The sequence below is a fragment of the Mytilus galloprovincialis genome, chromosome 2, assembly GCF_965363235.1.
Source record: "Mytilus galloprovincialis chromosome 2, xbMytGall1.hap1.1, whole genome shotgun sequence".
Taxonomy (NCBI): Eukaryota; Metazoa; Mollusca; class Bivalvia; order Mytilida; family Mytilidae; genus Mytilus; species Mytilus galloprovincialis.
In genome coordinates this window covers 79,750,031-79,802,027 of record NC_134839.1, presented here as the reverse complement: position 1 = coordinate 79,802,027, position 51,997 = coordinate 79,750,031, and the positions used below count along the sequence as shown (strand labels likewise).

At 32.6% G+C, this 51,997-nt stretch overlaps 2 protein-coding genes across 2 annotated transcripts; one reads left to right on the top strand and one right to left on the bottom strand.

The window, feature by feature from the left end:
- Positions 1-11,030: 11,030 nt before the first annotated feature.
- LOC143064510 (uncharacterized) lies at positions 11,031-26,576 on the top strand. The gene is made up of 3 exons (XM_076237382.1): positions 11,031-11,739; positions 18,937-19,173; positions 24,078-26,576. Exons 1-3 carry the CDS (start codon positions 11,629-11,631, stop codon positions 26,385-26,387), a joined length of 2,658 nt encoding a protein of 885 aa, XP_076093497.1. The 5' UTR covers positions 11,031-11,628; the 3' UTR covers positions 26,388-26,576.
- Positions 26,577-30,153: 3,577 nt separating this feature from the next.
- On the bottom strand, positions 30,154-47,576 carry LOC143064509 (EGF-like domain-containing protein 2). Its single transcript, XM_076237381.1, has 11 exons — positions 47,455-47,576; positions 46,762-46,832; positions 44,579-44,707; positions 43,564-43,674; positions 42,428-42,645; positions 38,230-38,381; positions 36,683-36,825; positions 36,223-36,307; positions 35,246-35,447; positions 34,282-34,561; positions 30,154-32,117 (listed from the first exon to the last, which is right to left on the bottom strand). Exons 2-11 carry the CDS (start codon positions 46,823-46,825, stop codon positions 31,879-31,881), a joined length of 1,623 nt encoding a protein of 540 aa, XP_076093496.1. The 5' UTR covers positions 46,826-46,832; positions 47,455-47,576; the 3' UTR covers positions 30,154-31,878.
- Between the last annotated feature and the right edge of the window lie 4,421 nt (positions 47,577-51,997).

The following is a 51,997-nucleotide window of genomic DNA, read 5'->3' as shown; positions in this document are numbered from 1 at the left end:
ATAACATGCGCAACACGACGGGTGCCACATGTGGAGCAGGATCTGCTTACCCTTACGGAGCACCTGAGATTAGCCCTATTTTTTGTTGGGGCTCGTGTTGCTCGGTATTTAGTTTTCTATGTTGTTTTTATGAACTATTATTTGTCTGTTTGTCTTTTTCATTTTTAGTCATGGGTCTGTCAGTTATTTTCGATTTATGAGTTTGACAGTTCCTCTGGAATCTTTCGTCCCTCTTTTATGGGAGAATTCAAGTTTAAATTTCTATCTCTATCTTATGAAAATTTGTTAACTCTATGTAGGATTCAATTCGTTTTTACATAAAGTCCAGTGGCGTCCCAGAAAGGGACAAATGGTTCCGTTATTTGGTGGATATCTGGTTGCTAGGTCGTTAAAAACCGTCTATTAACTAACTTTTGTATATTTCTTAAAGAACTACTCAGGACAAATGTTTTTTTTTATATTTCTGTAGAAAATAGGTAAAAAGGGTAAAAACGTATGCCCCAAAACAATAGATATAGCTCTGCATACTAATACGGCACTTGATTCACAGTAAAGGCCTTTCCGTTAAAATGTGTAATTGATGCATAATCCACTTAGAATATTCTATATTTTGAAATTGTTTTGAAATGGAACGTAATTTCAAAACTTGAGAGTACACACCTGGTCAAATAGTGTGAGTGTTACCACTATTTACGCATTTTCGTTTTTAAATTTACATTGTTTAAAAAAAAAAATGTGCAGAATTTACCTTTGTTTCAAATAAAAAAAAAACCGTTTTATCCTAGAATTGTTGAGTCTAAGGGATTTTGATTGTAAAATTGAAGTAATCCGTCCGTAAAATGGACACCATAATGTTTTGGGAGATCGTTTGATTCATTTAAGTATCAGATGACCACGAATACATTCCAAATGAAGTCAGAATAGTTTCCTTCTTTTCTTATTCTGATATAATAACCATGGTATGTCCATAAGAACACGTGAGTGTTGTTCTGTACCAACTAGATGAACAGATTATGACAAATAAAGGGGGTTAGGCCTCATTCAAATTTCACAGATGAAAAATGATTTTGATATACATTTTATATAAATGTAGAAAAACTTATTTGTACGAGGTGTATATTTTAAAACATTTAGACACGCGATGCTTGTTGATAATCTATTACATCATCTGTCTTTTCTAGTACAAATTTGTATATCTAAGAAAAAGTATGGTTATTCCCTTGCAAATTGCATTGGTCAAAACCAAACATTTATGATGGATCAAATTGTACATAGTAGTGTCAGAAATTAAGGATTTTCTTGTCCCAGGAATACATTACCTTGGCCGTATTTGGTACATTTTTTGGAATTTTGGATCCTCAATGCTCTTCAACTTTGTACTTGTTTGGCTTTATAACTATTTTGATATGAGCGTCACTGATGAGTCTTATGTAGACGAAAAGCGCGTCTGGCGTACTAAATTATAATCCTGGTACTTTTGATAACTATATGAAACGGACGATGTAAACCGCAAACATGTATTCCTTCGCAGCGATGCTCTGGCAGCGATGTACATATCTTAAATTATACGGAAACATACTGATCACGTGGCAAACAAGGTTTAACTTATGTCTTTAAAGTCAGTGATCGACTGCGCAAATAGCATGGTTGCAGTATAAGGACTATAAATCATGAATAAAATATATGAATGAATAAATTCTTTTAAGTTGAAAGCACACATGTTATTGAAACATTGTTGTAGTTGAAATTTGACAACCAATGAAAAGTATAGAAAATCTGTAGAAATTCAGTAATGGTATTTGTAAAAGCTCATGTTTGTTTATACGGAAGTACAACATTTTGATATTCATGTAGAGTAAATACAAACTGTGTTAAAGAATGCATATTTACTTAAGCTCACAGAAACTTAAGAATTAAAAGGACATCAGACTAAATTCTATTCGTCAGAGACTGTTCAATCACATGCTACTTTAAATTCATTTCCTGATATGAGATTTCTGTCCGAGAATAGAAACTTTGAAATCAAAGATGCAAAATCAAGATAAAACGTAGTTTCAAAAACAGAAATTGTTTAAAGATTAAGCAATGCAAGAAGGACAAGCATCAATGCAAAGAAATACAAAAGAAGAAAACGGATAAAGACAATAAACAATATATTGAAAGAATGCATTCATTTAGATTAAGTTTAAAGACCCCTTTCTAATCCTTTGCAACCGGGACTCATCTTTATAAATATTGCAAAGTGTTAAAAGTAGATGACACATTACGTTTGTTACAATGTGTTCGAGAATAAAAAGCAAGATATGTGAAAAAAAAACGGAAAAAAACTAATTAAAATTGATTTCATTTAGTGTACGTATATATGTTATCTAAAGATTTGCAATGATGTTCTTTAATCTGTATTTTTGTTATCTTTTTATACTTGAAGCAAAATTCTTTGAACATTCACCTACCGTTACAATTGATAAAGAAAAATAGGAGTGCGATTGAGTGCTAAAATATTGTTTTTAAAAAACTGTTCAATTGTTATTTTTAGTTTTAGCCTCAAACACTTTTTCTTCCTAACTTTTTGCGTTTAGAAATGTGGTATGATATCGATGGTTCACATGTTGTAGTCTTGTGGTTTAGAGCTTAGCATATTGCAAGACGAATCTGTCTGTTGGGTGTTATGTGTCGTTTTGAATTTTGTCTCATTGATGCATAACCAAGATTCGAATTTATTTATATTTCTTATGTAATGAATTGGTTTCCCATTTGTTTTGTATGTATATGTACTGCACAAACATAGATGTTGTTCCCGGATCAGTGCCAGATATTTTCTTATATAAAAGTTATAATTCAGATAATATCAGGCATACAATTACTATGAATTCATTCCAGAGATGCAAAAATCTTTACTTGGTGCTACTGAACTAATTATGGAAGTTTGTACATTGTAGTAGTTTTGTGTTTCTATCTATATTTTAGGTCAAACTTGTCGATCAACTTAATAGTTTCCTTTCTTTACATGCATCAATCGTGACTTGGCTAACTTCTTTTGTCTGAAAATCAATTCTAAATTGGAATTTCGTGTTATATTTAAGGTATATATTCACAACAGATTTTCCATCCATAAATTTTATTTGTGCTTTTTCTACTTCTAATTACGAAAAGTGAAAGGCTCATTCAATGGTTTCAACGACATTAAAACTAGATTTAAATAAACAGGAACACAACTTAGTTACTCGTGAACCTTAAGTTCAAACTATATTGCTGTATATATAATCTGTTTAACAAAAATCAATAGCTGCATTATGTCAAGCGCAAGTTCAATTCTGCAAAGTTATTTTACCCTTGTGTAAAATAGTCAAAGTACGATATAGCAGACCATACAGGTTCAGGTATCATATATCGGACAGAGAATGACAAAGATAAAGTATTGCAGACCATCAATGGTTAAAAGTAAAATCACAAAAATACTGCACTCCGAGGAAAATTTATACGGAAAGTCCCTAATCAAATTAATGGCAAAATCAAAGGATAAAACACATCAAACGAATGGACAACAACTGTCATATACTGACTTGGTACAGGCATTTTTGGTCTGCTATGGGTTTGTTTTACTATTCTCGGTCTGCTTATATCTTAACCATTCTTGGTCTGCTATTGTATGCCTTGGTCAATTTCGAATAGACAATTACAAAGTACTATATTGATGTACATGTAACTCAATTAGTAAAATGTGCTTTTTCTTGTAAAGAAACAGAGAATCAGAAAACTGTCTGAGTTTGCGTGCTCGATAATCATGTATGTATATTTGTTGTGAGAATCTGAATCTAGAAATACCAGAATAAGCTCATCATAGATACCAGGCTTAAAATTTTGACGGAGTCGGAGAGCATTTACGGAAATATGTATTTGAAACTCCTGTTTGTAGCAGTACACTTGAAAGGAAACATCGGTTATATTACAATTAGACAGCATTCAAAAGCCATATAATTCAAACAGACATCTAAACGCATAGTCTTTAACCATTGAAATATGTCTATACAATATAAATTATCATGCTTTATATCGTCATGGGTCAGGAAAAAAGTTGTAACAACATTTCAGAAATTAGATAAATTTGCAGCAGCATGATATTTTCGGTCTAAACAAGTTATTAACACATGTTCTGACTTGTGAAATAGTTATGGTGTTACACTTTAATTTATGTTTGTATATGATTTCTACTTTAATTTTAATTGGTATCAAATGCGTTGAACTTATAAAATCGACCTTGTACCCGATTGATGTTTGCTTTTGTATTTTTTAGCGAAATATTGCTAATTGTGTAAATATTGCTAGAGTTTGATGTATCAAGGGATTAATTTTTGCCGAAGAATAAACAAAACAAACCTTTATCATCTAGCATAAACAAATACAGTAGCTTACAATTGATCTTATCTATAAAATCTGTTCATTCAATGGTTCGTTTATTAGCCTTGTTATATGTAAATAGAAAGCCAATTAATAGAATCAATTTGACTGCTTAAATTATAAAATGAAAAACATGTTGATGTTTCATCACTTCACTTGATTTCATTTGTACATTTAAAAACGTGATCAGCTTGTAATTCAGAGGTTGTTGTTTGTTGCTGTTGATCATATGCGTTGTTTTTTGTTGTTTTCTACAGTTCCTTTATTGTGCTGTTGCGCTACTGTCACAGAATCAGGAGAGGACTGGCGCCTTCAAAGTAGTTTTAACACCGCCAGATTATGTATGTGCTAGGCCCAAGCCAGGAGCCTCAGTGGTTGTTTTTTTTTTTTTTTTTTTTTTTTTTTTTTTTTTTTTTTTTTTTTTGCTGTAATATTACAAATTTGGTTTTGTTAATTATTTTGTACATAAATTAGGCCGTTAGTTTTTTTTTTCTCATTTTAATTGTTATATATTTGTCATTTCGAGACCTTTTATATCTGACTATGCGGTATTGACTTTGTTCATTGTTAAAGGCCTTACGGTGACCTATTATACTTGTTTTAAATTTCTGTGTCATTTTGGTCTCTCGTGAAGAGTTGGCAACCATACCGCATCTTCTTTTTACTATCTACTGATGATTTGTTGCCTTTTATTCTAAGCGATGATTGAAACTTTTTCAGGTACAGTTGTCCTGACACTTGGCTCCCCCGTTCCATACTTCTTTGCATTTCTCAACTTAAGCCTCGGTTTGTTTAAAGTGTGCGTAAATTAAGACCAGTCTTAAGCTGGGGTCACACATTCATGATGTTTACTGTCGTCATTGACAGGACCAATGCCGATTAAAATTTGTTAAAAGTCTGATCAAGATCCTGTGAATCATGCATTGAAATTCAAACTTAAATTAAAATTTGTAATGCGGGGTTCACACATTGCCGATTATTGCTCCCGTTTGAGATCAGACAGCGATACGACACAAAAAATGAAAAAGTCGGAATACTATCCTCAATTATCTGGAATGTCCTATTATTGTCTGAACGCAGTCGTTTTAGTTCGTAACAGATTCCTACTGATCGGGAAGGGTCCCAATAGTTCGGCAAAGCACCCCGACAGTTAGGTGCGTCCCGTAACATTCGGGGAAACTCAGCCGATTTTGTCTAGTCGGATTACAATCGTGCCTATGTCGTGACAGATTCTGCTGTATTGGATCGAATTCCTAACAATGTTCTGTGTATTCGGGACGGTGTCCTGTGGAACGGGAATGATCTGGAGAAATTTTTCATTGCTGTTTTTCTGCCGATTGAGTCCAGATTGCATCCAGATCTTGTCGATTGCGAACCGTTTTCGCCGAAACCGTTCCGAAACAGTCCCGTTATTAATGCTAAATTCGTTAATGATACCCACGTCAGAGTCCCGACAATTACAGAATACAATACGACTGAGACCAGACAAAGCCGTTTGCAATGCGATAGAGCGGACCGTGATAGGATTAAGTTCCGACAGTATCTGATCATCCCGAGTATACCGACAAATTTCGAACGGATAACTTCCGTCAGCGTCGGTTCACTGTCTTGCCACTATCTGATCTCTGTCGGATTACATTCGGTAGAATCTGGGCGCAGTCGTGACAGATTCGGTCGAATTTTACCTGGCGAAAGATACAAATCGGATTAGAAGCGGAATTAGAACGGGATTATCGGGATAAATTCGCTTGGAAGCGGTTGAATATCGACGCTTCCTGAACAATATCTGATTGTTGTCGTGATTAAATTATTTTTTTTTACAAATTTTAATTAAAGTTTGAATTTCCATCCACGATTCATAGGACCTTGATCAGACTTTTATTTAATTTTAATTGGGAATGGTCCTGTCAAGGACGGCAGTAAAAATCGTGAATGTGTGATCCAAGCTTAAAAAAAAAATTAATCACGACAGCAATCAGATATTGTTCAGGAAGCGTCGATATTCAACCGTTTCCAAGCGAATTTGTCCCGATAATCCCATTCTCAATCCGCTTCGAGTCCGATTTCTATCTTTCGAAGATCTCATCGTAAAATTCGACCGAGTATGTCACAGCTGCGTCCTGATTCTGCCGAATGTAATTCCACAGAGATCAGACAATGAACCGACGCTGACGGAAATTATCCGTTCGAAAACTGTCGGCATATTCGGGATGATCAGGTACTGTCGGAACGTAAACCTATCACGGTCCGCTCTATCGCATTGCAAACGGCTTTGTCTGGTCTCAGTCGTATTGTATTCTGTAATTGTCGGGAATCAGGGAATTCTGACATGGGTATCATTGACGAATTTCTTATTAATAACGGGACTGTTCCGGAACGGTTTCGGCGAAAACGGTTCACAATCGACAAGATCTGGATGCAATCTGAACTCAATCGGCAGAAAAACAGCAATGAAAAATTTATCCAGATCATTCCCGTTCCACAGGACACCGTCCGTAATACACAGAACCTCGTTAGGATTTTGATCCGATACAGCAGAATCTGTCACAACATAGGCACGATTGTAATCCGACTACACAAAATCGGCTGAGTTTCCCCAAATGTTACGGGACGCACATAGTTGTCGGGGTTCTTTGCCGAACTATTGGGACCCTTCCCGACCCTTAGGAATCTGTTACGAACTTAACCGCTGCGTTCAGACAATGATAGGACATTCCAGATAATTAAGGATAGTATTCCGACTTTTTTACATTTCGTGTCGTATCGCTGTCTGATCTTAATCGGGAGCAATAATCGGCAATGTGTGAACCCCACATTAACCCCGCATTACCTTTTTAAATAGGTACGAAGTGATTCGCAATATCATTTACTTCAACATGAGGCAATAACTATAAATCGAGTCTTGAATATTCATAATGTAGTGTTGTTTCTTTTCTTCCGTATCTTCATAGTTGATATACGTAAACAACATTTTAAAGAATATTTTACTCCTAACAACAACCATAATAACCCTATTTTAGTATCAAATATAAACTTAAAGAACTCGCCAAGTAATTTGCTTTTGTCCCGGCTGATAAAGCTACGGGGCGCCGAATAGGACTCATGTGGTTTTGTACTCGAAATTCAATTTTGTACTGACAAAAGTGAGTTTTGTTCAACAAAAATGAGTTCAGTTTAACAAAATTTGTAGCATACTACAAATTTAAAATTTTGTCATACAAAATTATCTTTCAGTGGTCAAAAGTTACTTTTGTCATGACAAAATTCATTTTTGTAACACAGACTTTACTTTTGTTACCTAATTTGAAAATTGGGCGACAAAAGTCAATTTTGTAGACAAATTAGTTTAGTTTGGATTATGTGAACTAATTTGCTCACAAAATCGACTTTTGTGACACAAAATTGACTTTTGTGACACAAAATTGACTTTTGTGAGACAAAATTGACCTTGTGAGACAAAATTTACTTTTGTGAGACAAAATTGACTTTTGTGGGACAAAATTGACTTTTGTGAGACAAAATTGACATTTGTGAGACAAAATTGACTTTTGTGAGACAAAATTGACAAAATTGAATTTTCTCTCACAGAATTGACTTTTGTGTTTTAATTTACCATATCAGGTAACAAATGTCAATTTTGTATGCAAATAAGTTTATATTTGCATACCTTTTTGATAAAATTGACTTTTGTCATGACAAAAAATGAATTTTGTCTACAAAAATGAATTTTGTCATCACAAAATTGAAGATCTCATAAAACAAGTCTGTATCACATAGTTTTGTAAGACAAAAATGGTTTTGTTATTACAGAATTGAATTTTGTACAAAACCACAAGAGTCCCATTCGGCGCCCCGTAAAAGCTGCTTATACTATCATTATTGTTTGACGTACATTTTACATTGAGGTTCTGCAAAAGGAAATGTCGTCAAGCAATTGTTTCATTACAAACTGCCTGCTTTACTTACTATTACACTTGATACAATCAAAACCCTGTTAAACAATGTATTAAATAAAACTGGAAATCAACATCAAGTTTAGAAAACCTCCATTTCATTTTACCGCTTAATTTCATGATGTTAGTTCAATTATTTCTAAATTTGATGTAATTATCTTTTTTTTCTTTTTATTTGATTTTTTCTTATTCATACTATTTATTATGATTTAAAGACATATTGTGCATTACAACTTACCTTAAGAAATAAATTGCAAACACTTGATAGTATGACTAAACCTTTTCATGTTATGTAAACATGAAAACTTAGGAATTAATCTTAGTCTATGCTTGCTTGGACTAACACAACAGACTTAGTCCATGCATGTTAACGTTAGTTGCCTTCATCCATGCATGTTAACGTTAGTTGCCTTCGTCCATGCATGTTAACGTTAGTTGCCTTCGTCCATGCATGCATGGACTATGTCTGTTGTGTTAGTCCATGCAAGCATGGAATAAACAATTGTTAATTGCCTTCGTCCATGCATGTAGTAAGCTTAGTTCCTAAGATTCCATGTTTACATGACATGAAAAAGTTTAATCATACTATCAAATGCATTTCATCTTGTATTTTACATCCAATCTTTTAAGGTAACATTCTTTACAAAGCACAAACATGTCGGCATCGAAAACCAGTTGTTGGCATCATACAGGTTATGTCCTTCTCATATATTTTATGATGGTATGATGCTAAACTCCTAATGGGTGGGATTGTGCTTGATATTCATAAGATGAAGACATAATCTTTCAATAACTCAATTGAGGTCTAGAGCTGGCATGTCAGTAACTGCTAGTAGTCCTCTGTTAATTTATGTATTATTGTCATTTTATTTAGTTTCTTTTGTTACCTATTCTGACATCGGACTCGGACTTCTTTTTAAACTGAGTTTTATTGTGCATATTGCTGTGTGTTTTTTCTACATTGGCTAGAAGTATAAGGGGTGACATTTCAAAAAACATGTTTATACCACCACATTTTTGCGCCTGTATCAAGTTAGGAGCCTCTGGTCTTTGTTAGTCTTGTATGATTTTTAATTTTAGTTTCTTTTATATATTTCGGAGTTTAGTATGACGTCCATTACCACTCAACTAGTATACAGTTTTGTTTATGGGCCATCTGAAGCATGCCATTGGGTGTAGGATTTTCTTGCTGTATTGAAGACCCATTGGTGGCCTTCGTCTGTTTGATCGGATTGCTGTCTTTTTGACACATTCATCATTTCCAAATTCAATTTTATTATAGATATCTGTAAAACATTTATACGTATATATAGATATAGGAAGACGTGGTGTGAGTGCCAATGAGACAACTCTCCATCCAAATAACAAATTTATAAAAGTAACCCATTATAGGTCAATGTACGGCCTTCAACACGGAGCCTTGGCTCACACCGAACAAAAAGCTATAAAGGCTCCCAAAATTACTAGGGTAAAACCAATCAAACGGGAAAACCTACGGTCTAATCTATATAAAAAACGAGAAACGAGAAACACATATAAATTACATAAACAAACGACAACTACTGTACAATCAGATTCCTTACTTAGGACAGGTGCAAACATTTGCAGCGGGATTAAACGTTTTAATGGTACCAAACCTTCTCCTTTTTTCCTGAAACAATAGCATAACATCACAACATAGAAAACCACACGATAAAATATCAATTGGAAGGCTTAACTCAATCAAAAAACGTAAATTAACACACTATGAACGAATAAATATGATCCGCATTTGAAGAAAGGAGATGTGACATGGTTCATGTAAATGATCTTTTTATGAGCTATTGAATATTTTATGAAAAGAAAAGTGTTTGATATGGGGCAATATATTTGACCCTGTATCGTAATATAAAAACCAAAGAGTCCGAACATCTAACAAGCATTTATAAACCTGAAATGACTACATCCTGAATGATACATTTCAGTCTTCAGTACACAATAACTAACAAAAATATCACAAATCTAAAATTTATTTAAGCCAATGGTTTTTTAGTGATATGTATTTGACTTGAGACAAAATACTCTTTTTTGTTGCAGATGATATTTGTGCTCCCCAACTGTGACGACTTGTAAGGCTTTTATAGTACGACTTACACCATGGTACGAAGAAAGCCATCATAATGTTGTTGAGAAACATGCACACATCTGATTAAATGGGCATTTAAAAAGTTAATATGCGAATAGATATGTTCAAACTCTTTTATGTCATTTTTTTAGTAACAACAAACAAATAAACTATGTCAATTGGGACTGCTTTGAACTATAACTGACTAGATAACATTCTTGTTCCCTGTGGAGATTCCGTATTAATTTTTTTGTGATATTCAAGGCGATCAATTTTTGGAAACAATTTAGAATAACAATATGCAATTATAATTTGGACGAATTCAATTAAACACTAGTCCTTTTATTCAGAACGCTCAGAGCCGAAAAAGTTTGAAGAGAAAAGCAAATACGATATTGAAAACTAACCACTTAAAACGACTTAATATATGCTATGAAATATGTATATATTTTTAAAATAAAGTAGCTGTTTTTAAATTACTATTGGATTTATCAAATGACTAACGTGACCACATGTACACACACGACTTCAATCAAATACACCCAGATACTTGAGAGATTAACAAAAGCTTTTGCTTCGATATTGGAACGTATGTATATTAATGCTACAATCAGTCCATTTATAATGAGCAATGTTAAAATTGATTTAGCAACATCCTTGGTGATCTAACAATCAGTGGGAATAGTTTGAAAATTCTCTTGGAATTTAAAATGACATGTTTAGTAGAGTTTGAAATCAGATTGATTCAGAAATTCACAGTGGAATAGAGAGTACGTACTGTATATGATATAAGTTCAACAGATTAGTTCGGTTATGAACAGAATGGTTTGAATTTACTTCTACAAATTAAACGACTGTATCAATACATTAATATTCAAATTAACTACAAAGACAAGTGGTACAAAAAATTTTGACAGTAGATAAAAATATATGTTAACAAAATATTATTTGATGGGATTTAGGATAATTTTATATACAAACTAATTTGAACGATGAGAGAAACATTTTTATAATTTTGTGTGATAATTTCAACAACTTATAAGGAAGTGCTACAAGATGGAGATAGTTCTGTTAAAAATGAACATGACTGTGATTGAAACAAATGATACTGTAACTTTACAAAAATAATAGGCGCTCCAGCAGTGTATTCGAATTAGTGACATACATGCAACAATGCCCAGCGAAGGAATTGTCTATAGATCGGGGAAAAAGAATCTCCAAAGGAAATCTTCGAAACTATCGTTGGCACAGCAAATTGCACAGAAAAGAGCTAGTGGTTTACATGTAAGTATAATTGATCAGATTTGGTAATTAGTTAAACTATACATGAACTAAGCAATAAAAACAAGTCATCTAGAGATACAATAAAAAAATAAAATTGAATTATCAAGTCTTGAAACAAATGCAGATATGGCATCTGTTTGTTAGTCTTTATAATGTCACTAGTCTAGTCTAGTACTCCCTTGAAAAAACGGATACTGTGTTTTTATTGAAAACAGCAGCGAAAACGCCTAAGAACTTAATTGAAAAGATGAGTTCCCCCTCAGGTAGGCTCTGATTCTGTATACTGTGTTGGCTATTAATTTTGTACTGTTTTTGGGTTACATCAGCTTTTTAACGTCTTTATGAGTATATCTTCAATGGCCCTAGATCTAATGGAATCTTTATACGGAACTTCCCTTGTGGCATGGCTTACGATGAACGGATTAAGGGGGTATCCAACACTTTCACTAAAAAAGATTTGGCACATTAAACTCTCATATAATTTTGACATTTTTTTTACCTTGACTTGATGACACAAGTGTAAACATTCCAAGAATTTTAACCACATAAATGTATGGGAATAATTTCATTGAATATATATTATAGTTTGGCAAAGACTATTGTTGATCATTTAACACATTGATTTATCTGAACTACTAGGATATGATTTAACGTTCAGTTGAATTTTAAAGAGTAAACTTCCTTAGATGTTCTGTTCTCCCTTAAAAAATTAAAAGTTTCACCGGTCGACAATTCTTTTTAACCCCTTCTAAAGTTAGTAAAACCTGATTTCTTGATCTTGATGTTTTGGTAGATTCGATGGGCTGCGATGAAGTTATGTGGATCTGTATGGATAATTTCCTATTTGATGATAGTTACATGTACCCCTATGCCAAATTTGAGAGAATTCAAAGTGATTAGTTCTGACTTTTTTTTATGGTGTCACTGTGATTTTAAGATAACTGTCAACTATTTCAAAATGCTATTAAAATATAACTGTGTAGGTATCTAAATTATTATTGTTGATGTAAACTCTTCACTTGCCGATTGCTTTATGCCGAGAATCGAATCCTCGGAATGTTAAAAATTCACATCCTTAATTTTCTTAGAAACTGAAAGATTAGAACATTAAACAATTATAATGCATTTCTTTTAAACAAAATTATAAGTAATTAATGCAGTCCAAGGTCTTTGTATTGACTATTTCCTGGTTACAGCCATGTGATACTTAATATCTAACTGATTTCCGGGTGCTAATGTTGCTTTGAAAAGTGTAGATTACTTAGACTTGCAATGACTGTGTTGTTTTCCGATTGATACAATGTAGTATCCCATAGTCATCATTTGAACATCTCACATTTGTAGAAGTACAAAACCTGGGAACGCAAAATGTTCGTTGTTTTGGTTGAATGATATTACTGATTCCAAGCGATTTGTTATACACTTTTGTCCTCATCTTAAGTTGTAAATATATATGTTTGTTATTCGAATTTTTCATATTTGATCTTCTCAACGAGATTGGGTATGGTTTTTTTTTTTTTTTTTTTTTTTTGCTTGAGCCGGAACGGCAAAAGTGAGAAATGCAATCTAGTTGAGATGACCAATGATAATCGCTATTTTACATACATATGACGACGTTGTTAATTTCGCTGACAACGGGCAGGTGCTACCTAAGTTTCTAGCGATAATTATTCTTATCGCTATTTTACGAAATTTTGCTTAGATCTTGATGACTGAAAATTTCCTTTTTCAGCGGAGTCGAGTGATATGAAAAGTGTCGCTAGAAACCAAGGGGCACGTGGTGTTGCTCATGAAATTGACATGAAATTGACAACGTCGGCATAGGTAAAATAGCGAAAAACAGATTATCACTGGTCATCTCAACTCGATTTCTTTTCTCACTTTCGCCGTACAGGCTCAAGCGAGAATATCAATCTCGTTGAGATGATCAACAATAATATCACTCGACTCCGCTGAGAAAGGAAATTATCAGTCAGAAAGATCAAAGGAAAATTTGGTAAAATAGCAACAATGAATACTATTCTTTCAAATTAGCAACACGCGTATGGTTCTAAGTATTACACACCATTTGTTCAAATTTGTTTTTATATTCTTCGTTTTGAGTTCCTCTTACTGAACATTATAACAGCTTTATTACCTCTGCCATCAAAACGCTCGGATTCGAATTCCGGTGTCTTGATTGAAAGGAAGTAAGATGAGATGGTGCGGTTTTCTTTTTAATGAAATTACAACGTATATATATTTCCTACAGTTGTTTTTATATTTTCGAAGAAATAGTACTATTCCAACAATATCTATTCATGTGGTCTTATATTACTAAAGGTATAAATCAATTGTCATTAAAATTTTATCATTTTTATGGAACGCTCTATCAAGTTTCTTGTTTAACATAAATTATAAACATTAACATTCTTAATGGGGGTCTTTTCCCTTTTATATGACAATGCACCATGATATGCAATAATTGTAATCATCAAGTTACAAAACATAAATATCATATTTATTTATTTCGCTAATGTAAAAACACCATGTTAATAAAAAGTTATGACGTGAGGGCTTTGTGTGCTAAGGAATTTTCAGCCAAAAACATAAAGGAAAAAGCAAATGGATAGCAATGTAACAGGAGAAAGAATCAGACATCTCTTAAATACTCTGGAGTTTTGATATCTAAAAATGTATAAAAAAAAAAGAAAGAAAAAGATCTATGGTTGCATCGTCTATAAGACATTTTTTTTTCAAATTTTAGCTTCAGCTTATAATTCAACTGCTGACGTCTCGTGGTTTATTGAGTTTTATACCATACGAATATTGGATATAAATCATAGTCATCAAGATATGTGGTCAACACACCATTATAAAAAGCATTTACTGTCTCGTCATTTTGACATATTTTGCAACATTCAATTCTGTAAATTATAGTTTTTCGCCACCATTTTCTAGTTATTAAAATATTATCAGGGACAATAAATATTGGCGCATATTAATGAATTCCGCAAATTTGCGCAATTGATACTTGCCCGCCATTAACGTGTATCTCACATCCCCATTTATCAACAATTTAGACACCATAGTCTTATCACCAATATCTTTACAGTCATATACTGACATCTCTGGAAGCAGTGCTATATTCACTAAAGTGAACCGGATAAATAAGAGACTTTTTATACCCTCGCTTTAAAAAAGGGGGGGTATACTGTTTTACCTCCGTCTGTCAGTCCGTCCGTCCATCACTCCGTCCGTCCATCAGTCCGTCCATCAGTCCGTCCATCAGTCCGTCCGTCAGTCAGTCCGTCCCATGAAACTTTCGTCACATTTTTCTCAGGAACTACACATCCACCCTTTCTGTAATTTGGTATCAACATTTATATATGTCAGCCATACCGTGTGATGCGTTTTCAGATTCATCACTTGACAACTTCCTGTTTACCGAACACTTGTCTGATTTTACACATGATAGCCAAGTTGAAAATTTTCGTCACATTTTTCTCAGGAACTACAATACAAGGATTTCTGAAATTTGGTTTCAGGATTTATATAAGTCAGCTATACCGTGTGATGCGTTTTCAGATTCATCAATCGACAACTTCCTGTTTACCGAACACTTGTATGATTTTACACATGATAGCCAAGTTGAAAATTTTCGTCACATTTTTCTCAGGAACTACAGTACAAGGATTTCTAAAATTTGGTTTCAGGATTTATATAAGTCAGCTATACCGTGTGATGCGTTTTCAGATTCATCACTCGATTACTTCCTGTTTACCGAACACTTGTATGATTTTACACATGATAACCAAGTTAAAAATTTTCGTCACATTTTTCTCAGGAACTACAATACAAGGATTTCTGAAATTTGGTTTCAGGATTTATATAAGTCAGCTATACCGTGTGATGCGTTTTCAGATTCATCACTCGACAACTTCCTGTTTACCGAACACTTGCATATTTTTACACTATTAATATTATCCACTTGCGGCGGGGGTATCATCAGTGAGCAGTAGCTCGCAGTTTCACTTGTTATTCCGTCCAGTCATATGAAACTGCATTCATATAGAAAAGAAAAAAATCTAGTGTACGTTTTGTAAGACATGTGAGTATGCATTCTACAAGCCATCTAGGTTGATTAATTGAAATTATTTGCCATCTATATTGATTGATTTGATTGGTTTGTCATCAATATTGATGGATTTATTTTTCATTTGGTCAAAATCAAGTTGCATATATGTTATACGTATTCAGGACGAGAACAAATTAATAGTGAATCCCATTGCACAGGTATGTTCTGGAAAATGACGCGACTGATTTAACGACCAGACATGTGAAGTACAAAAACCATATTTGTATAACCTAAAGTATCATATTTTTTTACCCCTAGGAAACCGTACTTCCTTGCCCACAGAAAACCATATTTCCATACCCTCTAGAAAATTACTGTTGTTTACGAGGAAAATATCAATTTGTTGATAATGTATCTAAGTGACTAAGGGAATGTTATATATGACTAAGGGAATGTTATATATGACTAAGGGAATTCATATAGGCTATAAGTGACTAAGAGAATTCATACAGAATATAAGTGACTAATGGAATGTATATAGACTAAGAGACTAAGGTAATGTATATAGACTACATGCAAATGGTACAAGCTTAACGAGAATTCGATTAACTTTTATATGTTCTATTTTAACATTGATCATGAATGCGAAATGTGTTTCATGCAAATTTTAATTTTTTTCCACCAGTCTAAAGATTATTGTGGTGATTTAAATTCTTGAAGTCTTAGGGAGTTCGGATTTGATTTGATATTGTTCAAACCATGAAACATTCAGACTCTTATGGTTTCATTACGTCATGATTCTTTTTTATATATACCTGTATAAATCTGTGTTTTAATTGATGTTTGATATATTGTTTAGCTGGTGCTACAGACGTTCTGATCAATTCAAATTTGAATAATTGATGATTTGTTTATTCAAACTGAAAATTTTCTTTCTATATCGTGTAAACGACCGGATAAGTTATATTGACATTTCTTGGGATTACACAATCACTACAGCTTGAGTTCTTTCAGAACAGTGACTGCGCAACATCAATATGCCATATTTATCACTCATATCTTATACACTAAGGAAAGTTTTGTTTTTAAAAGATATTTTTTTATTCAACTGATGGAGATGGTGAGGGAGTGCACCACTAATGATATGCATATCATTAATGAGGAAGTGCAAGGCATGTGATATGCATATACCTATATGTGTGTTGCAAATACGAAACTATTCATTGAAGTAAATATATAAAAAAGAAGATGTAGTATGATTGCCAATGAGACAACTCTCCACAAGAGACCAAAATGACACAGATATTAACAACTATAGGTCACCGTACGGTCTTCAACAATGAAAAAAGACAATACCGAATAGTCAGCTATAAACGGCCCCGAAATGACAATGTAAAACAAATCAAACGAGAAAATTAACGGCCTCATTTAAGTACAAAAAATGAACGAAAAAGAAATATGTATCACATAAACAAACGACGACCACTGAATTACAGGCTCTTGACTTGGGACAGGCACATTCATACCATTTTTAAACTGAAATGATCATTCTTGCCAAAAGCTGTGTGTTAAAAAATCATTTGATGTCTATCTTAATGTTAAGTGAAATACCGTTTATTGCAGTATACAACACATATATTTGGTTTTGTTCGTTTAGTGTTTTGTACATGAATCATACAGTTAGTTTTACAATCAGCAAGTTTGGTCCTTTTATAGTTTTCTATACGGTATGGGCTTTTGCTCATTCTTGTAGGTGATCTCCAGTTTTAATTCTACATCAGTTGGTTTCTGATGGAGATCGAGTTGACTCATTGACAATTAATTTACATCCTGGTATTATCATGAGTTGTAGTTCTCGTCTAATAGGATTTTTTTTTTAGAACTTACCATTTAAAGAAAGTACTTAATGATCTATATGTATATAAAAGAAGGTAAAATGAATAAGTATGAAATATATGGGGCTGAAATCTTTAACACAATATATTCAGAAAAAAATCATCTAGAGGGCAAAGTATAGCCTTTATCGTTGTGCTTACAAGGGTGAAATGAAACAAGAATGTATAGTACACGGATGCCCAACTCGCACTATCATTTTCTATATCCAGTGGACCATGGCATTCGGATCAAAACTCTAAATTTGGCATTAAAATTAAACATATAACTAGAAAACTCTAAAACTTTATAATAAATTATCGCAAATAGAAATCTAACTAGACAATTATATATGCGATATATTTTAATTTTTTTATGGTATCTGTAACCCTTATGTAAAAGATTACCAGTAATGTAAGTACTACGTTGATTTAAATCAAATCTTCATTAGGTCATATTCGTTTCATGATTATATTTTTCAACGTAAGAGCTAAAAATGTAATGCGAATGAAAAAAAAAAAATGCATAGTTGTATAAAAAAAAAAGATGTGGTATGATTGCCAATGAGACAACTGTCCACAAGAGATAAAAATGACACATACATTAACAACTAAAGGTCACCGTACGGCCTTCAACAATGAGCAAAGCCCATACCGCATAGTCAGCTATAAAAGGCCCCGATATGACAATGTAAAACAATTCAAACGGGAAAACTAACGGCCTTCTTTATATAAAAAAAAAATGAACGAAAAGCAAATATGTAGCACATAAACAAATGACAACCACTAAATTACAGGCTCCTGACTTGGGACAGGCACATACATAAATAATGTGACTAGGTTAAACATGTTAGCGGGATCCCAACCCTTCCCCTAACCTGGGACAGTGGTATAACAGTACAACATAAGAACGAACTATATCTTTTTATTTTTATTTATTTTGACAACGATTTCTGGAAACCTTTTCAGTTTAGATGCACGGAGGAAATGTATTCAATTTTATGTTCTTGAAAATGATCATTGGCTTTATTGTCCTGATTGATATCCTAGCTAGAAAACAAAACAAACACCATCAATTGTCAGTATAATAGCACGTACGCATATAAAAGATATGTCAATATACTTAGCCAATTAAAAGAAATCTATTAATCACGTATTACATAACGGCTCTTGAATCAGACTGTAGGCATGGCATCCATTTTAAAAGCTTTCAAATCTAAATGTTCTAATTAGGTTTCAACAATTTACAAAGTTTACTTAATTTTGTAGAGTACAAATTATTCAGCGAGATCTGGAAAGTCAAATAAAACTGGGAGTGATTTAGACAGTGTTGATATTTCGCATCTTACGAAGCTTGACGAATGTAAACGAACGCCTACACCATTGCCAACTGTAAATCCTAGAAACACAGAAAACAGGAAGACCGAAAGACAACCTTTAAATGGTCCAAACAACAACCAAAGACAAGGGGAACAACAACACTCTCTTCCAAGGAACAATACTCAGGTAAATCAAATCATTATTTGTATAATTAGTTTAAGTATGATCTGTTACACGTATTGTGTTTTGTATTAATGCTTCATCACATTCTCTCTGTCTCTCAACTTGTGACTCTTCCGAAAAAAAAAAGAGATACAAAGACAAACAACGGCGAACAATACATGTGGTGGGGTTTCAACAGTTTCTGCTTGGACTCACAATGCTCAATACACGAATTACTATCGAATACTTATGGTCCTACATGTATATTGTGTCAATCAGGGTTTCCCCTGGGTCAATTATTTTTTTCGCCACCTCTTTCGCCAAAACAATATATTTTTCGCGACTTTATTATTTTTTTCGCCAAGTAACATAAATATATTTTTCGTTTAAAATTTACCTTTTTTCTACCCCCCCCCCCTTTTCCCTTAAATAAGATGATTTTGCCCCATAGTGTCTATGATTATTCTCTCAAACTTATTTTAGAGTCTACATTTTAATGATTAAACACTAAACATTTACTTTAAAACAACAGAATTTTTTTTAACTTAGTAAAAGGGAAAAATATTCATTGTATTTTAAACAACTTTTCTAAATGAGGGGGCAACTATACTTTTAATAATAAAGAAGATATAAGTCCTGGAATATAACACAATTAATGGACATATTTTGATCATATAATACCAGTATAGTTCGTAGTAAGGAAAGTTTCTTTAAAAGAAAAATACTGATGTGCCCTTTTGTACTAAGAAGTGGTTTTTACAACAAAACAAAAGCTTGTCTCACATGAAACTGATCCCTCATTTCATGTGTAGTCATTACATTGAATGGTTACTCTCATTCGAGGGGTTGTTCTTAACCTTTTGGATAGATTTCTTCATAACGACAGTTTTCTTTTCTTGACCATCGTAAATGAAAAAGTTGAGACGTAAAACTATGTCTGAAACACGTGTGTCACTAAAACGACTTTAAAATAGTCTCCCTAATCAATAACCTATATTAAAGTCAAAGGATAATTTAAGTTTTAAATCAGAGATTTTTCTTGCTTTTGAACATTTTTCGTCACGACAGCTTTCTTTGCTAAACTATCTTTAAAAGGAGAGGAGACGTCAAAAGTTTGCTTCAAACACGTGCGTCGCAAAGTGGTAAATAAATTATGTATATGACATTGAGCGGAAGCTAATTAACCATATCATTTTGTCAAACAATTCAATCAACACCTTTATTAATTAGTCCTTTGCTGTCGATAGGTATAAAATGCAATCAGCTGATTATTGATTTTCTGTCCAAATCTTAATGAGGTCAAGGTGAATTCCGAGTATTGTCTGATCAGGTAAAGTCCAAGAAACTCGATAAATATAAATAAACAAGATGGAGGAAAATATATCGTTATATATATTTCTGTCGCTAAATTCTTTCGCCAATGACGAATTTTAATCGCCACAATTATTATTTTTTCGCAAATTGCGAAAATGGCGACCGCCAGCGGAAACCCTGGTCAATACTTTATTTTGGCATTGGCCAAGGTCATACACTTCTGTCAATGACGTTTTTATGCCAAATGAACTGCAGTGTGCACATGGTCATTAACATTTTAGTCTGGACGAACATTTTCTGTCATGTCGGGAGATTATGTGAAGACTTTACGGTTTGGGATTTACACATTCACGATGTTTTGCAGTGACGAACAGATGCATGTAGCCTCGCCATTTGAACTCTAATGAAATGTTTGTAATCGTCAATCATACCACACTTCCTTATTTTTATAATTTTTAGTTACAATTGGGATTTGAACTAGGTACTGAATTGTTTTAGAAAAAAAATCTTAAACCCGATTCTTAATTTGTTTTTACATCCAAAGTACTACTAAACTCGTTACTATGGTAGATACATGTAGCACAATGTTTCTATTACTACCGACAGCGATGTGTACCTAAGCTTTTTTTCCGAGAACAGTAGCCACTATGTAGAACAAACTCAAGAGAGAAAAAAACCCGATATTTTTCAAGTTTATCAGGACTTACATCACAGTGACTCAGGCGAACTTTAAGAAATTGAACGAATTGGTCTGTGTCGTTTGAAATCTTCAAAACAAACCCAGGATATTAAATAATTGATTTCAGATATATCTTTGTCTAAGTTGCATTATTCATTGATTTTCAAACCAAAGTCACGATTATTTTTGTAATTAGTGCTGTATTAAAAACCATTTTAATGGTACTACTCATTGATCAGACGTTCTATAATGTTCTGGGTTATTTCATTAAATTTCAGTATTAAAATATCAAAGATAACATCTAAAACTGAGCCTAAATTGCTAAATTTCATATTCATTATTGAAGGCAAGCAATAAAACGTTACGGATAGTTAACTATTGTAATTTAATAGTATATGCCTTTGCATATTGTAAATTAAAAAAGTACAATGAATTCTATTGAAGTTATTCATGCAGAACATCTATGTCAAATTATACTCCATAATTTCAATTTTTAGCTAAATGAAACTTTTTAAAAAATTATGTGTTTTATGGATTGTGCATCAAATTTCCATTACGTCCTTTGTATAGTTATATGCCTTGTGTGGTCTTACTTTTGTACAATTGTTGAACAAATACATTTTAAAATCATATCAGGTAGATCAGCTCATACAGAGCAGAGGTGGATGTCACACACTACCAACAAAATGTCTATGATCCTTAATTGTATGTATTTTGTTTAGGGACCAGCTGAAGCCCGCCTCCGGGTGCGGGATTTTCTCGCTGTGTTTGGGATCCATTGGTGACCTTCTGCTGTTTTCTGTCCTTTGGTCGGGTTGTTGTCTCTTTGACACATTCCCGATTTCCTTCTCAATCTTGCTTTTTATACACGAAATCTAGAAAAAAAGACCATTTTCATTTGGGATATATAAGCAGACAACGACCTTTTAAAATGTCGTTGAATTTAGTTTATATGTACACAAAATGTAAAATATAACTACAATAAGTGTCGAATACCTTCTTAATACAGTATCTTGGATTTTCATATTTTCAATGAAATTTTAGTTACAAAATTTATTATGAATTCTCTTAATGTTTCACGATCTCTTAAAAGCTAAGTAATTGTTTTATTATTTCCTTTAATGAACAAGCTAACGAAGGGAATCATTCTTTTTCTTATATTTTTTATGCGAGTGATCGATCGAATATGAGTTATAGCTTTCGTGCATTAATAAGCAGTATGATCTAACTAATAAAATGTGACTTTTAGGCTTAAATTAAAATATTGTTTGTTTGCAGTTTACCGACCGACCCTTGAAAATCCTCCCGACTATGAACATTTTATTGCTTTAAATTTGAAGATTTTTTTTTTAATACTTCTATTGACGCGATCCGGAACTTTGGGTCCTTTCCGGAAATGATTTAAAGTCTGGGTCAATTACGCATTTCAAGTTCGGTTTTTCTTAGCTTTCCGTCAAGCGTTCATGTGACCATTTAATGAAAAAGCACATGGAAATTGTTTAGGTTACAGGTATCCATGAAGTCACGGAGGAGTACTTTACGCTGTCGTCTCGTGTCAATTTTAAGACAAATAACAAACAAAAAAGTTTATTAGTAAACTGTTTATACAGATTCAGGCACATGTAATGATGTGTGATGATATCATTGACGATGATGCAGCGGATATTCATAACTGACACGATAACCATTCTGTCTCAAACAAATCGGGTACAGAATCTGTGGAGCCTGACTTTATGGAACCAACTTCAGTGGTTAAATAATTCGACAGCAGCTTGAAGTATGGCATATTTTCTACAAATCGTTGTGAAGACGACAAAGATGAAACCACTCCTCCATGACTTAAATCTTCATGGATATCTGTAAACACGCCTGTACGGAGGAAGGGCTCATTTGAAATGTTAATGGATATAGATCATGCCAAATCAATAAGAAGCAACCCTAACTACACAAAGATGTAGAGAAAATGAATGGTTAGCTTGAAAAATAAATATACTCTCTCTATATTAAATCTATCTTCGATTGCAATGAGTATGCTCCTTTAGGATAAGGGGGGCTGTCCCACTCATTGCAATCATTCTCTTTCTTACAATATTAAATATACCCAAACTGTGTGGCCTGTGTGAATTCAATTAAAACATGTCCTTAGGAGCTATGCTGCCAATTTTTTTTATGCATTAAAAACATTTCAGTACAGACCATTTACTTTTAATGGGGTGATATGGATTTCACCCAAACTTTAGATTTCTTTGGTTTTCATTAAAGCCTGGCAAAAATATAACCTTATCACATATAATTAAATATTGTTAGAAATATGAAAACAGTCGAATGTCTTAATACTTTTTTTTCAAGTTGCCTTTTTTTCAATTGAGGAAGATTCAATGGTTATTTTTTTTATTAAAAATACACTCTTTAATACATTGTCTTATAAATCTTTAATGTCTACATTTTTCTGATGAAAATACTCTACTCATGAAAACATTCTAGTCAAGAAGCATACATGTCTGAATATATTTCTTTAAAACAATTCTAGTCATAATGACATTCCTTGTTAATAAGTGTTCCAGTATTTAATAATTATACCATATTTTATGTCATAAATTGGATAATGACACTATGTTAAAGTTTCAGTTTTGGTTAAAAAGTTTTTTATCTGAAAATGTCTGTTCATTTGATGTTGGTTTTCAGCATGTCCAGTGTTTGTTGTTTTAAAATGTTTTTTTCTTCTTCACAAGACACTTGGTTTAGTGTAACTGCTTGTTTAAACTGTATTTTGGCTGATAAAATAAAATATTTTTCCTACCTACCGACCCTTCAGTCTGAAGGTACAGTCGGAAAACTGCAAACAAACATATTTTTAAGGTTGGCGTAACATGAATGTTATTGAATATAGCTACGACCAACTTGTAGTGTAATTTCTTAATTTCTTTTCTTGTAGAATATGTCTCGCCATAACAACGACAGTAGTAGACAGATTCTTCCTCCTGCTAGTTATAGGAATAGTGGTGGTTTTTACAGTAGACAAACGGGAACAACAAACCATGGGGTATCCCTACCTCCCATCCAGAACAACAATAAAGTAACGAATAGGAATTCTGAAACAACTGATTTGTCTAGACAAACGCCTTCTAAGAATCAACAAGACCCTTATCCTAAAAATAGAGGATACACGAATAACGATGACAATAATCACTGCGATAAAAATAATAATGCAAGGTATTCTAATAAAGAAACCGACAATAAAAAGTATGATAAAACAACAGACAAATCGCAAGAACATTCATCAAGAAGGTCTAGATCAAGATCACCAAAAAGGGCAGATAAAGGAACCAATGATAACAAAACAAAGAAAACGAACCACTATGACATAGACCGGTATGAATCGTCGCAACGACAAAAACAACGAAGCAGATCGACTGACCGCGAAAGAAGTCGACACAGCAAATCTGGTGAGAATGAATACAGAAATAGCAGCTCTTCGAGATATCGTCAAAGTAGATCAAGGAGTAAATCAAGAGATGGTAAGAAAACCAGAAAATCTTCTCGAAAGACTGAATATAAACACAGAAGTCAATCAAATGACAGAAAATATACTCCACGCAGTCAATCACGTGATCGTGGAAGCAGGCGACGGAGCAAATCGAGAGATCGTTATTCTCGTAATAATGACAGAAGAAAACGCTCTCGATCGCGAGATCGTCATAGTACAATACGTCATAAGTCTAGGTCAACATCAAGACATAGCAAACGAGGAAAGTCTCGTTCTAAATCAAGACATAGTGAATGTCATAGATATAGAAGTAAATCACGTGAGCGTAATGAACGTAGAAAACGCAAAGATGAATATTATCGGAGTGCTTCCAGGTCACCTCCAAGAGAACGCAAAAATGAACAATATAAAAGTAAAAAAAAATCTTTATCAGACAATACACTTAACAGAAGATCAAAAACTCGTGATTTCAGGCATGGAAAATCAAGTAGGCCATCTTCAAGCGAATACTACACTAAAGAAAAAAGAAAATCGAAACATTCAAAATCAAGAACACCTGTTTATGAATCGGATTCTTGCACGAGTGAGTCAGATATTGAAATATCCAACCTTTCAAGAAAAGCTTCACATAAGCGATTGGTGCGTCCTAAACAAAAAATCAGGCTGTCGAAGCCTCTTACAAAAAAGAATAAGTCAAAAGTGAGACGTGGGTCTGTTTCAGATTCTGAACATTCTTATAAATATAATTTAATTTTGATTGATGAAAGTGATGATTCTGAAGAAGATCAGCCTCCTAATCAGGCGTTTTATGTTCGATCAAAATCACAACATGCTGTTCCACGTAAAGCCAGGCGTCATAAGGTAAAAGAGTATTATTCAGATATAGAATCTAGCGATCGACAAAGAGCGGTTATATACAATGAACCTGATAAGGTAATAGTTGCTCCTCGCAATACGTTAGACGTTCCAAGGACAATACAACACGTACATACTGTTGGTACTAGTCAACAAAATCAACAAGAAAAAGAGTTGTTCTATTTAGTTCCAGCATCTCAACATACAGTAAACAATAGCCAATATAGTCAGGACAATGCTTTGTTTGATGCGGATGTTGGACGACGAGTAGTTCATATGTCGCAGCCGATACAGAATAGCAGAAACCAACAACAACTTTATTACTTAAATAATAACGATTCTGTCTACGGTCAAGATCCTTTATATGATGAGTATAGACAACCGGCGCAACAAAAATATTATAATCAACATACAAATCATTACCGACACAATAACAGTTCGGAAAACGTAGAGCAGAAATATTTGTACCGCCAGAATGCTGTAAAAACTGATTTATCAATAAATCAACAAAATATGACAGTTAAAGGAAAACAAAATCAAATTAGTAAGGATAATTCAAATCAAAATCATAAACTTTCAATGCCAAAAACTACAGTTGAAGCGAATAAGCCCGTACAGTCATCGAGGATAACACCTGATGGGCAGAGTAACTCATCCAATGGTTATACACCTTCAACTTTTGATGAAAATGAATCAAGAATGTCGTCTAGAGACGAAAATCGAATTTCAACAGCAGAAAGGAGAAAGGCATTAAGACAATTAAATGATATATCAAATTACAATATTGACTTAGCATTGGGAAAGGCACCGTTACCTTCGCCTCCTATGACGGACGAAACATTAATCAAGAAAATATTTAACGCTGAATTTCAGTCAGAAATGGATGATTATTTGCGTTCTTGATTTTACCGATTTAAGCTTGTTTCCATGATTTCGAACATTTTCTTGGAAACAAGCTGATATGAACGTGTCAAAACGTCGTTGAAATAAGACATTTAAAATTCCAATAATTATTTGTCTTTTTATGTTTATATTTTATTCATATATGTCAGTTTACATCATATGTTTCAGAATAAAATCCTGCTCAAACTACTGACTTGTGAAAGATTTGAATTAGTTCCAACACATTACATGTCATAAGTAACAGTTGGGAATCTTTAATGCATACTATGAATGATAAATCGATATATAGGATTTGATGCACTCTGATGATGTTGGTATACACATCCACACAGTTTTCACCACGCCGAAAGGAGATAAACCTGTGTCTATTCACTTAAAATAGGAAAGAAGTTCAAATAAAGGCAACAGTAGTATACAGGTGTTCAAAAGTCATATATTGATTAAGAAAAAACAAATCCGGGTTACAAACCGTGGTAACACAAAAAAACACATCAAATATAAGAATAAAACAAACTTTTAGAACAAAATAGAAACGCCGAACTGCAACAAAAACAAACACCAACACATTTAGAAATGAACTATTTTATAACAACTGCCATAATTCTGATTTGATACAGGATATTTAAAGAAAAATGGTGGGTTGAACTTGGTTTAAGGGCATGCCAAACCTTCAGCTGTATGACAATGTTAAAAAAAAACTTCGCTAAACACTACGTAACAGAAATTCAGCACAAACACACGCAAGAACATTCAAAACAGAGAACCACAAATACATACATTTTGTATTATAATAGTCGACACTACATGCAAAACCAGTACAGAAACATCAAAAGTAAATCCATGAATGTTAGATGAACAAAACACCGAGACACGTCGAACAGTAATGCAAATTCACATTCAGTATATGAAATGATGTATTCGGGAATTTGACAATGATGGTATTGAAAGGCAATTTTATAATTTTTCGGACAACAAATGATACGACAAAACATTAATCAACCGAAATAATAACAAAAGCATTAAAAATAAATACATGAATGCTGGATGTACAAATACCGAGATACGTCGTAAAGCAATGTAAACTCAATCTCGGTATAACAGTCAAATTAGGGAATAGTTCACGGTACTTAGCAGGCAGACAACATAGATGTTAGACCACAACCTAAGACGTGCTAAAAATTTCATTAGTTAGTTTAGACATAGACACATTGTATAGATCAACAATTGCTGATGGTGTCCATAAAATATATGGTGTGTCATCTTTATTCTAACATTGTATATAATGGTTTCACTATCTCTATGTGTTTTTGTAATACACTAAAACTGATTTTTTAAGGTTTTTGTTACATTATGAAAATGGCATCTATTAGTGAAAATGTGAGTCGCAGAATAAAGGAAAACATTCAAGATTTAAAAAATTCCCCCAAAATATGATCAGCTACTCAAATGCCTTACATTGTGTAATTACACATAAACTTTTTTTTAAAACAATCATTGATAATGCTAAATAATTATCATTTAGATATATCGAATCATAAAATCTAAAACTTAAGGACCGATCTTTTAACAACTGTATAGTGGAGGGTGCACAACTTCAAACAACTTTATAGTCGGAGGTGAAGACATTCTTTGAATGTCCAAAGGTCTGGGTTTAAAACTGTAGGCAAAGTTTGTATCACAAAACTTGTACTGTACCGTCGTTTATTTTTGCTGAAAAAAATTAGGAATTACATAGTCTGATAACACCACTTCCATAATAGCAGGTGTAAAGTTCAATATGTGTGCAATCTGTCTTTGATTTTTGAAGGAATCTGGTAAAAAAAAACTATAGTAGGAGCTACACAAAATAAATACCAACTTTTCACAACCCATCCGCCAACTAAACATTATTATTTTTTCTGGTTTTGCAAATAATGCAAAATTAATGAAATGCCATATTATTCAAGGTCAGTGACTTTTTGAGGAGTCAATTGGTGATATCGGTCTGGTGCCTCTTCTGTTGGTAGTTTTTGCTTTTTACATTTTCTCTGTCTACTATGATTTCCGCATAAACACAAAATTGATAAATAAAGACAAAAGTAGAATACCGCTGTTTATAAGAATTGTCATTTTAAAAGGTGTTGACAGAGTTTTTTGGCAATGTTTACTTATCTGTAGAAAGGAGTGGCAAAAGATATCAGAGGAACATTCAAACTCAAAAAGTTACAACGCAGGCGCTTAAGGATGTACTTAGGTGATCTAAAGTTAAATTAAATAAATCAAGAATTCAAAATAGATGCTTAAAGATGGAAGAGTATTGGGTAAGGATCAAAATAAGCAAAAAATATTGATAGGTCATGGAGCTCCTTTTTGAGACTGCCTTGGACTTTTACCTTATATTTGCATTGGTATTATTTGGGTCTCAAATCAAAAGAAAAAAAATTAAGAATCTGCTTAAATTTTGTCAAATGACCTGTTATGGGCTATTAAGTCTTTTGTTAAAAGATAAATAGGTGTTATGGGGCAAAATATTTTACATTGTATTGTATGGAAAAACACAGAGGAATCCGAACATTTGACACTTATTCCAAAACCTCACCTAAGTACATCCATAAGACAAACAATTCTACACAAAACACAACATAGAAAAGCAAAAAATAAGCAACACGAATCCCACTTTAAATACAAAACCGAAAACAAGTCTAATTTGGTAGGTCACATTTGTGAAGAAGAGGACGGGATTGTAGTACGACATTAGAAACATATACACTTTCATTTGTGAAACGGATATTCCATAACGCTCAAGCAACTTGTGATGGCTCTCATAAAATGTACGATTGGATGATTTCAACTTCACCATTTGTAACTCTTGATTTTAATAGCTTCATTGCTAGCATCAATCCTCTAGCAAGGAAATCACGATAGAAAATACTGGTCCGGGATTATCGTATCAATTCGGAGATAGATTATCCGTAAGCATAATTCAGAGTTACTCTTTGTGTTGTGTTCAGTTTTCAAGACAATTATCAATATTATTGGAAAATGATAAAAGGTCCCCCAAGAGTAATGACTAAAGCAAGGAGTCGTTTTAAAAGTTTTGGTTAAAATAGTCAGTAAAGATAAAAAAAAAATAATATTCCTTTCATTTCTGCCACTGTTAGATTTTCTCTCTCTATAACAGTTAATGGCAGTCAAATCTTGCATTTAACCCATATATTCTATCTAGATACCTCAATGATTAATGTTTTGAAGCTTATTTTTAATTAGCTGACTAGTTTCAGAGAAGATTTTTGAAAAAGAAATCGAAAGATGGACAACAAATTCCAATTTAGATAATATGAAAACAAATTAAGTGACCGAAATTTATACCAAAAAATAGTGATAACTTACAGCACATATGTGTGACCTACTTAAGAACTTGGGGTTAATTGCAATGACTTTTTTCACTTTCATGTAACTGTAATTTAATAATTCGAATGTATCTATTGAAGGTTTCTCATGCTTCTTTTGCAAAGTGGCCTTTTTTACTTTTAAATGTATATGGAACTCATGTCCCACTTTTTTGTATAGATGAAATGACAAGCAGAATTTTACTGAAATTTGATTTCATTTTTTATACTCTTTCTTTTTATCAAACAATCATTTTTCATTCAAGTTATTGTAATATGAGCTAGATATTGATTCATCAATATTTGCCACTTACGAAGCAAATTTTAGACAATCAATTATTGTTTGTTTTGGTAAGTGCAATACTTATATACATTAAAGAAATATATGACATTTGAAAGTATGATAGCATTTTTATTATTATAAATTCAATACACCAATTGACACACTTGAGTTTTTTACAATTCAATATTTTCTATCATATGAATTTAACAAAATCTTTGGCTATAATCTGGTGCATAAAAGGTCAGCCTTTGTATGGTATATTATACTGCAATCTATTAAAATGTAATTATTGATACGTTTGCTTAGTAATTTAAGACCAAAAAGGAATTATGGAATAAAATACAGAAAAAAACACCAGGTTATCACTTACAATACTTAACATTGTTATAAAATCCCATTAGTTTAACTCATGCTTATGGGGGACATCAGTGTGGTTGTATTGAGTGTATTATCGCTATTTTGTGCATTTTTCCTTTGCTCTTTTTTGTGATAATTTTTCATATCATGCTACTCGCTTGAGATGGAAAAATATCGCTAGAAACTAAGCCGACACGTGGCGTTGCTAACGAAATTGACATGAAATTGACAACGTCGTCATAGGTAAAATAGCGATAAACAGATTATCATTGGTCATCTCAACTCAATTGCTTTTCTCGCTTTCGTCGTCCCGGCTCAAGCGAGAAAACCAATCTCGTTGAGATGATCAACGATAATCTATAATTATCGTGCATATACAGCCGCGTACAGTTCATATAAAATCTTAGTACTGCGAAGGTATCGCGCTCTTTGCCACTCAAAGAACCCTTGCAACTATCCTTTAAAAGGGTCAGTTTGGTTTCCTGCTGGACGTCAAAATATATGCATTGTCAGCTTTTTATCCTAACAGAGTAGTTAAATAAAGATTGTCAATTAGATTTATTGCTTATGTTTTGGTGTCTTGAATATGCCTAAAATATTTGACACTATGTTAAGCTAAGCAAACAACAACTATTTTATCAATTAAAAAAATGTTTCATGTAAATTTTCTTAAATGACATGCGGTTGTCCTGTTGTCTTCGCCTAAAAGTTTTAATTGGTGTTTGCTTTCTGTCTTTTCTTCTTAAAAACAAACATGAAACGTGAATTTATTAGCCACAGATTTAAAAATATATTTAAAACCTCTTTTGAAATCCGATTCACAAAATAAATAAAAAAGGTTCTCTTTAAACATATACCATAATATAATGAATCAAATAATTTCAACTTGTAAAGTACATGTAGCTATTCATGACACACTTCAATAAAATCAAGTTGTACGTCTGTCTAGAAAGAATTCTTATTTAAAGGTTTTCAACACTGATATCTTAATTAGATGAAAGGTTCGATAAAAACAAAAACTCAGAGTTAATATGTTACTACCCTTTAAAGTTATCCCTTAATATAAGGTGATAAGATGACACATATTAAAGTAATTGAAGAGACACCGTCGTTTTAACTTTAAAGGAATATAACTATAGAAGTATCATAAATAATTATGTCAGATTCACTGCAGATTTAATTTTCTGTGTTAAATATTACGACATATGGTATAAATAAGAAAACCATCAATGTGATTTCTGATACTCGCCTAAAAAGTCAAATGTTTGTCAGATAAACAAAACATGGCGAGTTTTGTATAGTTTGGGACCACATTTATCCTACTTAAGTTGTTTGTCTTGACAAAAACTAGTAATTTATACATTCATGGTAAGGAAAACAACATAGTTTCTTCAACTAAAGTTTATACATTCTATGTATATACACTGATTATTTAAGAATTCATAAATCCAAAAGGAACATATGAATAATTGGTCAAAATAAATCATTTGATATTCAGTTTTGGTCTGGGAATTGTATAGTTAAAATCAAATGAACTTTGTTTGCTTTTGAGAATCTGAATTCTTCTATGACTCCTGCATTTTGATACTGCTAACACGGAAGAAATTACTACGAGTACAAACACCCATGTTGCAAGGACAACTATAATAATAATAATGTTTTGTGACATGACACATTTAGTGTTTTCTTTATCTGCTGTCATTGTGTTCTTGTTCAGGTTTCCTAAAATATAAGAACAACAGTATTAAGCATTTAAAAAAAGGAAACTATGTGACAGGTTCTCAATAAACAATGGGTAATTGAATGAAACCTTACAAACACACAAAGAATCAGAGAAGATATGTTTATAAAAATGGTCTTATAAATATAGGCGCAAAATTTGAAACACTAATACACACATTCTGTTTTATGATATGGGTGATCTGTTTTTTTAATGAACCACACTAATTCAAAGAACAAAACCACCGTTGAAGAAATATTCAAAATGTTAGTCTTTTTGATAAACTTTATATTTGTTTAGTTTGATGCTTTGCTATTTTACCAAATATTCCAACGGGTACTAATTGTGCATCCTTACTGGCAGACGTATTGTTATTTTAGTATGAAGAATTCATAAAAACACATCTTAACGAAAAAAAGAAAAAAAAAGCTTATAGATATAAGAAGATATGGTATGAGTGCCAATGAGACTAATCTCCATCAAAGTCACAATCTATATAAGTAAAACATTATAGGTCAAAGTACGGTCTTCAACACGGTGCATTTGCTCACACCGAACAACAACCTGTAAAGGACAGGTGAACACAATTGCAGCGGGTTTAAACGTAGATCTTCAATTTCACTAAGTCAATGATGTCCTGTCACTCAATTATTCCCTTTAAAGTGAAAGATTGCATTTCATATATTAAACTGAATTTAAGATTCAGGATAGTATCAAAACTTGGAAGATCAGCTTCACAAATAAATCTTGATCTTAACTACGATATTGACACATATGGACGACTTGAAAATATATTCTATGCTAACAAACATGCAAATTTCAAAAGAAGAACGAAAGATGCCAGAGGGACATTAAAACTCATAGATAGAAAATAAACTGATAACGCCAATGTTAAAACATAAAAGACAAACAAACAAAAAATACATGCCAAGAAATTACCTCCGTTGAAATTCTGCAAACACCCCATAGAGCAAATTACATGGATGATTAATATTGACCATTTGGTATATGGCTGTGTTCTAAGCGACACGTACATGAAGGTCATAAATTAATTTCTTCAATGAAATCAAATCTTTAGCTACTAATGACTGCCGTAGGGGGTCGACCGGAATTTTTAGCGAGGATTTCTTGGCATGGAGTAACAGATAGAAAACTCAGGGTTAGAATTCATAGAACAGAAAAGGGGCAGTGGCAAATATTTCTTGTATATTTTGAACACGGAGAGAATTTACCTGCACCTTTTGCCAAAAAAACTTTTTTTTTCTTATTTGTGCCTTCCGACTTTATGTTTTGAATTGTAGTTTCACTTTCCATATTCGGTATTTATTCAAATGTAAGCTCCACATGGTAAAAATCACGTGATGCAGGAATATAATATCTTGGAGTTCGACTATTTCTTTCTTTTCGGGCGGAGACTCCAAGCAAACAACATGCATGTGTATAACGGCACTGTAGATTTTCGTATTAAATAAAGAAAGTTGACGGTCCGGTACATGAATAGATTGGTTAGAAAGCAAGGTTTTAATTTTAATTAGATTCGAAAGCTTAATTCGAGGGTTGAAAATAGAGAGCACAAATAAAAGAGGGGGGGGGGGGTCCACAGGGAATATTTGTATCTTATGAACTCTATATTTGAAAGGGTTATTTTTTTATGTAATTTAAAAAGAGAAAAACAAATATAGGACAAATTGTGATTGGTCTTTCTTCCTTTCTCCCATGCCAAGAAATTGCCTCCGTTGAAATTCTGCAAACACCCCATAGAGCAAATTACATGGATGATTAATATTGACCATTTGGTATATGGCTGTGTTCTAAGCGACACGTACATGAAGGTCATAAATTAATTTCTTCAATGAAATCAAATCTTTAGCTACTAATGACTGCTGTAGGGGGTCGACCGGAATTTTTAGCGAGGATTTCTTGGCATGAGTACAAAAGATATAATAAAGAAAACAAAAGACTAAGCAACACGAACTCCATCAAAACTGGGGATGATTTCAGGTGCTCCGGAAGGGTAAGAAGATCCTGCGCCACATGTGGCACCCATCGTGTTGCTCATGAAATTACAAACCCGGTAACTTTCCAATATACGAATTGATCATTCCAATGCAAATTATTTGTTCTGTAACAATACTTTTAAAATTAGTTATGTAAAGTACACTCTACCTATTTTGATATTTTCTTGTCCAATTTTAGGGAAAATTAGTACTTCATCTAATGAGGGCTCTTTAATGGTTAGTATTGTTGATACGAATTGCCTATCTCCATAATTTGAATCTCTCTTTCTTCTAATGGAAGGTTGTGTACTATTGATTGAAGTCTCGTTTCCAGTTTCTTCACTACCTTGCAGCTCGGGGACTAACGCTGGAGCAGAAGTTACGTCGACAACTGCGGGAGTAAAGGTACTAGCTGTTGTTGGTACTCCAACTGGCAATGAACAATCACGCTGTAGAAGAAAAATAAATCTTATCCCAATTTTAAACTTCTTCTCTTCATTGCAAAATAAAAAGAATTGTCCTAAAATTTATATAACTTGACATCTAAAATATATCAAAAGACACAGTTGTAGCATGTATGTTTGTTTAGGTTATTGATAAATATAAATTCTTACATTGGTACCAGTGGATTATCAGATTTGTCCAATCAAGGATTTGTAATCGACAGACATTAAATATTAATTTTTACGATCGAGTTTTGCCTAATAAAATAATTCACGAGTAACAATTAAAGAATCTGTGTCTCTAACGATTATGATATCAAATGATTTTTCATTTTTGATAAACGAAAATACCCTTTGAGTGCCTTCCGCTATTTCCCAATTAGCACATTTCCATTCATCATCTTCTGATACCATCGAAAACAACACATTGATTTTTTTAATACAATTGGCCCAGAAACGGTGACATTGCTAAAGAATTAGAGGAATAGATCTGTACTGGTATTCCACAGACTATTAAATACTGCATTGAGGGAAAGTACATTATACTTTCTGTTAATCAAAGTCTTTGTTTAAAATATCATTTATATTTTGTTGTTATTTTATATTTTTATGACAGAGTGTTAATTTTGAAACACTTGCAATTTACGGAAATGTCATTATGCAAAAGTATTCCATAAAGTTAACACTTACAGGCTTACAAAAGCTTCCTTCTCCTTTTTTACATATTTTAACAGCACAGTTAAAGCCAACATTTGTTGTTCCTTTGAATTTAAAAGCATACATGAAGAGCTCTGAAGCTGGTAGTTCCTCTGTTGAACCAGGTTTTCTGTACTTAGCTGCAAGTGGACCGTCTGTATTCACCATGATATTCTTTCCATCTTCAGTGGGACATCTACATTATATGTTTATATATATCAAGATGAGAGGATAATGCATGATTTCTAATAGAACAGATATAGACATAAAATAATGACGTAGATGTAGCCTACGGGACAGGGACATACATAATGAGATGTGTGAGCTTTTAAACGGAAATATTAAAGCAAAGGATTTGTTCGTTCTTAAATCTCGTCAATGAAAACTCGAAACTTTCATTTATTGGACACTTATAGGACACTTTAAAATATTTAGTTTGATTATGAAAACAGAAAAAAAGCCTACATTTTACAGATACAAGAGGTATCAGATTTAAACATCCCGCAAACCAAAATTGACGCTCTTTTTTGGCATGGGTTTCACTGCCGGTCGGAAAATGACAAAATGTTACCATACATATCATTTTCCTGTCACCATTGATGATCTGTTTAAAGATATTTCATGTATACATGTAATTTTAATGATAAATTTTGAAACGGTAAAGAACAGAATAAACTAATTAACGTGAAACATATTTCACTTCCATACTTGGGTAAGAGGAATTGAACGTTGAATCAGTTGGGATAAAGGAATTAACTAGAAAATCATTGAGTTTCCTGAAAACCAGAATAATCACGCATTTGTGACGTTGTGAGTAGGAATTCTTACACAAAAATATGATTCTGTAAATATACACTAAATTTAATACGAGTTATAAATCTATCAGAACATAAATCTATTGGAACTATAAGTTGTTATGAATATGTTTATGTAATCTATTGATGAATGACTCTTATAATACATGTACATACCCATCCTTAACAAATTCAAATTGTGTTGGCTTTCCTGATAACGTGTTATTGGCTATGCAGTTGTCAATTCTAAGACTTTCATACACTGCAAAAGGCAATATATCAATGATGAGTCTTATGTAGAAAAAATGCGCGTCTTGTGTACTAAAATATAAGCAAGGTACCTTTGATAACTATCATATGGATTAGTTTAAAACTCCGCTCGAAAGCAAACGGTAAATTGTTACTTGCATTTTCAATAATGCTGTACTGTTTTTACATGGAATGAATCATTAAAATAAAAATAAAATACTGCAATCAAAAACGACGTTCCTCGTAAAGTTTATAAGCATATGCAGAGGTTAAAATTTGATCACTATAAAAGCTTGTTATTACAATTTTCATAATTAGTTTCTTTAACTCATTTAAATCCTGATGTTTTTTACTCTTAAACTTTTTATATCTTATCAAAACTACATACCATCAGTATCTGCGAGGAAGAATAATAACTTAAAGATGTCGCCTACAAATAGAGGCTTATCTAAAGGTTGGCCATCTTTATTCTGAACTGCAAATTTGACAGGCAAATAGGTACCAGAAATGATGTTTTTCTTTAAGTTTGTTCTAGAAAAAAAAGTCAAAACAATATTGGTGTTGTGTACATTTTTATGTAAATGATATAACTTTGGGTGACTTTATTTTTTTTAATAATTTGTTCTTATTTTACGTAAAACCAATATCACAGGTAAGTAGAGGGTTGACGCCTTCAAGCATGTTTAAGCTATCACATCCTGTATGAGTCTGTTTCGAGTCAAGGACCTGTGCTTTATTGGTTGTCGTTGTTTCATGCATTTCATATTTGTTTTCAGATTTTTCTTGTTATGAATTAAACCATTAGTTTTCCTAATTATTAAATGTTTCATGTCGGGCCTTCTTTATTAGATTATGCGGTATGGGTTTTCCTGTTGTTAAATGCCGAACGGTTTTCTATAATAACTTACGTGAACTTCATTTAAAATGTGGTGAATATATAGTTGTCTTATTGGCAATCATACCACATCTTCTCATTTTGCATTGTTTTGTTTTACCTGCATGGCTGGTTGTAAATATCGTAGATACCTTTTGACTTTCAAACTTATATAACCTAGTAAAGATCGTACGAAATATATAAGCATTAGAATGAATGTTGCAATGTTATGTACACTACGCTTGGTGTTCACCAGTTCACCTTAACTTAACCTTTACCAGTGACAAACACTCGTGCAAACAAAAAGATGACAAAACACAGGGAAAGTTTTATGAATAACTGACACCAAGCCAAATACACATGATACGAACCTGAAGAATGAGACAACTAACGGTAACCCAGAACAGTTTTTAATCACCTTGGACAACCTGATATAGTGATAACAAATTCACAGAAATGTAGACGCAACTATAACTGAAGATGAATATTTTTTTTTCAAATCTTATGACTTTGATAGAATATTACATGTGTGAACCAAATTTAAAAAGGGCTTTATAATTTCGAGAAAGAAAACAGATTATTTCATTTAGATGGATTTTTTTTTATTATTTGTGCTGATGATGATGGTGACCAAGTAGGGATCCTATTTCTTTACTGAATCATGATTTCTCAATGTGTTGTTAAGATCTGCCAGAAAACCATGCAAAACTGCCTGATGTCACTTTTGTCATATGACCTTCGGCTTGGCAGGTTAATTGTTTGCAATTACATTTTTAGAATTTATACCTTGATAATTCTTGTAATTTTTTCTTTATTTGAACTATCATTGTATTGTGTGATACCATATGATATTTGGCACATGGGTGCACCTTAGTTATATAAATAACCACACAAAGTTGTTTTAAATGTTAAACTGTCTTGGACGTTTTGGGGCGCCATCTTTAAACAGATGAAAATGCTCGAAGTCTTTTTTTGGCATATTTCACTGGTTTAAATATACATATATGGCAACGAAAATGAAATATTAAAAAGAAGAAATCACGCATATCTCTCAAACTAACCTTTCATTTAAACCAACATCATCAAGTTCTGCAAACATAGTAAAATTGGAGCCTTTATGAATACAACTGTATATGATGATACTATCGGTACTGGATATAAACATTGGGTTATAACTGACCACGACATCAACAAATCGGCTTACATCTCCCTCCTGTCGATAAAAAAATACAGTTCATTGTAATAAAGAATGGTTCCAGGGATTTCTAATACTATCTATAGGCCTTCCAATTAAAATTTTCAAAACGTTCGAAAGGAAAAGCTGCATATCTATCAGTCTACAGCAAAGCTATCGAACGCCCATTCCTACAGCGTTATTCACTTCCTTTTCTTGATTTTGAATCCTTCTTTTTGTAATCTTAAGTGGTGTAAAAAACAGTCGACAGAAACACATTAATTTTGTACAAAACGCAGAATGCTTCCCATTAATTTGACACGACCTTGTAAAAATAAACAAACAAAAAAAAGCATTAAATTGGTATAACGACATTTTAATGCTATATACATGAACGTACGCATGTTGCATTTTATGGAGAAAATAAAATAACTTTTAAAATGCCTAGCATTTGTTGTCTTGCAGTCAAAATGACGGATTCTTTAATGAGTATTTTTGGTATGTGACAAATATTTTGATATAAGAAAAAACTATATTAAACCATTTTATTGGACAAAACCGTCTTGTTACAAATTTATCTAATTATTGTCTGCTTATAACATCAAATTAGCTTAATAACATCATAGGTAAATACATGCATTTATCTGATAACATTCGTTATTCATGATGACTTTTAATGACATTCTCATTTTTCATTATCTTAATTATGTATTTGTTGTCATTATCCGCCGATGATTCAATGATTTAAACTTATTTATATTTTTTTAACACGCAACTATTTTATTAATCACTGTATTATTTTATTCGTAGATGTAAATTCTGTAATCTTTATTGCGTTTGACTATCAATATTAAACTGATGACCATCACGAAAGTCACTATGTACGCTTGTAACTAAAATAAGGAGAAGTCCAATTCGACAATAAAACCGAAAGGACCCAGAAAACAGTGTAGCAGTGACACAATTTCTAAATATAAATTAACGTGTAAACATATTATACGTCCAGTTTTTTCACATCCCATCTTATATTGTAATATTCTATACAAAGCACCAAAAATATCGTCATTTACCTCACAAGCTAACAAAACCTTTTGCTAGGTGTTTGTGTATTCAACATCTGCTAGAGGTATATAGGGGAGCGTTGAGATCAAATAAAACAGGTTTAACCCCGACTCGTTTTAGTGCCTGTCTCAAGTCAGGATCTTCTATTCTTTGATATTATTATGTGGTGTTGTTTTTAATTTTTGTTTAGTTCATTTGAATGTTTCGGATTTAAGTGTGGCGTTCATTTCACTTTATAAAATATTGTTTAGGGGCCATATCTTCCTGGTAGGGGATTTTCTAGCTGAGCCGAAGACTCATTAGTGGCCTTGGGCTATTTTGTCTCTTTGCTCGAGTTTGTCTTTTTTACCTTTTTATGGCACCCTCAACGGAGTTGGGGTGACATATTGTTATTGTTCGTTTCTTTTTTTTCTTTTTATTATTATGGCACCCTCAACGGAGTTGGGGTGACATCTTGTTATTGTACGTTTCTTTTTTTTCTTTTTTATTATGTCACCCGATCGACAATGTCGGGTGACATATTGCTTTTCCTCCGTTTCTTTGTTATTATTATTCTTCTTATTCTTCCAATGATTTTTGTCCGGCAGATTTTTTGAAGGCAATGGAACCAATCTTAGTCATAGTCAACTATAATGAGGAACACAAAATTTCGGGTTGCAGTAGGTCATAGGACCATTAAAAATGGCTGCCGTTACCATGGAAACGGAAAAATTGTGAAAAATTCCACTTTTTTGTTTTAGGGAATTATTTGGAGATGCTTAGACTTAGAATCATTATATTTTGATACAATGTAGGTGCCCACTATATACTTGTTTTGGATGATTTTTGGCATTCATTGGGACTACTATGTTGCCATGGATACTACACCAAAAATTTCCAAAATATCAAAATGCTCCAAATTTAATGAAACTTCACAGGAACGATGAGCAACATTGGTAGATGTGCAATTTGGCGTTGGAATTTTGAAAATGTCTTGTGTTACCATGGAAACAAGGCAAAAATGGTCAAAACGCTTTAAAAAACCTTAAAAGTGGCATTTACTTCCTTAAAATGGTAGGTCAAATTCATTGAAACTCTGATGGTATGTTCCCTTCCATGTACCAATGGAGTATCTGCCATTAAAAATTTGGAATGGTCTGTGTTACCATAGAAACCAGCCAAAATGTCAAAAATTTCAAAAACTTCAAAATGCTTCAAACTTGATGAAACTTAATATATTTGTTGACTGTCTAGTCTGCATGAGACTTTTGAAGTTGGAATTTCCAAAATGGCTACCGTTGCCATGGAAACTGCAGAAATGTCAAATATTTTCAAAATGCTCCAAACTTAATGAAACTTAATATTATTGTTTACTGGCATGTATAGATCAGACTTTTGACTTCGGAATTTTCAAAATGGCTGCCGTTGCCATGGAAACAGCAGAAATGTGAAACTTTTGACACTGCTGTTATTGTATTGAAAATTTACAGAAAGATATATCGCAATTCATAGATCTGCATTCACTGTTAAGTTGTTTTAAAATGGGTGCCGCTTAGTGGCAATGAGCGGAAGGGTGACATCCGCTATTGCTTGCAATGGCAATTCTAGTTATTTTTATTCTTCCACACATTTTGTCCATGCTATTTCTCGGAATTGGTCAGACCCATGTTGATGGAACTATACCCTAATATGAACCGCCATGTGAAGTTGTGCAAGAGACATTGGAATGGTAAAAAATGGCCGCCGTTACCATGGAAACTGCAAAAATGTAAAAAAAAATCAAAATTCTAAATCTTTCGTTATAAGAGGCAACCTCTTGAAACTTAATGTAAATGTTGGCAGTGGTGCCTTGAGGTACCAACAGTACTTAGAATTTTCAAAATGGCTGCCATTGCCATGGAAACTTGGGAAATGTTTAACATTGGTCCTATGGGAAAAAACATCAAAGCAGCATTTTCTTAAGGAATATAAGATCAAACTGAAATAAATTTCATGAATATATAACATAGCATATTAGTCAATGTTGAAACTGCTGTTGGAATTTTCAAAATGGACACCGTTACCATGGAAACAGCAAAAATGTCCAAAAATCTCAAAATGCACCAAACTAAATGAAACTCATTATGAATGGTAAACGGTAAGTAAAGATAAGACTTTGGAGTTTGGAATTTCCAAAATGGCCGCCGTTGCCATGGAAACTGCAAAAATGTGAAAAATTGAAAAAATGCTCAAAACTGTTTAAAAAATTTACAAACAATTTTGTTGTAATGTATTTATGTGTAAATACTGTTTTAAATTTTCAAAATGGCTGCAGTTTAGTGGCAATGTGGGAAGGGTGCCATCCGCTATTGCTTGCAATGGCAAATCTAGTTATTATTTTTATTCTTCCACACATTTTGTCCATACTATTTCTCGGAATTGGCCAGACCCATGTTGATAGAACTATACCATAATATGAACCGCCATGTGAAGTTGTGCAAGAGACATTGGAATAGTAAAAAATGGCCGCCGTTACCATGGAAACTGCAAAAATGTAAAAAAAAATCAAAATTCTAAATCTTTCGTTATAAGAGGCAACCTCTTGAAAGTTTATGTAAATGTTGGCAGTGGTGCCCTGAGGTACCAACAGTTCTTGGAATTTTCAAAATACCTGCCATTGCCATGGAAACAGCAAAAATGTCCAAAATTTCAAAATAATCAAAATGCTGCAAACTGGATGAAACTTTACAGAAACGGTACCTGACTTGGCCATAGTTGGATTTTGAAGTTGGAATTTCCAAAATGGCCGCCGTTACCATGGAAACAGAAAAAATGTCAAAAATTTCAAAATGCTCCAAACTTTATGAAACTTAACAAAAATGATAATTTGCATGTGTAGATTCACTCTTTGACTTAGGAAATTTCAAAATGGCTGCCGCTCGCCTGGCAATGGGGGAAGGGTGCCATCCGCTATTGCTTGCAATGGCAAATCTAGTTACCTTTATTATTCTATTCCAATAATTAAAGATGTGTTTATTTGGAGATAAAAATAGCCCAGTTCTTACCATCGGTTCATCTTTTGTTTTGTTGATAAATTGTGAACACACATTATCAGTGGAATTGAACGGAATTGTCAACGAGTACTTGTTTAATCCTGGAACACCTGCTTCCATCTGATTAAATTTACAGTTGTCTTCATCCTCACTCAGGTAAACCTCTCCTCTAAATGTGTCAGGAACCACAAACGCCATTTTAATTTCAGTACCTAAACATTCTTGAGTAACTGCAAGCACGTAAACAATTTAAATGTTTGGATATACAAAAACAGAAGATCAAAGATTTATATAACAATGAGCATATTATATAGACTTTATATGATAAAAACCAACATATTATATAGACTTTATATGATAAAAACCAACATATTATATAGACTTTATATGATAAAAAAACATTATTAACAACAAGCATGAACATAAAGTTAAATGTTTGGAAATAGAAACAGAACTTGAATTACAAAGTTCTATGATTGTTATAGCAATGTACTGTGTAACAGATTACATTGACTTTATAATTAAATAAAAACCACTATGAGGAAAACTGGAAAACTGTAGGAACTATTGTTAAATTATTACAAAACAACAGTAACATTATATGTAGGAACTGAATTCTGTAAAACAATTCGGTAATTGAAAGCGCATCTTTTGAGTTTTAACAAATCGTTCGATATATCACGTAATTGGATATCCCAACAGACTGGGAACTCTAGTAACATTGGAACCGCGTTTAGAAAAAAACACGTAATTGGGGTTTATTATCAGTAATTATTAATTTCACAGAATACAAAATTCAGAAAAGGTAAAAATTGCAAGCAAATCAACGTCAATACGAAATGTGATGTCATTGAATCGACCATGTATCTCGAATGAATTTTTGGCGTCAAAGTATGATAATTTGGCATTCAAAGAAGATATATATACGATGCAATTTTTCAAACACACGCACACAAGGTTTCTGGTTATTTCTGATTATAAAAAATGCAGCAAAAACTTGAACAATATAAACTATAATAATTTTATCCCTTTCAGTTAAGCCACACGTTTTTTTTCTTTTAAAAGAAATATGGGCTTATTGATTCCTTAAGTTTGATTGAAATAATTGTTTTTATTTTTAATTTTTTATTCATTTTTATTCAATGTACCTGTTTTATACTGACATCTTTCTCCGTAATAATCAGACGAGCAGAAACATTTGTCCTGCTCGTAACAGGTACCTCCGTTTTCACATGGATTTTTTTCACATTCCATTTTATCTGTAAAATATGACATTCAGAAGTAAACGCATAAGTTTTTTTTTATATATAAGTTACAAACGAGTCAATTAAAAAATTTGTTTAAGCGTCATGCACCTTTGAAGTGTGTTCCTTCCTTTATACATATGAATAAAAAAAAAAAAGTAAGCAAAATTTGGGGCATGCATTTTTAGGTAAAATGGTATTTGTACCAGTTTAAAAAGGTCAAAAATTAGTAATAAGACCCCCTTAACATACAGCTACATTGTATATATCTGTTTGTCTATAAGAGGAGATGTACTACGACACCACTCGGGTTGATGAATTTATACCTTTGAACAAAGCGGCATAACTCTGTAATTCCTTTAAAACAAATGGCTCTAGATCTTATTTTCATAATCATATTTGTTCTATATATTTTTTTTCAAATCATAGGTCTAAATATAGTATATGTAAACATCCCACATCTCCTTATTTTGTTCTGGTAACAGGGTTTGTCGCTCAAGGTGTGCAGTTATAGTAGAATGCACTATCGTGCTTGGTTTTCATGCTCTTAAATTTTATAGTTATGAGTTGTCATTCTCTAATTTTCAATATCATTCTTCTAACTGGTATATTAACTGATATTAGTTTAATTCCGATCTTTTAATTGACGAGTAGACCAGAAAAAAAGCAATTCACGAATACATTTTCAGTTGTCTGGATTGCTCTCCAAGAACAATACGTTAGAACAAAATATAGAGGTGACATACTTCTTTTTAAGTAAAGTTTCCTAAAAACCCAAAACATATTTCCACACCAGTAATAATAAATTAACAGTAATGCATAAATCTTATCACATATATCAATGTTAAGGTACCGATTATTCATTCATACTTCTGAACATTAAAATATATTTTTTTCGATAATAAACAAAATCCGATACCAGTATCTAATGAACAGTCGTATCCTGCTCGAGTTGCTGGACAAGAACATGATCCATCACCAGCATTGCAAATTCCACCACTTTTACAATTAAATCCCTTCCTTCTACAGTGAAAGTCGGTTCTGCCAACTGAAAATAATAATTTAATAAGTGATTATTTTTGGGAAAATACTCTTGAAAAATCTGGAGATTATTCACCCACATGCAGCTTTGAAATGACAAAAAATGTCAGCACTATTCTATGCCCCCGCTAATAAGTTCCTGGGGAATAAAGTATGACCTTGTACCCTTGTCCATCATATTATATTTAGTGTAACATAGAAGAGTTATCCGGTTACATTGGATATTGGTGAATGTCAGATCGGGTTCGCGTTAATTATGTTTTGCAAAGTATACTCTTCTTCGATATTCTATAAATATCGAAGTAAGTTTTGGTTCGTTAGTTTTTTTAAATGAGAAGTTATTTATTTTTTAACATGACTATAAAACGTTTTATTGCATTCCATTGCTATTAAAGATTTATTTGTTGTACGTGTTTGCACTAAATATTCATGATATATTAGTTATTAGGTACGCATTAAGAATTTCTTACGAGACTAAACTGCTAAATTACGTAAAATAAAATATTAATGGTTTCAAATGAACCGGAATGTTCAATTGCTTTCCGAGAATGATGTTTTTAAAAGCGTTAGATAATTTCCGAGAATGGTGTTTAAAGCGTTAGATAATTTCCGAGAATGGTGTTTAAAGCGTTAGATAATTTCCGAGAATGGTGTTTAAAGCGTTAGATAATTTCCGAGAATGATGTTTAAAGCGTTAGATAATTTCCGAGAATGATGTTTAAAGCGTTAGATTATTTCAACACAGCACAATGTTCATTATTTGCTATCTTTCATTTTATAAGGAGAAGTCAAAACACACCATTAATAATTATCTTTTCTTAACCACCTACTGTTCTTTCTCTTCAATGCTTTCAAAATAACCCAAGTGTTTAAGTTCTACTCATGTAAGACATTGTCCCTAGCTTTCCATTTCTGATACTTTCATCAGTTTCGTTTATTGTTATATCATTTCTCCGAGGGATTACAGTTGTCTGTTAGACAAACTACTCGTTGGAAACACTTCTAATTCATTCCATTTCTGGATTTCGGACAATACCTCATAAATTATTATCAATGTATAAACACTGGACACGATTAATTTGCAAAACACTAATTTACAAATCTGCCGCCGCGTCTCCTTAGAGCTACATTGTCATGTATATAACCACAATATGCGGAATTACTTGAGATTCAATAAATTCATTGCTTTGTTGCTGTTATTATTAAATATATTTGGCAATTTGATTTAAAAAAAATGGGATATAATATAAATAATACATGCTTGTACTTTAACAGTTAACAGCTAAATAACAATTTACAATAATATTTTTTGAGCTGGCGTTTGTATGAAGGTTAGCACTCAATAGAGACCCATCAACTTGCGACATGACTTTTACCTTACATAAGTATCTGACCTTTCTCATATACTTACATATAATGCATTTGTAATGCTCAGTTATCTATAAATAATATTTTTGTCTTGTAAACGAGAGATTATCATCCACTTTTAACCTTGTTTCGTCGCCAATTACAAATACAATTATACGTTACTTGACAAGTATAAATTATGTTGTGTTGCGAAGCCACTAATGGTGAAGGTTAATTATCTTATGGCGGAGAATATGAAGAATCAGTGATGGGGCTTTTCATTATTGTTATCGATTGCATTTTTATTTTTTATCATAGCAATAATTCGAACCGAAGTATTACAAAGTTCGACATTATTAAAAGGCTTGTATTACGTATAAGTCGATAAGTTTATGATATGATGTAAATATTGATAGAAAACAATCGAGGAAATAATGTTAGTAGACCAAAAATTACATAATAATTATGACAAATATTAATTCAAACAACTACATTTCAAATCAATAACATGTTATATTTCAAAAGTTATAAGTTAACATAGTCTACTAAATTGGCAAAAAAACAAAACCACAGAAATTACTTGACTGAAGGTTTGATTAATAATTGTCAATTAAATGATGACACTTTAAATTATTACCAATAAATCCTTTGATATCAATTGATTTCGTTCCACTTGTAAAATTGTAATAATATAAGTATTCTTTTTATACTTACGTTGAATGAAGAAGAAAATTATCATAAAGTTCAACCAGGTGTGCAGTAAAGTTCGAGCAATCATGTTATGTCTACAATAAAAATGTCTGTGTGTATAAGGGATATTTACTAGGAAACTATTTTAATGTTTCAGACTAAACAAAATACATCTGTTTAGAAATATTCAAACAGCAAAACTGAGATTGTGTAATGGCGTGGAACCCTCTGGTTTAGAAACAGAAATCGCAGAACACTTGCATACATAAAGATATATTAATTCTCAATTTTATATATTACATTTAGATTCCTCTCTTGAAATTCATTAAAGTTTCAATCTTTTCTGGGTCTTCTATCATTGGTTACTGTCATGTACTACATGATAACGATACAGGCTGTAATGCATACAGACGTATCAATAACATTGTAAAATGTTTTTGGGTTAAATGCAACAATATAAATTATCTATAAAATTATTCGAATATAAATGGGCGTTAAGCAGGGTTATCCGATTGCCCTAATCGTTTAATAAAAATCTTGTTATAGAACTTCAATGAATGCTCTGCTTAAATAACGTTATTTTGGTTTTGTAAATAAAGATAGCTAAAACGGTTGATATCATGAAATGAAATCATGAAACAGGAGAAAATCAAATAACTTAGTAAAAAAGTTCAGTAGACTTACCTTTACGCTTATACAATCAATGAGCATAATTACCTGAAGTTTTAATCCCTGTCAATATCTTATAGATACTAGATGAATCATTGATTATATTAATTGAGAACCCGTTTGACTGTTACTGTTTTTAGGTTGTTCCTAGTTTTTATAATAAGTGAATGTGATATTAACTTGTTGTGTACATTACTTTACATGAAATAGGTTATTATCGCCAACACCCTTAGTATTGTATATATTAAAAATTTATTTCCATAAACAATTACGCATTTAAACAAACTTTTGCATTTTTTCCTCCACCAAACAAGGAAGGCCCTTTTAGTTTCTGTTAAATCATCTCCCACTACTACGACTTACATTTAAAATGTGTCCGCAAGATGAAGATGTTACTTGACCAACCTTCAACAGAAACTCTCTTTAACCCAAATAGTACAGCAAAAACTGTGTATGGTCAGTTATGTTGAAAGAGTTTCAGCGTTTGCTTCAGACGCATTTATCTATAATATTTAACAGCGGGAGTTTCTCGCTGCATTGAAAACCCATTGGTGGCCTTTGTCTGTTGTCTGCTCTTTGGTCGGGTTGTTGTCTCTGTGACACATTTCCCATTTCCATTCTCAATTTGATCTATTCGCATCCGAACGGGGGTATCATGGGCTTGATGCGTTTATAACTTATAGCATGTTCAACCTATAAGGCTTGAAACTTGGGTACATTTGCTACTTATAGAAAGTTGCATTTATTTAATAAATTACTGGTTTAAAATGTTTCGATATGAAAATCATCTTATTTTACATACTTTTATTTGGTGATAAATTACAAATGTTTTTTGGGTTGAAAGTTTTAAAATTGATAATTAAATTCATGAATGAGACATAGAATGTCAAAAAATTGTATTATTATTTGCAAATCAAGACATTTTTTATCGAGCTTACGACATTTATGGTGCAAAAGCCTGATATAGCGATCCAATAGTTTCCGTGGTCCACTTTCAGATTCAGTCTAGGATTTAATTTTTCAGTCATCAATAACATTGTCAAACCTGTATGGAACGTTATGAAATATTGACAAGAGTTTTTATAACCAATATTGAACTTCAAAAATGAGCAAAACTCATGAAAATATTACTATTGCATATCTGTATAGGCTAGTTTATGTACACAAAAAAAAATTGAAATCACAAAAATACTGAACTCCGAGGACAATTCAATTGGAAAGTCCATAATCACATGGCAAAATCAAATGACAAAACACATCAAACGAATGGACAACAACTGTCATATTCCTGACTTGGTACAGGCATTTTCAAATGTAGAAAATGGTGGATTTAACCTGGTTTTATAGCGCGAAACCTCTCACTTTTACGACAAAACTTGTCTTGTATGATTGTAGTTTGTTTTTGTAGATGAGATGTACATACATCATTGAATTGGAAGGTTTAAATAATATCATAAACTGGACAATGTGAATCATTTTGAATAATACAATGGACCACTGGATCTTATCTTCCACCAGCAGTGGTTTCGATCCAATGACAGTAAAATCAACGAATGGTATGATATCATTGCAGACGACGCGGGTTTCGGAAATAACCTTTAGGAATGCTCAAGGGGCAAAGTGTGGAAAACACACCAAATAATCATAACGTGTTATTTTATTTGTGAATTTAGAAAGAATGCAGCACAGTTTGTCAGTTTTCGATAAAACAAAATCATCAAGTAAATATTTATTTGCAGGTATGTATATGCTTTAAATTGCAGGTTTTAACACATAATATTACCTCTAACGGTTTGCTTAGAACTCAACAATTAATCAGACTGGCTACCGGAGTAAATAAATCACTGTGTTTACCAGCTGTTTCAGAACTAAAACATAAACAAAAATTGTAATAAATTCAAAGTTATTAATAACAGACACACTTGACTTATGAAAACTTTCATTTTTGATTTTGAGAAAACCGGAACAAATTCATACAAAAATTGTAATGTACAAAGAATATTTCAAAACAACTCTATCGATAAGCTCTTATATACTATTTTTATAGTGTTTAAAAAAATGCAGATTTTCTGGATTAAAAATTTGATGTTGCAGTTTTTAAATCGGCGCATATCAGAGATAAATCAATCGCCTATCATAGTTGTACATGGCGTCGCAATGTCCTTATTTGGAAGGTACGTGTATCTTTAGAGGGAGCACGTGCAGCTGCAACTCATATCAATATGATTGTCTTCCTGATAAAAGAAAGATTTACTGTATGTATAGTCTCATTCCATTGATATAACTCTATTGTGAACATTTCACCTTGAGATGACAACGACAAAAGACAGTGACATTCTCTTTCAAAATTTCCACTTTATTTCCCAGTTCTATTTCTCAACTTGAAAGTCAGAAAACAATAGTTTGAACTGAGAAATGTTAAGTTTTAGAGATATGCCGACTTGAAATTGAAAAACTATCAACTTGAAAGTGAAATATTTTTTCATGTCCTGCTGGAAGTGAGAAATGTCAAATCGAAAAAGGGACTTTTAACAACAACATGTGAATACCGGTCTTTCTTAATACCGAATGTATATTATATTTACTACACTGTATGTCGACTAGCAGCCTGTGGTTTTCTTTAAAAACAAATGAGAATGGAAATGGGAAATATGTCAAATAGACAACAACCCGACCAAATAGCAAAGTTCGACAGTTCCAATAAATAATAAAATGAAGTAAATATATATTTTTTTCAGTGAATATTCAAACAATGCAATTATTATATTTATTTGCAGGTATGCTTTAATGATGAGTTTATTTACAACCACTGGGTCGATGCCACTGCTGGTGGAGATTTATTTCCCCGACGGTATCACAAGCCCAGTAGTCAGCACTGTTTGTGCTGACATGAATTATCATTGATACTGTTACCTTTATAAATTAACTGTTTACAAAATTTTGAATTTTTTGATATACTAAGGCTTTTCTACCTCAGGCATAGATTACCTTAGATGTATTTGGCAAAACTTTTAGGAATTTTGGTCCTCAATGCTCTTCAACTTCGAACCTTATTTGTTTTTTTTTTTGTTTTTTTTTGTTTTTTTAACTTTTTTGGATTCGAGCGTCACTGATGAGTCTTTTGTAGACGAAACGCGCGTCTGGCGTATATATAAAATTTAGTCCTGGTATCTATGATGAGTTTATTTAAATTACGCAGGTTTTAACATATACTATGAATTCTAAAGGGTTGTTTTAAATACAACAATTAATCAGACTGGTTACCGGAGTAAATAAATCACTGTGTTTACCAGCTGTTTCAGAACTTTAACATAACAAAAATTGTAATATTAAATTCAAAGTTATTAATAACAGGTACACTTGACGTATGAAAAACCTTAATTAATACATGTATATGATTTTGAGGAAAAAAAATATACAAAAATTGTGATGTACAAAGTATATTTTACAGCTATACATTATTTTTATAGTCTCTTATGCAGATTTTCTGTATTAGAAATGTTACAGTTTTTTAATCGCGGCGCATATCGGAGATGAACCAACCGCCTATCATAGTTTTATATGGCGTCGTAATGTCATTATTGAGAAGATACGTGTATCTTTAGAGGGAGCACGTGCAGCTGCAACTCAGATCAATATGATTGTCTTCTGATAAAAGAAAGATCTACTGTATGTATAGTCTACTTCCATTGATACAACTCTATTGTGAACGTTTCACCTTCAGATGACTGGTCTATAAAAGGAATATTGAAAGAACGACCTGCAGATTTGTAATGTTGAACATTCACAGGAATGATGTCATTAGTGATAACGACAAAAGACAGTGATATTCTTCTTTCAAAATTTCCATTTGATAAGTTTTATTTCCCAATTCTATTTCTCAACTTGAAAGTTGATTATAGTTTGAACTGAGAAATGTTAAATTTTAGAGATATGTCGACTTGAAATTGAAAAATTATCAACTTGGAAGTGAAATATTTGTTTTATGTCCAGCTGGAAGTGAGAAATGTCAAATCGAAAAAGGGACTTTTAACAACAACATGTGAATACCGGTCTTTAGCAATTCCGAATGTAGTATTATATTTACTACACTGTATGTCGACTAGCAGCCTATGGTTTTCTTAAAGGGGCACTAGCTGTCAAATTGATGTTCACCGATTTTAATCAAATTCTCATATTTGATTTATAACAATGTAAAACTAAGGATTTTCTTATCCCAGGCATAGATTACCTTAGCCGTATTTGGCACAACTTTTTGGAATTTTGGATCCTCAATGCTCTTCAACTTTGTATTTGTTTGGTTTATAACTATTTTGATATGAGCGTCACTGATGAGTCTTATGTAGACGAAACGCGCGTCTGGCGTACTAAATTATAATCCTGGTACCTTTGATAACTATAAAACATTTATCCAAACTATTTAAAGTCTAAAATAAATAATAATCAGGGCACGAGCATGAAAATACGTAGCTTCGTTTCGTGTGTATTTTAGTCCATACGCCATCTAATTAATTATCGAGCTGACCTCTAAAGTCATGCGATGACCATATAAGCGAAGTAAACATAAATATAGATATAAATAGATTAAGCA

What these genes read in the sequence shown, in the direction of transcription:
- LOC143064509 (XM_076237381.1), bottom strand. Translation starts at nt 46,825, where the DNA reads ATGATTGCTCGAACTTTACTGCACACCTGGTTGAACTTTATGATAATT. An exon ending in AATTTTCTTCTTCATTCAAC is followed by an intron (nt 44,708 to 46,761) that starts GTAAGTATAAAA and finishes TATTATTTTCAG; the next exon opens with TTGGCAGAACCGACTTTCAC. An exon ending in ACAAGAAAATATCAAAATAG is followed by an intron (nt 32,118 to 34,281) that starts GTAGAGTGTACT and finishes CTTATATTTTAG; the next exon opens with GAAACCTGAACAAGAACACA.
- LOC143064510 (XM_076237382.1), top strand. Translation starts at nt 11,629, where the DNA reads ATGCCCAGCGAAGGAATTGTCTATAGATCGGGGAAAAAGAATCTCCAA. An exon ending in AAAGAGCTAGTGGTTTACAT is followed by an intron (nt 11,740 to 18,936) that starts GTAAGTATAATT and finishes TTAATTTTGTAG; the next exon opens with AGTACAAATTATTCAGCGAG. An exon ending in TTCCAAGGAACAATACTCAG is followed by an intron (nt 19,174 to 24,077) that starts GTAAATCAAATC and finishes CTTTTCTTGTAG; the next exon opens with AATATGTCTCGCCATAACAA.